The following is a 72,089-nucleotide window of genomic DNA, read 5'->3' on the forward strand; positions in this document are numbered from 1 at the left end:
CCTCCACATCGGAGGTTGAACAGAGGCTGCCTTGCCTGCCGAAGATCGCAGAGGCGATGATGCCGTCCGCGTGATTGAGCCCGAAGTCACCGCGCCACTGCAGCATAGGCCGGAGCCACCTGAAGAAGATCACAACGCCATCGTCTCCTCTCCCCTCGCCACCACGGCAGGACGGAGAAGAAGACGATCTGGAGCTCCAACTCTCCAGATCACACCCGCCACTGAACCAGAACGCAGCTTTATTGGAAGAGGGTGGCCTTCTCCTCCTCTACCAGCTCCGACCAGAGAAACATGGCAGCAAGAAGGAAGAACCCTACACACTAGATCTGGCTGCCAAGATCCGGTCCGCCCCATACTACCGGCATGAAGCCATTCTCCACATGGGCAAGGCAAAGGAAACATAACTACTATGTACAGAGGGAGGCCGGCCTCCTCTCTCTCCTCCACTCCAGCCGGCGAGGCCGGCGGAGGAGGGATTGAAAGGAGCCAGGGCAGAGGAGGCAACTCTCAAGAGACGAAGAGGAGAGAGAGAGAAAAGGGGGAAATGAGAGCCCCTCCAATATAGATGTCTCTAGATATATTTTAGTTCTTTTTCGAAATGGGGTTGCCCCAGCCTCTACATCAAAATGATGCATATGGCCGCTTTATTACTTTATTTTGAGCGAGTGCAAGAACTTATTACAAATCAAGTATCATCCATGGTCGATACAAAGATCAACCATTAAAAAAAATCAGCGGATGCCAGTGATACATCATATTGTGATCCTATGATCAAGCCGCCAACCGAACCGACTGTAGAAATCCCGTGCGACCGTCTCCAAACGGTTGCACCCTGACTCCATGGCAGCTCGCTGCTCCTCTGCTTGGATATAAGACCACGTACGGATCCAATGTATGACCAAGGAAATAACCTGTAAGAAAGAATGAGGTTTCTGCTTGTTAAAAATACAATCATTGCGAACATTCCATATAGCCCAAACAATGGCACAAACACCCACCCTAATCTGGATCAAATCTTTTTTGGCAATACCGCTTAACCAATTTCCAAAAAGATTTGTAACATTAGAAGGTGGGGATATACTGAACGCCAAAAAGATTATCCGCCAAACAATTTTTGCCAACGGGCATTCAAAGAACAAATGCTGAATGGATTCATCTTTATCATAAAACACACAATTCCTTTTAGCAAGATTATCCTTTGTTAGAATTACTTTACGGTGGAGGAACCACATGAATATCTTGATTTTTAAAGGAATCTTCATTTTCCAAATATATTTGCCCATGTATTTAGTTTGATCATCTAAAAGATCAAGATACATAGATTTAACCGTGAAACCACCAGAGGTAGTAAGTCCCCATACGAAAGTGTCTTTTTCACTAGACAGCTGAATATTCATCAGGCGTTCAACTAGTTCTAACCATTGCACCCACTTGTTGGGTGTCAATGTCCTACGGAATGAAATATTCAGTGAATTAGCTCCCAAAACATCAGCAACAGTAACTTGTTTTCCGTTGACAGTGTTATATAGCGACTCATACTGCTGAGATAAAGGGATATCTCCTAACCAAACATCCTCCCAAAATCTGGTTGAGGTGCCATCACCCACCTTGAAAGTGCCTCTTTTGAAGAACTCTTCTTTCACTTTCATTAGTCTCTTCCAAAAGGGAGAGTCAAGAGGTTTTACTGTCACTTGTGACAAAGTTTTAGATTGCAAATACTTGTTTCGAAGTAATTCTTGCCAAACCCCCTCTTCATTTAAAAGCTTAAACAACCATTTACTAAGCAAGCATTTGTTTTTGACTTCTAGTACTTCAATCCCTAACCCTCCTTGATCTTTAGGTCGGCAAATTATGTTCCATTTAGTCAGCCTATATTTTCTTTTGTGCCCATCGCTTTGCCAGAAAAAACGTGATCGATAATAGTCTAATCGTTTCCTTACCCCTATAGGTATCTCGAGGAACGATAGCATGAACATCGGTAAACTCGTCAAAACTAAATTTATGAGGATCAATCTATCGCCATAAGACATCAATTTTCCTATCCAACAACTCAACTTTCTTTCACATCTATCCTCAATCGGCTTCCATTCCCCATTTCTAAGTTTTCTGAAATGAATTGGGATATCTAAGTATTTAAAAGGAAAACTTCCCACGTCACATCCAAAAAGAAGGCGGTACTCCTCCTCCACATCATTAGCATCGCTAAAACAAAAAAGCTCACTTTTGTGAAAATTAATTTTTAGACCGGAAAGCTGTTCAAACATACATAAGATTAGCTTCATATTTAAGGCTTTTTCCAAATCGTGTTCCATAAAAAGAATGGTGTCGTCAGTTCTAGCTACATCCAAACTCTAAGATGAATCAAATAGAGTACTAGTAGTCTAGTACGTATGAACATAATAATGCGATGCGCTCATCGTTCTCAATTTTTCATTCATCAAGACAGCTAGCTACTCCTAGCTATATATTACCCTAGCTATATATTTCTGTGTGAACTGTGAACACGATTTTACAGGAAAATCTTCGGCACTATATATTACCCTAGCTATATATTTCTTTGACGCAAAGCAAAACCAGTCAATTACGCTAGTGACGTGCACTTGAAAAGGGACACGTAGTACTATGCAAGGGAATCTGTTTAAGCTTAATTAAGAGACAAATCTACACTGAAACCAAAACTGAACCTTTATTTTATTTTCGTTACACTGTGAACATGAAGTAGGAGTAGTTAATTCGTAGTGATCTCCACACTCGATCCACTCCCCCGTGGAAAACAAAAAAAAGGATCTCCAAGCTCCAATCAAACAAGCAAACACAACTCGATCCGTCGGTAGCTGTTTGTTCAGATTTAAGAGGCTGCTGCAGGTAGGACCATTCATAGGTACATGCTGGTGCTGAGGTGCTTTCCATCGCTGATCTCCTTGCAAGAACAAAACAATCAAATAAAGGCAGGAATCATGTGTGATAAATCCAAGTCTTAGTACCATAGCCACACAAGGGCCCATCCAAAAGGAAGTCATACTACGGAGTATTATGTAGATGCAACGTGGAGAAAAGCTCTACGTACGTTCGACCGAGAGTGTTTAGTTGGAAAATCATGTGTCGCAACAAACAGCACTCGACGATCAGGCATGATTGTGCGATGCGCTCATCGTTTTCATTCATCAGGAAAATCGTCGGGACTACGCGCACTTGAAAAGGGACACGTAGTACTATGCAAGGGAATCAGTTTAAGCTTAATTAAACGACAAATCTACGCTGAAACCAAAACTGAACCTATTATTTTATTTTCGTTACCGTGAACATGAAGTAGTTAGCTAGCCGCCTCCGGGTCGCTAGCGGGCGACTCCGAGGCGACCCCCGCCGCCGCCACAGCCCCTCTCCACACACCTCGCCCACAGCCCCCCGCCGCCGCCGGAGGAGGCCGTCCCACGGCCGACGGAGGCGGCGGGGCGCACCCCCGGTCTTCTCCCCCCAAATCCAAACTCCCCCGAGCTCCCCTTCCCCTTCCGCGCCGGCCTTGCGCCGTCGCCTCCCTGGGTGTGCTTCCTCGATGCCCCTGCTCCCCCTCGCCTCGGGAGACTGCTGCCACGTCGCGGCTTCTGCTCGGCCGCTGCTTCGCGCCGGCGCCGCCCCCCAGGTGGGCGGCGGCTAGCCCTGGCTCTGCGCGTCGAGTCCCTGGCTCTGGGCTTGCGGGGAGGCTCCTCTGGTCCTCGCTGCTGCTCCCGTGCTGCAGCTCGTCCCTGTCGGTTCTGGCCATGGAGGTCAAGGGACTGGGCCAGGGCCTGCCTGCTTGTAATATCCCAGGTTTAGAGGCTACAAAATGAGAGAACACCAAAGTGTGCATTGCATTCATGCATAGAAAATCCGGAGAATTTTCGCGCTTTCAAATAAAACTTACCACAGTAACTGAAGTTTCACTTGACTTGCTGGAATTGAAGTAGATCGTCAAGTCAAGCGCTATAAATTTCACTGTGATCTTTGCTAAAACCTTGTTTTGGGTAGAGATGATTTGATCTATGGGTTAGATCAAATGGAATTAGCTTTACAATAACAACACATTAAGTAAGGGTCAACTACAAGATCTTATAAAGGATCTCAATATGACATTCCTTACAACAACACATGAATACTTGTTCAACTATAAATCAAAGAACCCAATTAATTAAGAAACTATTCTTTACTTATCTTTTCCATGTCTTTTGCTAAATAACTATTCTTACCATGATGCACATGGTATATCTTTTCAACTACAATACTTGAATCCATGTCTAGGATATTCACATTAGTTCCTTATTAAACCTTGACTATTCCAACCTTGTTTTCTCTAATTCATTTCTAATAAACATCAGACAAAGGAGAGGATCATCTATATATGTATACACCATCCATTGAGTAAAACCTAGGTTGACATTCAAATCTAATCCAAGTGAGGTAGTTGTTGATACTAACTAATGCTATAAGAAATATAAGTCAAGTACTAAACCCTACTTGACCTAGACAACACTTGATGGTAAGTAAGTACCTATTTGACTAGTGATCCAAGAGAAGCAAGTGTTGTGATCATTACACCTTGGTAATGATCATAAACCCTAAGACTCTAGGTGAGTGTGATTAGAGGTATAATAAAGAAGTGATTAATGAGGAATAAGTGGATCATGTCTAATGCATGATCTTATATATCTTGTAAATTCAGATGATAAGTTAAACCTATATGACTCATAGATCTCATCTATCACATAAAATGATAGGTACACCAGTAGTAATAAACCCTTGGACCAATCCTCATATATTGAGTTGAGGAGTAATGGCATAAACTCAAACCTTGTTTATCCAAACATTTGGGACAACCCTAGCATTGCCTTGATACAAGAATTCTAACTAAGTGAGGAGGAGTAACCCTAGCCAATAAAACATGATCAAAGCTTATGCCCATATCCTAATCCTAGTTGTGTATCACATGGGTGATCACTACTAAAACCCTGGACCACCTTTGCATTTCAATCCAAGTATCACCTTGGATTATAAGCAGAACCCTGCCATACCTCATGCCTACTTATACTTCCATTAGTGCAGCATCATCAAATCCCTAAACCCTTTCACATGGGATTCACTCCACATAAAATATTATGCCCTAACTTGTGTATCATGGATCACAAGTATAAACCAAGCCATATATACCTAAAGACTAAATGCCATTTGGTGAGTAGGGTGAAACCAATATCCAATTCTACTTTGTTTTCTAAATACCTTGTCTAGTGGACCAAATGAAATAGTATTTTATAAAATAGAATCACCATATAAGCAAGTGGATTAACTATGATGAACATATGATCTATCCTAAGTAATCCAAGCTAAAGTTGGCTAAATGAGTTTAGTCATCATAAAGTTGATTCAACCATTTTCTTAAACCCTTAGAAATAATTCTCCACATAAAATAATGAATCCACCCCATCCTCATTACCATTTATTTTAAACTCTAGCCATAATTAAAATATGTGTGAACCATCAATATTGTTAAGCACCCTAGTAAAATTTAATAATATGCTTACCATGCACCTGTTATAAAATTCAAACCATTTAAATAGATTTGGTTCCTAAATTAAAAAGCAATTGAGATGAACCCCTAAATTCATATCTATTTTGAATTTTGAATTGTGCCTCACAAGAACACAAATTTAATCAATTATTAAATGTTTGTTTAAAAACAAAACAATGCAGTAAGCATTATTATCAAGTCATATAAATATTCAAATATTTTAGAACCTGCAAAACAACATAGAATTCAAATCAGATTCAAATAGCAAATTCAAATTAGAAAATAAAAAGAAAAAATAGAAAAGAGAAGAGAGAGAGGAGCATACCTGGCAGGCCGAAGCAGCCCAACGCCAACCCACCAGTAGCCAAGACCAGCACCACCCCCACGGCCCAGTCCAGCCCAAAAATACCGTTTCGTCGCTGGCATAAAACAAAGAAGAGGGCGTCGTCTTCTTCTTCCTCTCCACGATCGACAACACGATGGCGCGGCTCCGCCACGTCCTCGTCGAGGATAAGGACGCCGCCGGACGCCACTCACCACTCCAGAGCCGAGGAGAATTCCATCTGCATCCGCTGCCAGTCGGAGCATCAAGATTCCCGCACGGAAACCCTAACCTAGAGCACCGCCGTATCCTGGACGCTCACTGCTGGACCTCGCCGTCGCTCTTGACCTCGCCGTGGCCTATAAAACCACGTGCAGCACCGCCAGGAAACCCTAGCATCTCGCCACCCCTCCGTTTTCCCTCAGAACCTCTCTATCCCCCACTAACTCCTGCTCACTGTCGCCGGAGTCGAAGATGAAGTCAACGATGGAGGTCATCCCGGAGACCGTCGAGTGGCTTGGGAGGTGCGCAAGATCGTGCAGATCATCTCTGCAAAAGGAATCGAGCTCGGGTTCCTTCAGTCTAGCCAATTTCGTCGTTCCCTTTCTTCGGCCATCGCAGGGAATGATGAAATAGGGCTCGCTCTCATCAACGATCGACGCCATCGAGCAGTTCATCAGCATCACGGTGAGCTTGCGAGTCTCTAGAGCCTCTTACTGCTCTCTAGCATCAACCATAGCGCCCTATTCGATTCTTCGCCGTAGTCACCACCGCGGTAGAGCTCGCCGGAGTTAGCTCCGGTGATCCCCTCGCAAAACCAACACCACCATCGTGTTTAGTAGCTCGAGAGGAGTCGAAAAAACCTAGTAGTCCGTCTCGGGAGGCGGTAAATCGGCGGTGCTATTTCCGTCTGGTCGCCGGCAAAGCTGACGTGGCCAGTAGGTCCCACGTGATGCTGTTGACTAGTCTTCGCCCATGTGGCCGATGACCTGGCCTTGACCCCACTAGTCAGTGACTATAGCTAGGGTGTGAATCGGTACAAATAGTATTTCCTGTTTAATTTAAAAACCAGTAAATAACTGAAACTTTGTAGAAATAAATAAAATTCATTTCTGCTCAGAAAAATGTAAATAATATATCAAAATTCTCACAAAAATAAACTCTATTCAATAAAAATATAAAAGAAAAATGTGTGTCAAAATAAAAATTCAATTATTTTTAACTTTATAAATTATGCCTTTTCATTTGTTTTAAATACAATTTGAATTCAATAATTAGTTAAGTTTCAAAATTAAATAATATCTAATCAGTAAGTGAATAAAATATTAAGATTAGTTTTATTTATCATACTATCATTAACTCAAATATTAGAGGTAATTCATAAACCCTAATTTGCAAATTACCATTTACTATTTTCTTTAAATAATAATAAAGCAAGAAAATACTAAAAGCTAATATTATTTTGGTAGCTCAAAATTTGTTTACTCAAACATTTTTAGTTAACAAGTTCTTATTTAAAGTTTAATAATAACTATAAAACCCTAACTTCTAAATTAAACCCTAAATAGTAATTACCTTAATTGTTAAATCTTTGAAAAATTAATAAAATGTTAAATTCATTATTAATTTATCTCAAGGTAGTTAATAACTTCAACTCCACTACTAATTATTATTTTAAGAATTGTATCATAATTTAGAAACCCTAATTCTACTATAGTAAGAACCTTGATCCCATTATTTTATGTGATCATCCCAAATTGTTTTAACCCTAAAACCCTAATTGTTTATCACATGTGATCATGTGAATTTCACTTTACATGTACAACCTTAATAAGCAACCAATGAATGCATGCTCATGATCCACTAAAATAAAACCAATTCACATGAGACCATCATTTCATGTCTTTATATTTTGATTAATACCTATATGATCCACTAGTACCACCTAGGTATAAACCCTAGCTTGTTACCCACATATTAACACCATTGATCACCATACTTAGTATCACACCATTGGAATCAACCTCAACCATCATACCCTAGTAGAACCATGGTGATCAACCATAATACCAATCTTGAATAGCATATGGCCTTTGGAACCTTGGTCCATTATTTTGCCTGTTAGAGCGGGGAGCATCCCTATAGTCACTGCGCTGCTCATTATTCCTCTGATACTCATCTCGATGATTTTCTCCACTATTTACTCGGAAGCCAGCCGATACTTGGCCGGGACCATCATAATCTGAGAATTGTCGAGAAAAACGCCGTCTATTTTGATTGTTTCTGTTGCGGTCATCGTCAGGTGACCTGTGTCGCTTGTTTTGAACAGCATCTTCTCCATCTGCCCAGCGATTCGCTATTTCCATGAGCGCTGCTATTGTTTTCGGGTTGGTCCTTCCTAGATCCTCGATTAGGTCTTTCCTTCGGATCCCAGCAACAAACGAGTCTATTGCTCTTTCGTCAGATATGTTTTCTGCCGAGTTTTTGATAATGTTCCACCTCTGGATGTATGCCCTCATTGGCTCGTCAAACTTCTGCCTACAGGCCCTCAGCTGCTCTATTGACGCGGGTTTCTTGCACGTGGATAAAAAGTTCTTCACAAACATGTCCTCGAAAGTTTCCCAGCTATCGATGGATCCAGCTGGTAGCTTTTTTATCCATGATCTTGCGGCTCCACTGAGGTAAACCTGGATGCTCTGCATTGCGGTTGCTTTGGTTCCTCCTGTCAACTTTACTGTCTCCAGATAGTCGACTAGCCAGTCCTCTGGATCTTGCAATCCGTCGAACTTTTTGTAGTTGTCAGGTAATTTAAACCCAGATGGGACCCGAGTTTTACGAACTCGTCGGGTGAAGCAAGGAAGCCCACACATATCTTCTTCATCTACTTCTGGTGAGTGCTGACGCTCTCTCCTTTCTTGGCGTGCTCTATCGACTCGTGCTTGCGTCACAGTATCTCTTGCATCGCCTGTCCTTGGAGGATCTTGTACTACCACAGCAGGTCGAGGACTATTTTGTCTTGCAGCACCTTCGGGTGGTGTGCTTGTATTTGCAAACGCTGTTCCCATGGCTCCAACTCCTGCCATAGCCATGTTGTACAACGCTTCTCTTGGATCTCCAGGAGGTGGCCTGGACGCCAGTATGTAAGCCTGAGTTGCCATGTATCCAGCTTCCGGTGTTTTGGGGATAATGTTTCCTCTTGTATCTATTGACATAAAAGACATGTCGAGGTTTTGGATCAGGTGTTCCTGCTCGCCTTCGGGTATATGATCCAATCGAGACCTTGCTCTATCACGAGCTGTTCTATGGTTATCTCCCGAAGTTCCTGATTGTCGGCTCTGCTCAGCTCTTCGCCTGCTCGACGCGGAGGCTGCAGCTTTTCTTTGCTCAAGTATCACCCTTTATTTTTCCAATTCTCGGTTAGCACGCGCGAGTCTATATTGATATGCTTCCAGCTCTTCCACTGTGGCCGTGGTAGTCATCGGCTCTGTGCCGTTCATGGCTCTTGTCGCTCTGTTCCAAGCTGCTTGCGGAAGTTGTAACTTTTGGCGAGGTGTAGGTCTGACGTACTTGCTTCCCAATCCTCGCGTGAGATCAGCGGGATCGATATATGGATTTCCCAAATTATCGAAAGCCTCTGATGCTTCATCAGCTGGACGACTTGAGTCGCCGATTACACAGACTTGATGGTATGTTGGCATTGTAAGTTTTTCTTCGGGGTCGGTGACACCGTCATCATGATCGGCGAAGACCTCCCGAAGAAAAGTAGATCTGTCGATGAAGCTGAAGCTGTCGGCGCATTCCGAATCACTGACCTTCTCGGAGTCCGCGAACGACTCGAAAGACATCTCGTCGAACAGCTTGACGAGGTTTCCGCCGACGGCAGGCTTGGCGTAGATTGTCGACGAGATTTCATCGTCGCTTGACTTGTTTGTTGACGATGACCCCGAGAAATCGGAAACAACCGCTAACGGTCCCGAACGAATCGGTGCCGCTAGGCGATGTGATCCTTCTCTCCCGACGAAGAAGTGGAAACTCCCGAACTTCATCTCCATTGGCTCCTCCAGATAGGCATATGCATCCAAACGGGTGGGAGGGTGTCAACACCCGGATTTTTAAGTCCCGATGCCTATTATGCCATACATCGCAATCCCAGGAAGATTGTTGTTGCGAGACATAACAGTTGATATCATAAGTCATCATTCATTACAAACCATAGTCGTCTTACAAGTATAGATCACATGATCCCATATTACACAAATAGTTGACCTAATGATCAACGAACATAATACATAGCGGAAGCGTAGTAGCGGTGGACTATCTAATCCACAGGTCAACGCTTGACGTCAGAAGAGTCCTAGTTGTTGTAGACGTCCTGCTGGTCGTCATCTTGATACTGCGGCTCTTCTTCATAGTCTGGCCATTTGAATAGCCAGGGACACAGCCGTGAGTACTTTAATGTACTCGCAAACTAATACTAGTGTAAGTACTAACAATTGTTGTAATGGGGTGCTAAGCTCTAGGTCTATTTGCATAAAGCCAATTTTAGTTCACAAGCTTTTAATAAAAGACTCTTCATATGCTACTAACTCAAGTGGGAACATTAGGGTCATTCCCACAACTCAGTTGTGATTCAAATCAAGTCACCCTTCCAAACATCATTTCTTTCTGAGAGAACATCTGACACCGGAACAGTATGGCCTTTCCAATCGTCCGTAACCGTGGACACGGCTATTCGAATAGATTTACACTCTGCAGAGGTTGTACTCTTGTGCCACAACATTTGATTACATCCGTCAGGGATAACCCTGAATCATCGTAACTCAGTACGCGGATCATCAACCATAACCTTTCACTTACATACCCTAGTATAGGCACCTCTCCCCATGAGCTTGGCCTCCCAGTGAAGACACACCGTCAGCCTGGGAACTGCACAGGGCTTGGGCCGGACATTCACCTCATTTCACATCATTTTACTCTTAACGGAGGCAGCCTCGGCATAACCCCTATGATGCTTGTCTAGAGGGAACCCATACTAAGATACATAAACTTCCAGTTAAGCCCTACCCATAATCAGGTATTGTGGGGGTACTCAAGAATTGGAATGGTATCGCATCCGAACCCAACCATCAGTTTTTGTAAAGTTCACCATGTCATCCAAGGTCATATTCACCTTCAAAAATTTCAATAGAATGAGACATCACTCCAAGGTTTTCCAACTCATTTGATTCACAAGTTCCCATCTAGAATAGTCAATTCTAGTTTAGCACTAGCAACTAGTCATAAGGGTGCTATCTAGCTTAACAAGCTTTTTAGGCTAAGTTTGATACTCTTGTACTATCCTATACTTAGACCAAAGTTAACTATAAAAGTAAGCTTAAATAAATCAAAGTAAAAGCTTTCAAGGATAAAACTTGGGACGGGTCATGAAACAAAAAGTAATAGGTAATTGTGCCTTGCTCTGGTAGAGCTTTGCACTTTTGCACGAATATTAGCTTGCATTGGTTGGTGTACTGATCAAAGTGGTCTTCTTCGTCCTGGCAGTAGACCTCCTCCTCCTGGTACTCCTTTGTACTAGCGTCTAAAAATAGATACGAAGTAACAATCACAAAACAAGCTTAAGGGCTAGACTAAGCGCACACAAAGAGCACACCAACTAATCTATCACCACATTGCTAACATGTTGGTTGACTTTGTTTTCTTCTTAAGAAAAATAATTTCCTCTCATTACAAATATTGAATTAGGGTTTCTCTTTAGTTCTTGAAGAAATAGTTTCCTCTCATTGAATCTTGTTAAGATTTAATCTCCTCAAATAAATAATGTATGAATACATGTTGACCCAGGGTCAACAATTCATCATTATCATTTGGGAAAAGGATTTAAATGAGGTAAAGTACCTCATGCCATTTTATCACTACCATATTCATAATTTAATATCACCAAATAATTCAACATGAGAGTTGGTAGACCATAGTCAATACCTCATATTGAGTTACTTGGGACAAGATTTAAATGAGAGAAACCTCTCATAAGATTTAATAAATAGTTTTGGACAAAATCAAAGTACTAGAAATAGCCATAGAGCCATTTTCTATTCTAGCCCATGATCATACAAAGTAACTATGTGATATTTTTACATAATCAGATAGACAAAGTAAAATGTGAAATTTGAGAGTTGGAATCAACTCAAAAGCGTTTTTGGTTGATTTTTTTAAAAAAAATTGAAGTTTGAAAAGGCCCTGCCTTGTTATTTTTGTCACATTAATTTTACAAAGAATTTTGGGTTGAGACCAGTGGGGTTGGATAGAGCTTTTCACAAGCCTTCCAAATATATAAAATTCATCAAATTTGGTTTAGCCGATTTTCTGGAATTAATTTTTGAAGTTGGAGCCAGGATTGAATTTGATTTAACTGAATTTCAAAATTTGAATCGTGGGCCAGCGCGGGAAAATGAACTGGGCCGAAACGATTCAAACGAGAGGAATCCAGCCCACCACGCGTCCAGCACGCGTGGGCTGCCTGACAGGTGGGCTCCACCCGTCAGCCTCTCTTTACAACGCGAAGCGGTACGGGTGCTGTGAGACGTACGATTAGAGTGAGATCCGACGGATCTCATCCATCATCGTCGCCGGCGAGATTGGGCCACTGGCGCGGCGAGGGTGGGGGGTCGGAGAGCTCACCGGTGCTCCAGCAAGGGTTGGCAGTGTGCGCGAGAACGATGTCGACGACGGCGAAGCTCCTGGTACTGGCGGCGCGTCCTGGGGTGGCTCCAATCGGCGGCGAGCTTCTGCGGCGGTCACGGGCTCCGATGATCAAATTGACGGGCTCTGGTGACTAATCGAGGAGGGGAGGTGGTCGAGGAGGTTGAGAAGGAGGAGGGGAGAGAGGTGGTGTGAAGAAATGAGCGAGGGGAGGCCTCTATTTATAATGGCGGAAGGGGGCAGGGTGCTGCGGCTAGGTCGACCATGGCGCGGGCACTGCGGTGAGCTAGAGGGGTAGGCGAGGGCGCGGCGGTGTTCAGCACGTCCTGGCGGTCCTCTTGGCGGAGATGGCGCGGCTGGACGGTGCCTAACGCGGTCGGTAGCGTGCGGTGTTCTGCGCGGCCGTGGCGGGGCGCGGTTTCTTCTCCGGCGACGGCGGGCACGGGTCGGCGACAAGATGTTGTCTGGCGTGTCCGCGGTGCTGTGGCGAGGCGCTGGGCGAGAGAGGGGGTCCAGGGGTGCTGCGAGTGGCTGGGGCGACGCGTGTACTGCGCGTGTCCGTGGGCGCGCCCATGCCATCGTCGGCATGTTCCTGGGCATCGAGTGCGCGGCTTGGTCTGGTCGTTGTGGTGCATTTTTTCGACAATGGCTCGCTCAGGTGGGTTCAGTAGAGTGAGGTGGAGGGTTTTGGCACGGTGGCCAGGGTTGGAGGGAAGAGGAGAGAGGGGAAGCATGTCCATGAGGGACATGGCCGGCATGGCCATGGCTAGGCCATGTCTTGCCCTCCCCTAGGGTTTCAATGCTGGGGTTTGGTTGAGAGGGGACCAGGGAACATGGTGGAGGCAAGTTGGGTTCAAAAATTGGCCAAACACTATTTCAAATAGTGAAATTTGATTTGGTTTGATTCTGCCCACAAGGTGTTCGACACAATGGCCGCAAGAAGAAAATTTTCAAAATTTTGAATGAAATTTGGTGGAGTTGATTTACATAATCAAAGGCACACAATTGTGGTGGTGGTGTGCAAAATTGAATTGGTTTGTGAAATTTCAAAAAGTGGGTGATCTTGTATCTACTTCAAAGTTTCAACTTTGCTTGAGCATAACTTTGAATTCAGCAAGAATTTGCAGGGGTGGGCTTTACCAAAGTTGTTCACCTTGATGTGGTCTTGGATGAGGTGCAAAGAGTTGGGAGAGTTTGGTTTAAGAATCTCTTAATCCAGGGGCTCAAAGTGGGTACCAGACTGAAATTGTCAAATGTGACCATTATCACATGTGACTTGGAAATTTCATTTATTTTCTTTTTGGTTTGATTTTCTTTGATCCAATTGATGTTGTTGAGTGTTGAAAAGGTATAGGGTGGTGTTCCAATCAATCAAACCAAGTATTGAGGTCAAATGCTCAAATTTGCATTTGTGCCATTTCCTCTCATATACCTCTATGGATTTTTTTTTTATTTTCTTTTTATTTTCTTTTGTTTCCCCTTGGATTTGAATTGTTGAGTACTAGGTAGGGTTTATTAAGGTTAGATTGGGTTTAGTAATGGTTCACAACCATTTAGGTAAGGTAAATAGGGCATAGGCCATTATTGATATTCAAATGGCCATAAGCCCACATATGCCTCATCTTTTATTTTATTTTCTTTTTATTGGTTCCTCTTTGGTTTTGAGAACGGTAGGGTTTAGGGTTTAGAACATGTTTAAAACATCAAACAAACAATCATGGCAAAGATCACATCCTACATGCTTGAATACTATGCATAACAAGTGAGGCAATTAAAGTTTTTGTTGGCTCCAAAAATTGGAATAAGGGAAATTGATTTTCTTCTTTGTTTTGAATTTTTGGGATGTTACAAACCCTTCCCCCTTAAACAAAATCTCGTCCCGAGATTTAAGAAAAGTTAGGATCCTAAGAGAGATTGGGCGAAAAGGGTTAACAGGAAAACATACTCTGCCTGGCCTGGGGTGCTTCCTGGGCTTCAGTGGCGTTCATACGGTAGAAACGACCGTTGCGGTTGTTCGGGTTCCTTCTGGTTGAGACACGGCGTTGCTGCTGAGCAGGTGCAGCGGCATTGGGGCAGTCTTGGCTAACCTCTTGGGGCACTCATTGGAGTAGTGACCCACAATTCCACATTCATTACAAGTTATGGTTGACTTGTCATTGGGGGCAATGGGTACAACATTGCTTCCAGTCCTTGGGGCAGTGTTGGGGTTGTTGTTGTTACTATTATTGTTGTTGTTGTTGTTGTTGGGGTTGTTGTTGTTGTTGTTGTTGCCTCCGGGCTTCGGGGGTCCTCCATTGTTGTTGGTGTAGTTTGGGCGGTACGTCTGAGCAGGTGGCTTGTTGTGTCTTGGGGCAAATCCTCCAGATGAATTGTTGCGGTACTTCTGTGCATTGCAGGGTCCATTCTGGTGCATCATACGGCGCTTGCGGTTCTCATTGGCTTGATGCAGCTTTCCTTCCATCTGGATGGCAGAGTCCACGAGGGCTTCCAGGTCAGCAAACGGAATGTTCACTAACACTGTCTGCATCTCGTCGTGCAGTCCATTCAGAAATCTTTCCTTCCTCTTCTCGTTGGTGTCGGTTTCATCCGGGGCGTACCTAGACAGAGTAAGAACCCTGTCACGGTATTCCACCACGGACATTCTTCCTTGCTTGAGTTCTCGGAACTCGTCTCTCATCTTCTTAATCAAACCCTGGGGCACATGGTACTTGCTAAACTTGAGCTTGAAGTCTTCCCAGGTCATCATCTGTCCTGCATTCATTGCGCGGGCACTAGTCCACCAGGCTCTGGCAGGTCCTGACAAGTAGTGGGTGGCAAACAGTACTTTCTCAGCGGCTTCTACACCTGCAACTTCCAAGTTGTTCTCCATTGTTTGGAGCCAGTCATCAGCATCTAGGGGCTCTTCTGTCTTGCTAAACATGGGTGGATTTGTGTTCTGGAAATTCTTCAATTTGGATCCAGTATGATCATGGTTTCCATGGCCTTGGTTGTTCTGAGCTATTTGTTGCAGTACGACAAGGTTGGCTTGTCACTCAGCTCTTTCTACTTCTCGGTCTGCCATCATCATCTGCAGCATCTGCAGCATTGCATCCTGATTTGCGCTACGGGTTGGAGGGGCCATCTGAACATTGAGGTAGATGATAAGATAAGAGGGAAATTTCTATGGTTTGTTTGGTTTAAAGTTCAAAAAGTTTCAAAACTTGAGTAGTGCTGAGGGGGTAAAAACCAACAACACTTTTTCATTCATACCAAACATCACACATTACATAACTAACACACCGGTGGTTTTAAGAACCATTCATTCGTTCTACGATACAAGGGATCCTGATGCAAACTCACACCTACGAGAGTGCTCTAGTGATACTACTCTTCTTCCGGAATGGTAGATTCTTCGTCTTCATGGGTAATGTGCTTGGCGAAAGGCGTGGGCGTTGTCCAACTCTTTGCGGGTCTTGTACAACATGAAGTCCAGGTATGCAACATAGTGGTTCATCTCCGGGTGCGGGGGCATGGTTATTGGCCTTCCCATGGGGTCATGTCTTGGGTAGTAAACAAAACGAGTGTTCTTGATCTTGTTCACATTCTGTCCACACAGACGGGCAAGTGCTTCCTGCATGGCTTTGGCTATTCCTTCCTTCCAAGTATTTCCCCTGATAGAAAACCAGATGGTTTCCCAAATTGGGGCTCCTAGCTTTCCTCTCAGATCTGCAGTAACTACCCACTGAGGTTGCCCTCCCGACTGTTTATTGAGGGGTAATCCAAAGAACTCGGGATACGGGCGTCCTAGATATTCAACTAGTTGCTCCAAATCCTTCTCGAACATCAGGTTTCCTCTGTGGCCAAGCTGATAAGACTCATAGCGGTACTCCATCTGTGAGAGATTAGGATGAGTAAGTTAGAGAGGTGAGCAAGTGTGTCAAAATTTTATATAGAATTACAAAGAAAAGTAGAGCATGGATTTCTCTTTTTGAAAAGATCTCAAGGATAAGAGTGAGAATAATTTTTCATAAATATTCACTTTATTTGTTTTGAAACTAAGTTTTTCAGACATCCATTCTAACTAGGGTCTCCTAAGGTCAAACAATGGCTCTGATACCAACTTGTCAACACCCGGATTTTTAAGTCCAGATGCCTATTATGCCATACATCGTAATCCCAGGAAGATTGTTGTTGCGAGACATAACAGTTGATATCATAAGTCATCATTCATTACAAACCATAGTCGTCTTACAAGTATAGATCACATGATCCCATATTACACAAATAGTTGATCTAATGATCAACGAACATAATACATAGCGGAAGCGTAGTAGCGGTGGACTATCTAATCCACAGGTCAACGCTTGACGTCAGAAGAGTCCTAGTTGTTGTAGACGTCCTGCTGGTCGTCATCTTGATACTGCGGCTCTTCTTCATAGTCTGGCCATTTGAATAGCCAGGGACACAGCCGTGAGTACTTTAATGTACTCGCAAACTAATACTAGTGTAAGTACTAACAATTGTTGTAATGGGGTGCTAAGCTCTAGGTCTATTTGCATAAAGCCAATTTTAGTTCACAAGCTTTTAATAAAAGACTCTTCATATGCTACTAACTCAAGTGGGAACATTAGGGTCATTCCCACAACTCAGTTGTGATTCAAATCAAGTCACCCTTCCAAACATCATTTCTTTCTGAGAGAACATCTGACACCGGAACAGTATGGCCTTTCCAATCGTCCGTAACCGTGGACACGGCTATTCGAATAGATTTACACTCTGCAGAGGTTGTACTCTTGTGCCACAACATTTGATTACATCCGTCAGGGATAACCCTGAATCATCGTAACTCAGTACGCGGATCATCAACCATAACCTTTCACTTACATACCCTAGTATAGGCACCTCTCCCCATGAGCTTGGCCTCCCAGTGAAGACACACCGTCAGCCTGGGAACTGCACAGGGCTTGGGCCGGACATTCACCTCATTTCACATCATTTTACTCTTAACGGAGGCAGCCTCGGCATAACCCCTATGATGCTTGTCTAGAGGGAACCCATACTAAGATACATAAACTTCCAGTTAAGCCCTACCCATAATCAGGTATTGTGGGGGTACTCAAGAATTGGAATGGTATCGCATCCGAACCCAACCATCAGTTTTTGTAAAGTTCACCATGTCATCCAAGGTCATATTCACCTTCAAAAATTTCAATAGAATGAGACATCATTCCAAGGTTTTCCAACTCATTTGATTCACAAGTTCCCATCTAGAATAGTCAATTCTAGTTTAGCACTAGCAACTAGTCATAAGGGTGCTATCTAGCTTAACAAGCTTTTTAGGCTAAGTTTGATACTCTTGTACTATCCTATACTTAGACCAAAGTTAACTATAAAAGTAAGCTTAAATAAATCAAAGTAAAAGCTTTCAAGGATAAAACTTGGGACGGGTCATGAAACAAAAAGTAATAGGTAATTGTGCCTTGCTCTGGTAGAGCTTTGCACTTTTGCACGAATATTAGCTTGCATTGGTTGGTGTACTGATCAAAGTGGTCTTCTTCTTCCTGGCAGTAGACATCCTCCTCCTGGTACTCCTTTGTACTAGCGTCTAAAAATAGATACGAAGTAACAATCACAAAACAAGCTTAAGGGCTAGACTAAGCGCACACAAAGAGCACACCAACTAATCTATCACCACATTGCTAACATGTTGGTTGACTTTGTTTTCTTCTTAAAAAAAATAATTTCCTCTCATTACAAATATTGAATTAGGGTTTCTCTTTAGTTCTTGAAGAAATAGTTTCCTCTCATTGAATCTTGTTAAGATTTAATCTCCTCAAATAAATAATGTATGAATACATGTTGACCCAGGGTCAACAATTCATCATTATCATTTGGGAAAAGGATTTAAATGAGGTAAAGTACCTCATGCCATTTTATCACTACCATATTCATAATTTAATATCACCAAATAATTCAACATGAGAGTTGGTAGACCATAGTCAATACCTCATATTGAGTTACTTGGGACAAGATTTAAATGAGAGAAACCTCTCATAAGATTTAATAAATAGTTTTGGACAAAATCAAAGTACTAGAAATAGCCATAGAGCCATTTTCTATTCCAGCCCATGATCATACAAAGTAACTATGTGATATTTTTACATAATCAGATAGACAAAGTAAAATGTGAAATTTGAGAGTTGGAATCAACTCAAAAGCATTTTTGGTTGATTTTTTTAAAAAAAATTGAAGTTTGAAAAGGCCCTGCCTTGTTATTTTTGTCACATTAATTTTACAAAGAATTTTGGGTTGAGACCAGTGGGGTTGGATAGAGCTTTTCACAAGCCTTCCAAATATATAAAATTCATCAAATTTGGTTTAGCCGATTTTCTGGAATTAATTTTTGAAGTTGGAGCCAGGATTGAATTTGATTTAACTGAATTTCAAAATTTGAATCGTGGGCCAGCGCGGGAAAATGAACTGGGCCGAAACGATTCAAACGAGAGGAATCCAGCCCACCACGCGTCCAGCACGCGTGGGCTGCCTGACAGGTGGGCTCCACCCGTCAGCCTCTCTTTACAACGCGAAGCGGTACGGGTGCTGTGAGACGTACGATTAGAGTGAGATCCGACGGATCTCATCCATCATCGTCGCCGGCGAGATTGGGCCACTGGCGCGGCGAGGGTGGGGGGTCGGAGAGCTCACCGGTGCTCCAGCAAGGGTTGGCAGTGTGCGCGAGGACGATGTCGACGACGGCGAAGCTCCTGGTACTGGCGGCGCGTCCTGGGGTGGCTCCAATCGGCGGCGAGCTTCTGCGGCGGTCACGGGCTCCGATGATCAAATTGACGGGCTCTGGTGACTAATCGAGGAGGGGAGGTGGTCGAGGAGGTTGAGAAGGAGGAGGGGAGCGAGGTGGTGTGAAGAAATGAGCGAGGGGAGGCCTCTATTTATAATGGCGGAAGGGGGCAGGGTGCTGCGGCTAGGTCGACCATGGCGCGGGCGCTGCGGTGAGCTAGAGGGGTAGGCGAGGGCGCGGCGGTGTTCAGCACGTCCTGGCGGTCCTCTTGGCGGAGATGGCGCGGCTGGACGGTGCCTAACGCGGTCGGTAGCGTGCGGTGTTCTGCGCGGCCGTGGCGGGGCGCGGTTTCTTCTCCGGCGACGGCGGGCGCGGGTCGGCGACAAGATGTTGTCTGGCGTGTCCGCGGTGCTGTGGCGAGGCGCTGGGCGAGAGAGGGGGTCCAGGGGTGCTGCGAGTGGCTGGGGCGACGCGTGTACTGCGCGTGTCCGTGGGCGCGCCCATGCCATCGTCGGCATGGTCCTGGGCATCGAGTGCGCGGCTTGGTCTGGTCATTGTGGTGCATTTCTTCAACAATGGCTCGCTCAGGTGGGTTCAGTAGAGTGAGGTGGAGGGTTTTGGCACGGTGGCCAGGGTTGGAGGGAAGAGGAGAGAGGGGAAGCATGTCCATGAGGGACATGGCCGGCATGGCCATGGCTAGGCCATGTCTTGCCCTCCCCTAGGGTTTCAATGCTGGGGTTTGGTTGAGAGGGGACCAGGGAACATGGTGGAGGCAAGTTGGGTTCAAAAATTGGCCAAACACTATTTCAAATAGTGAAATTTGATTTGGTTTGATTCTGCCCACAAGGTGTTCGACACAATGGCCGCAAGAAGAAAATTTTCAAAATTTTGAATGAAATTTGGTGGAGTTGATTTACATAATCAAAGGCACACAATTGTGGTGGTGGTGTGCAAAATTGAATTGGTTTGTGAAATTTCAAAAAGTGGGTGATCTTGTATCTACTTCAAAGTTCCAACTTTGCTTGAGCATAACTTTGAATTCAGCAAGAATTTGCAGGGGTGTGCTTTACCAAAGTTGTTCACCTTGATGTGGTCTTGGATGAGGTGCAAAGAGTTGGGAGAGTTTGGTTTAAGAATCTCTTAATCCAGGGGCTCAAAGTGGGTACCAGACTGAAATTGTCAAATGTGACCATTATCACATGTGACTTGGAAATTTCATTTCTTTTCTTTTTGGTTTGATTTTCTTTGATCCAATTGATGTCGTTGAGTGTTGAAAAGGTATAGGGTGGTGTTCCAATCAATCAAACCAAGTATTGAGGTCAAATGCTCAAATTTGCATTTGTGCCATTTCCTCTCATATACCTCTATGGATTTTTTTTTTATTTTCTTTTTATTTTCTTTTGTTTCCCCTTGGATTTGAATTGTTGAGTACTAGGTAGGGTTTATTAAGGTTAGATTGGGTTTAGTAATGGTTCATAACCATTTAGGTAAGGTAAATAGGGCATAGGCCATTATTGATATTCAAATGGCCATAAGCCCACATATGCCTCATCTTTTATTTTATTTTCTTTTTATTGGTTCCTCTTTGGTTTTGAGAACGGTAGGGTTTAGGGCTTAGAACATGTTTAAAACATCAAACAAACAATCATGGCAAAGATCACATCCTACATGCTTGAATACTATGCATAACAAGTGAGGCAATTAAAGTTTTTGTTGGCTCCAAAAATTGGAATAAGGGAAATTGATTTTCTTCTTTGTTTTGAATTTTTGGGATGTTACAGAGGGTGAGGAACAAAATAAACGAGACCAGTTTCGATCTGTTTACCTCCGTCCATCGCGTTGCTTGCCACCGATGATGTCGACGATGTTGAACGTGCCATCGAGATCAGCTCCTTGTCGCCTCTAATTCCCACAGACGGCGCCAATTGACAAGGTATCGACTTGTCAATGCCTACACGTTGTAGACTAGGGTTTTCGTGGAAAGTAGAGGGCAAGTAGAGATCGAAGGTTCAGCCGGAAAAGTACTCGACTACTGAAAAACTAGGGTTGTGTTGACAGTTGCTCTGTTGAAGAAAAACTAGGTCATCTATATTGGCGTAACCCTTCTTTTATTGACTCTTTTCTTCGTGAACTCGAAGCTTTAGGTAAACAACTTTGCTATATTTATTCGAGTCACATAGTAAGATGAAATCCGGTGAAATCTCCAGACTTCATTTCTTTTCTTTTTCATATATTTCGAGTGCACGGACACACTATATTTTGCTCGACTTCTATATTGCACAGGGATATTGGTAAATAGGGCTGATTCATCCGAAAGCTCGGGTACCAGTTAATGCACTTGTGGCAATCCATATAAACCTACTTCAAATTCAAGTCCCTGGACTCGAACTCGGGATACTGGCGTAATCCGACACGCGCCGCTTAAGGACTTATCGTGAATCGAATTCCAGTTATGTTTTATCGGTTACCTAACGCGTCCGCTAGGATTTTTCTTCACATCTGTTGATGTGGATAAAGTGGTAGAGCGCATTCTGTGTGCGATGCCACGCCACGCAGGACGGATCCTGGGGTCTTACCTTCGTGACCCTTTTACAAGTCACGGCATTCAGAGTTTTTACCGCGGCGGACGCGCTCTGAGAATATATTGTCGAGTGCCTTTTGTTCGGCTAATGGAATGCTCCATTTCTTCGGGTTGAACCATTTCTTCGGGTTGCTTTTTTTTTGTCGAATAGGATCTTGATGCTCCTTCTATATTGACTTTTATTTCTTCGGGTGCGCGATCAGCGCTCCCGATGGGAGTAGCCCCCCGAGGCTACAGCCGAGTGTTTGCACTTGGGTGTAGGCTCAACCTTCCTTTGTCGACTTTCCTTGAAGTATGTTTTTTGCCGAATATGTGATTGGAATAAATGAGGAGTATATGGACTCGAAGATTTTTCCATTCTTTTTTTTTTTGGTTTCTCCTTGAAGAAATTTTCGTCGAGTTCTTCCTTGAAGAGATTTTCGTTGGGTTCCTCCTTGAAGATATTTTTGTCGAGTTCCTTCTTGAAAAGAATTTCTTCGGGTCCTCGTTGAGAAAAATTCTTCGGGTTCTCTCTTGAAGAAAATTTCGTCGGGTTCCTTCTTGAAGAAATTTTGTCGGGTTCTCTCTTGAAGATAATTTCGTCGGGTTCCTTCTTGAAGAAATTTTGTCGGTTTCTCTCTTGAAGATAATTTCGTCGGGTTCCTTCTTGAAGAAATTTTGTCGGGTTCTCTCTTGAAGATAATTTCGTCGGGTTCTCTCTTGAAGACAATTTCATTGGGTTCCTCCCTGAAGAAGATTTCGTCGGGTTCCTCCCTGAAGAAGATTTCGTCGGGTTCCTTGCAGAATTTTTTATCGAGTTCTTCGTTGATGTAGTTTTTCCTTGGCGCAGTTCTTCTTTTGTCAACCTGAGATGTAGAGTGAATTTGTACAGCGCAGCCCCCGAGTGTCGGGTGCGCCAAAAGTAAATGATAATCAACTTTGTGTAAAATAAAGGACCACTTAGCTTATTGGATACGACGGAGTCGACGCGGAGGTAGTTCGTGCAGCTAAATCGATGAAGTCTTCGAGTGCAGCGAAAAAGTCGAGCCGAAGTAGAAACCACAAAATAATGAAAGTAGATGCCGCCAAATTATTGATGGAGAAATAGCCGAGCCCCCGAGCGCTGCTGAGGTGATATCATGATTGTTGCTTAGATGCTGTGTCGCAGTTGCGACCCGAGACGAAGTCATTGTCGAGCCCCCGAGTGTTAATCGTGATGTCAGAAGAAGTTGACGGAGTCGCGGCGTCATATAAGGTGAAGCCATTTAGGATGAAGCCATTTGACAATAATATAATATGAGTCCATGAAGATGAATCCAAGATGAAGTATTTGAGATGAATCCATATTGAAGATTACGCCATTAAATATAAAGCATATATTAAAGATGAATCCGCCGATATCATAGAGGATGAATCCATTGAACCGAAGAATCAGTAATAACCATAGAAAATGAATCCACTGATATCATAGAAGATGAATCCATTGTCCCGAAGAAAATAAATTCAGTTATAGCCACAGAAGATGTATCCAGAAACACCTCGGGTAGTATTGTATAAGAGGAAACCAATGATAACCCGAAGAAAATAAATCCAGTAAGCCGAAGAAATTAAATCCACTGAGCCGAAGAAAATAAATCCCTTGAGCCGGGAAACATATATCCAGAGCCGAAAAAGATAAATCCACAATACCGAAGAATATGAATCCAATTGACCCGAAGAAAATAGCTCCAGTAATATCCACAAAAAATGAAACCACTGACCCGGAAGTTCATCGAGTCATTATCATAGAAGATAAATTTACTAATAACTTATTTTCGATCGATGTAGTAGTGCTTGGTCTTGTCGCATAAGTGCACAACTTTTCCAATATCATAATTGAAGTCAGAGTAAATGGTTCTGCCGATGAATTTTAATTTGCAGTACCCAAGTAATCAAGTGTATTTGCGGTAACGATGTAATGGGACCATGATTATTCGGGTGTGGCGAAAGTAAATAAATAATTAGCTCTTGAAAGAGGAACACTTAGCTTTATTATCGACTGCAGCAGAATCGACGTGGAGGTAGGTCATCTGGCAGACGGAGTAGACGAAGCGGACGTAGTCGAAGAAGCGGAGTCATGCGACGTTTGGCCGAAAATATTCGACACGGTGGAAATAGTTGTCATGGAGGATATAATCGTCGAATTCGCAGCGGGCGAGCCCCCGAGCAAGGCAAGTGCACGCGACGAATTAATCGGAGCTTGTTCCGATCTGAAGTTGTATTGGAGTGCGGAAATCTGCGAGCAAATAACAGCACAAGCTGAAAAAATATTTGGCCAAATAAATTTTACGAATATTAATTAATTGGAAATATAGCACCTGATGATCCTTGTGTTCGATGACGAATATACTGCGGTCGAGACTTGAAGTGTATCAATGTTGTCGAAGCGCTGAAATTTTCTGGATTCGCGATGAAATTGCTGCTTGATATTGACGGAGTTGACTCCACCGAAGACGAACTTGAAGGATGTTGACGATGAACTCGACGGGTCGCTCCGCGCTTCGTGTGCGCGAAAAATCCGGTCGACCGCTGGATGAAATAGTTGATGACGAACTCGACGATTTCCTACCAGTTGCGATCTAGACATGGTTGATGACGATGGATCTCAACTTCTTTTTCTTGACTTCGATCTTGCCGATGATGTTGATGATGAAGGTTTCGTCTTCCCCTCTCCGGCATGCGCTGCTTATTCCCCATCTTTGACCTCCTTCAAAGCTCAACAGCGAGTGACAAGGTATTGACTTGTCAATGCCTATGGATTGTAGGCTAGGGTTTAGTTAGAAGTAGAGGGTAAGTAGATCTCGAAGGTTTCAGCCGAAAAGTACTCGACGAATATGAAAACTAGGGTTTGCAGACAATGATTCGATTGATTCTTTGTCCCTCGACTCCCCCTTATATATGAGGTGGAGCCGAGGGATCCGTGCTATACAAGTTTACATAGTCCGGGACGGTTTCTAACTCATCCCGCCAGATCACAAACAACACTTCCTATTACAACTCTATCTTTCCTTAGTAAATCTTGGGCTCCCGAATCTTCTTATTCTTCGGGTATTGGGCTTCCAGTAAACCCCGGGTACCATCTTCGGCAGGCCCATTTGGGATGCCTATGTCAGTAGCCCCCGAGATTTTGCTTGAATCGTAGAGTCAGGGAAAATCTCCATTGTTTATTTTTACTCGAAAGCTTTAACCTTTTATATTTCTTCACATAAAATTCTATATTGTACAGGGATACTGGTAATTGGGGCTAGTTCATCTGACGGATCAGGTACTAGTTAACTGCTCTAGTGGCAATCCGCAAAAACCTACTTCAAAATCACGTCCCCGGACATGATCTCGGGATACTGGTGTAAACGTCGACAGGTGCCGCTTAAGGTCTTACCATTCTGTCGAGTCCCAGTCAAATTTATCGGGTACCTAACGCGTCCGTTAGGATTTTTCTTCGTATCTGTTGATACGGATAAAAGTAGCAGAGCGCAGTCTTTGGCGATGCCACGCCCAGCAGAACGGATCTGGGGTCTTACCTTCGCAAATTTTGCGGCATTCAGAAATTGATCGCAACTTCGGCGTTCTGAGAATATATTGTCGAGTGCTTTTCCGGCTGTTGGAATGGCACATTTTATCGAGTCATATATGACTTATATTGTTCTCCCGATGGGAGTATATGTAGAGTTAATTATAACTCGAAATATACTCTCTTGTTTTTCTATTTTTGTTAATTTCATCGGGCACGCGAACAGCGTTCCCGATGGGAGTAGCCCCCGAGGCTACAACCAAGAACTTGTGCTTGGTTGTAGGCTCAACATTTTAGTCCACCTTGTCGCTATATTTTCATTACTTCCCAATATGATCTCTTTCTTCTTCTCTCTTTTTCTTTTTTTTTATCTCTCGGGTGCGCGAACAGCGCTCCCGATGGGAGTAGCCCCCGAGGCTACAGCCAAGGACTTGTGCTTGGTTGTAGGCTCCCGCAATTTCTATATTTGTCATACCCGAAAATTTACTTTTTTCTGAAGTAGCCCCCGAGCATTTGGGCAAAAACTTGTATTTGATCAAAGGCTCCCGAAGTATTGAATAATTCTTTCTGTCGTCACTTTTCTTTTATTTTTCTTGTCGACATACTTCCCTTAATCAAATTTACTTCATCCTTCTCGAATAGTCGTGAGTTCTCTGCCCTGTGGGTCCATTGCTTCGACCATGTTGACACGTCGTGCAAGTGGGGGACACACGTCCTCCGCTTTTCCTGGCGCACGTACGGTAACGCCTATCTCAATAAAAATACTGTTTTGCCCTTGTGTCTAGAAGATCCATTCTCACCACACGATTTCTTCATCCAACGGCACACTGCTTCACCCGATTCTTATATAAACCCTTCTTCAACCTCCGTTCATCCCCTTGCTTGCGCCGCTTACCTGTTCCTCTTCGCAAAACTTCCCCTGCGCCCAACTCTCTCCAATCTTCCGTTCGCACATACATTGCTCTGCCCACTACCGTTGATGCCACCGCGCACGCGTCTGACTCGCCACAGCACGCCGGAATCCAAGATGGCCGCCGAGGATCTTGAGTGGGAGAGATCCAAAATCTCCAATCAAGACATCAACACGCTGAAGAGGCTCGGCCTCATGACGAAGGAGGACGCCATCCGCTTTCCTAGCGAAGAAAGCTACCCCAAGCCTCCAATGGAGTATCGGGTTAGTTTTGTTGATCACCTGATCCGCGGCCTTTCAACCCCCATCCATGATTTCCTCCGCGGCCTTCTTTTCGTTTATGGGATTCAACTGCACCAATTGACTCCCAATTCCATCCTTCACATTTCTATTTTTATCACACTTTGCGAATGCTTCCTCGGAATCCCTCCCAATTGGGCTCGTGGAAGCGCATTTTCTGCCTCCGCCGTAATGGCTCCCACAACGTCACTTATAACATAGGTGGCGTTGTTATCTGTGTTCGGACTGATGTCGATTATTTCGACGTCAAGTTTCCTGATTCTGTCCAAGGATGGCGCAAAAAGTGGCTCTACATCCACGAAGAAAGCGCCAATTCTGTGGAGCACAACATAGTTCCTTTTGACGGAAGTGCCAGGGATTCAGCGTCGCCGTTCTGGGATGCCGAAGCTTACGAAGAAGAGAAAAAGGCGACGAGGCGCTCATGGCTCGTATCCGTCATCTTCAAAACACTCGAGGCAAAGAGCTATCTCGGTGTTCAAATTATCGCCTACTTCCTTAGGATTAGAGTGCAGCCTCTTCGGGCTCGCAAAAATCCCCTTTGGACGTATTACGGTGAAAATGACGCCAACAGAATTTCCAGTGATCTTTACGTAAAGGACTTGGAAAAATTGGTTCGAAGAATTTCTCGATTAGGCAAGAAGGATCCTATTCCCTCCTCCTGTCGAGTGGAACCATACAGTGCTTCCAATCCTCTTCCCGAGGTATTTTCTCTTCTCGAAGTTCTATCTTGTTCTGAGCTGTTCCTCGTATCTTATTGCAGTGGTATCTCACTTATTCTCTTTTGTCACTATTTCCTTGTAGAATCATCCTACTATGGCTTCCCTTCCTCCTCTTCCCGAGGATGGAGAGGTCGAAGAAAGAGCCGTTGTCGATGATGTCAACCAGGAGACCCCTCTTTTGTGAATTAACCCGCATGATTCTCGAAAATCTGCGGGATCTACCGAGAAGGATGCTGCCTCTCGAAGATACAACATCAGCGCAATCTCCTCCTCCTGCTGTTTCTCCGAAGAGCAAAAGGAAAAGGAGCAATGCCGAAGATTCCGGGACCTCGAAACCCGAAGAAACCGCTCCCGCACCTCGAAAAGCAGCTTATGATCCATACATCGAGAGTATCATCAGCTCGTAGGTTCCTTGCTCTTTTCCTTTTTTATTTGAAGAATTTTATCTTGCCTTGCTTTTATGCTGCCGCTATTTTGTCACAGTGATGATGAAGAAACACCAACTTTAGATGTGGCTGCTCGAACGAGCACGTCACATACTTTAGTTATTTTAGAAAAACCGGTTGAAGGGGAGGAATCGTCGCCTCCTCAACAAAATGTTGATACATCTACTCCTTCGAGCCCCCGTGCCCCTTCACCAAAAAGGGCACGGGTTGAAAAGATTGTTGATCCTGCCCCTCAGTTGGGCAGTTCGTCGCCCCCGCTCCTAGATGATGTAAGTTTGTCGACATCTATATTTTCTTTATTTTGTTTCTTCACATCTTTTTTTTTTTTTTTTTTTTTATGCCGATGTTTCTCTTACTGTGTTCACGTTGAACAGCCTATGATCAAGGATCTTCTCCGCATCGGTTCCCAATTTATTGGGTACCGTGAATATGCTAATAGAGCCGAAGGTAACGACTTTCATACTTGTCGTTTTTCCTTAATTTGTCACTCCTGTTACTTGCCGCGATTTTTTGATCTTTCTTCTCTCTTTTTTCCATATCTCGACAGAGAAACTTGCAGAGGCTAACGAACGCGCCGACGCACTGGCTCAAAAACTTGAGCAAAGTGAGGCGGCTCGCAAGAAAGCTGAACTCGCTGCTAGCAAAGCCAAGGTCGAAGCTGATGAAGCTAAGGCGAAAGCTGCTGGTGTCGAGGAACTGCAGAAGAAACTTGAGGATGCGACAGCTGCCTTGGATGAGCACAAAGCTGCACAAGCTTCTCGTGACGAAGGAATCCTCAAGCGTTTGAGGTCGCAAAGTCGACGTACTACGAGTAATATTATCAATCCCTTTTATTTTACCGCACTTCTGTTTCTTGGTTGTTGACCGATGTCTTGTCTCGTGTGGCAGCCCAAACAAACCAGGATTTTGATCTGGATAATCCTGTCAACGATCCTCTCCTTGACGCACTTTCTCTTACGGAGTTTCACGGGCGCGAAATTCGTGAAGGCGTGGCAAATGCTAATGCAGGATTGTCGGCGTTGTTCCCTTATTTCTTCCCGAAGAAAGAAGAACCCGCAACTTTCCTTAACCTCGCCAAGATGTTTAATGCTTCGGAAGACCTGGGATTGAAGATGCGTCAGAGAATATGAAGGTTGCTGTCGAGAGTACTTGTTGCCCTGGTTGCCGACAGCCAACGTACGCTTGATTGGATGAAGGTTGGCGACACCGGTCCGATAGAGCGATCCAAGATGGAGGTCGCGATCAAGGCGGCCAAGCCCAACACGAAGAAGATCTTGGCGTATCGGGGATCAAGCCGACTTCAACTCCTAGCTCCTCGAGGCCGGAGGTCTAGTTGCATGCCTCTGTTTTTCTTTCTCGTTTCTTGCTTCGTCGCCAAAGTAGTCATTTGGCGACACGTACTTTCTTAACTCCACCGTAATGCCCTTGTAATTATTCCAAGAGATTAATGAAGACTTCTATCTTTGCTTGTTATTTGATGTTGTCTTGTTTATTTTTCAGTTGATATTTGATAACTATACTCCATCTTCTGCTCCTTCCAATGTTTCGCCTTCTTCTTCCCGCGCGAGGAAAGCTTTTGGTGATACCGCTCCGTCGACGATACCTTGTCGCAAGAACTGGATGAACTTCGGCAACAACTTCGTATGCGAAGAAGCAAACACTTGTGATGATGGAGCAATCTCGTAAGTCATACTGAAGCCGAAAAAATTGCTCTTCAACAAGCTCGCGAGGCTGTAGCTGCTAAGGAAATTGCTGCTTCCGAGGCTGAAAAGGCGACTATTCGAGAAAATTTCATGCTCGAATTAATGAATGAAGCCAGTGCTGAGATATGTCGGGTATGCCTGTTTCATCCTTGATATCCTTTATCTGCATACTATTGTTTCTTTGAAGGTTTCCGTTTTTTTTGTTTTGATAGGTGCCTTTACCGATCTTGCTGCCGAGGAAGAGAGGGTGAATGCTAGGACAACCCTCCTTGTTAATCTCTCCTTGGACCATGGTTCTTTGTTTTGGGCTACCCCGGAAAGGACCCGCCAAATTGTCGATTTCAAGATCGCGCCTCTCAAACTCGTGATTTCCTCGACTTACGTACCAAGACCTTGTCCATGGTTTACAACTCCATGTTTCCTCGGAACGTCCAACCAAAAACTCTTCCTGAATTGATGGAAAGGTTCAAGGATGCTCGCAGTATCCATGATTTTGTCAAAGCTCAACTAGTAGCTGGCGCCGCATTTGCTCTTATCATGCTCCAAATCTCGCCACTCGAAGCTTGACCTTACCCAGGTTGTCGAGAAGGTTCACCAAAAAGTAAAACGTCGGAGAGTTGGTGTTGACAGGATTAACACGAAGGTTACGCCTATAGCCGAAGAAATGATTGAGGACCTACTTCGGATGGATGCCGACTTTTTGCCGATGGCCATTATGCCGATTTTCTTGGTGCTGCTCCCGAGGAAAACAGGGGTTACTCTTGATGACATATTGAATCAAGACTAGTTAGTTTCTTCTTGTAGATATTTTTTCTTCGTAATCCACGACTATATTGTAAAGCAATCATTATATTTCTCTGTTTGTTTAGCCCCGAGTGGTTCGGTGACACTTTACTATATTTGTAGACTTGCGAGGTTTAGACCCATGGCATTGATATATTTAAGGCGAATATGAGCCCCCCAGCGTTGTAGTGCGTACTATTTTGTATTTTTGTTGCCTCACGAGGTATTTGAATACCAAGGCAAGTTTTTCCTTTTGTTGATGAACTATATTGAAATTCGTCGGAGCGAAGACTTTGGTCATGTAGATAAAGAAGTAAAGTTTTATTGTAACTATCATTATTATATTTCAGCACCGCGAGCCCGCCTCATTAAAAACCTTCTCCGGCCCCACTCGGTGCCCCGAAAAAGGAAAAGAGTGCGTCTGAAAACTCGCGGGCGTTTCAAGACATTGAAGCTTTACAAAGACTATATTTTGGCTCTAGGCGTAAAACGCCTAAGTTGCGCCACGTTCCAGGGGTTTGGCTCCTCCACCCTGTCTTCTTGTCCTTTATTCTCGTATGCTCCTCCTCCAATTACTTCCGTGACAATGTAAGGGCCAAGCCATGGTGACTCGAGTTTTTCATGACTTTTTTGCATGAGCCGAAGAACTAGGTCTCCCACCTGAAAAGATCTTGGCCGCAAACGTCGACCGTGTGGTAATTCTTCAAATCTGTTGATATTTGGTTACCCGAGATAATACTTCATCTCGAGCTTCATCAAGTGCGTCGATCGTCGTCTTCTAGCACTCTTCTCGACGTTTCTTCATCATATTCAGCGACACGTGGAGAGTTGTGCTCTATCTCGATTGGTAGTACCGCTTCGCTCCATGAACCAGAAAACGGAGTTTCTGCGTTGCTGTGTTTGGTGTTGTTCGGATGCTCCACAACACGCTTGGTAGTTCTTCCGGCCATGTATGTCGAGCTTTTTCAGTGGTCCTAATAAGCGCTTCTTGATACCATTGCAGATGATGCCATTGGCTTTCTCGACTTGCCCATTGGTTTGAGGATGTGCAACTGACGCAAAGTTCAGCTTAATACCCACCTCTTCGCAATAATCTTTGAATTCATGGGATGTGAAGTTGCCGCCGTTGTACGTGACGATCTTTGTGGGGCACTCCAAATCTGAAGACGAGGCCTTTTACGAATTTTACTGCGGATGCTCCATCTCGGTGAATTTATCGGCTTCGCTTCTATCCACTTTGTAAACTTATCGACAGCTACTAGCATGTACTCCTTTCCTCCCGGCCAGGATTTGTGTAACTTACCCACCATATCAAGTCCCCATTGAGCAAAGGGCCAAGACAATGGTATTGGTGCTAACTCGCCGCCGGAGAGTGAGGTTTTGCGGCGAACCTTTGACATGCGTCGCAAGTTCTTACTATGTCCTTGGCGTCCTCGATTCTTGTCAACCGGTAGAATCCTGCCCGAAAAACCTTGGCTGCGATAGCTCGACTACTTGCGTGGTGGCCACATATTCCTTCGTGTACATCCTTCAGGATTATTCTTCCTTCTTCGGGTGTAACGCACCTTTGCAAAACGCCTGAAATACTTCGCTTATACAATTCTCCCTTGACCACCGTAAAAGCTTTGGAGCGTCGAATTACTCGCCTTGCTTCAAGCTGGATCATCGGGTATTTCTTTCCTCATGATGTATGATATGTACGGCTGCATCCACGGTATCCGTATCACCATGACCAAGTCCCGATCCTCTTCTTCGTCCTCTTGCTTTTCCTTGGCAGCCCCAGGGTTTCTTCTCCTTCTTTTTTGACTTTGTTGGCTTAGTGGATCTCTCTGTTATCTCTTCCCAGAATACACCTGGCGGGATTGGAAGGCACTGTGACCCGATGTTTGCAAGAACGTCGGCTTCGTCGTTGCTCAACCTGCTAATATGATTTACTTCGCATCCATCGAATAACTTTTCAAGCTCGTTGTACACCTCCTTGTATGCCATCATGCTATCATTGATTGCATCACATTGGTTCATAACTTGCCGAGCCACCAACCGTGAGTCGCCAAAGATTTTTAATCGAGTTGCTCGCAGGCTTTCGCCATCTTCATCCCGTGTATGAGAGCCTCATATTCTCGCTTCATTGTTAGATGCGTTAAGGAACGTCATCCGGAGGATGTACTTCAATTTGTCGCCTTCGGGTGATATGAGTACTACTCTGCGCCAGCTCCTTCTAGTCTCTTGGACCCATCAAAGTTCATGGTCCAAGTTCTCGATAAATCTGGTGGTCCTGTATTTTGCAACTCCATCCATTCTGCGATGAAGTCCGGCGTATTTGCGACTTTATTGCTTTTCTTTTTCATACGTGATGTCCCGAGGGGAAAGTTCTATTCCCCAAAGGGAGACACGACCCGTAGCTTCACGGGTTATTCAAGATATTTGACAAGGGAGCTTCATTGACCACTATGATCGGGTGTGCCGAAAAATAGTGGCGCAATTTCGTGCTGTCGTGAACACTCCATATGCTAGCTTTTGGTACCGAGGGTACCTTTGTTTTGAAGGTGACAAGACTTCGCTCCACGAAGTATACCGGCCGCTGCACTCCATGGATTTTCCCTTCTTCTTCTCTTTCGACAACTAATACCGTGCTAACCACTTGGGGCGTGGCTGCAATATACAGCAGAGAGGTTCCTTTTCCTTTGGAGCCACCAGGATTGGTGGTGTCGAGATTTTTCGCTTCCGCATCCTCGAAAGCTCTGTCGGCCTCTTCGTTCCACCGGAATTTATCTCCTTGTTTTATCAGCGCATGAAATGGTAACGCTGTTTCTCCTAACCTTGCGACTAACCTTCTCAAAGCTGCGTCTCTCGCTGTTAGAGGCTGTATATCTTTCTACTTTGTTGGCTTACTCTGTGTTACTATGGATCGTAGTGTGTCGGGAGTTGCTACAATCCCTCTTGCCGAAACTAGAAACCCCGAAGTTCTCCTATTTGGGACGCCAAAAGAACACTTCGTCGGGTTCAGTTTGAGGCAGAATTTGTCGAGGTTGTCAAAAGTTTCTTTGAGATCCTCGATCAATGTTGTCCCCTTTTTTGATGTTATGACGACATCATCGATGTATACTTGCACGTTTTTCCCGATCTGTGTTGCTAAACACTTCTGCATCATCCTCTGATATGTTGCTCCCGCATTTTTTAGACCAAAGGGCATTGTTTTGTAGCAAAACACGCCGTAAGGTGTAATAAACGCTGTCTTGGCTTCATCATCTTCTTTTAATCTGATCTGGTTATAACCAGAGTATGCATCCAAGAAGGAAAGACGTTCGCAACCTGCCGTGGAGTCGATAATTTGATCGATCCTTGGGAGGGGAAAGTGATCCTTAGGACAATGTTTATTGAGACACGTAAAGTCGACGCACATGCGAAGGACTGTCGTGTTTTTCTTCGGCACCATCATCGGGTTAGCTACCCATGTGGCTTACGTAGATATTTCTCTGATAAAACCAGCTTCTTCGAGTCGATTTATTTCTGAAAGCATGGCTTTGCGGTTTGGTTCCGAAAAACGCCGCAAAGGTTGTCCGATTGGTTTCATTGTTGGATCCAAATTTAGGTGGTGCTCGGCAAGTTCCACAGGGTACTCCTGGCATGTCACTGGACACCATGCAAAGATTTTCCAGTTCTCACGGAGGAACTTGACGAGCGCGCTTTCCTATGCGATATCCATATCGTTTTGCGATAGATGTCGTCTTTTTTGGATCTGTCGGGTGAATCTGCACCTCCTTAGAATTTTTCTCTCGTGTTGAAAGTTGATTCTTTATTTGGCCTTCCAGCGTACCGCGACGTCGTAATCAGTCATGCTTTTTGACGCCAAGTACTCGGCTTGCATCCCGAAAGTTTACGCCAACCCGTGAAAATCCTTGTCGCACTTATCGGCTAAGGCAAAGCTTCCCTTGATTGTGATTGGTCCTCTTGGTCCGGGCAACCTCCACAACAGGTATGTATAGTGTGGTACTGCCATAAATCTAGCATATGCTGGTCGTCCCAACAGAGCGTGGTATTGTGATGGAAAATCCACGACTTCAAATTCGAGCTTCTCGATTCTATAATTTTCTCGGGTCCCAAATTGAACATCGAGATTGATTTTTCCCAATGGATAACTTGGTTTCTCTGGTGTAATGCCGTGGAACCTTGTGTCTATTGGTTTCAAGTTTGCTAAGGATATGTTCATCTTCCTCAATGTATCTGCATACATGAGGTTCAAGCTGCTGCCGCCGTCTATGAACACTCGAGAGACATCAAATCCTGCGATAATCGCTGCGAGAATAAGTGCCGATCGCCTGGTCGAGGAACTTGCTGCGGATGATCCGCTATTGTGAAGCCGATATCTTGTCCCGACCAATTAAGGTACTCAATCGTTGGTGGAGGCATTTTCTCGCCATAAACACTGTCGTGAGATTACTTTTTGAGCTCTATTGGACGGCCTTCCCTTCGAATCATCAACAACTTTGCTCCGTTGGAATTAGGATCAACATAGGGTGGTGGTGCAGTGCTGCCGCTATTCTTAGCTGGTGTCGATTGTCCTCTGTAATCGCGGGAGGTGGCGGGAGATGAACCTCGCTCCTAGGCTCCCGAGGGTTTCTCCGTGCTGCTCGAGCGTGAGCATTTTCTCGCGTATCCGAACATTGCTCGAAAATTTCGACAGTCTTTCTGCAGTGCCCCGACTGTCTTTTCCCGTTCTTTGTCGAGGAAGAAGTGCATCCGGCACGGTCCGTTCAGCATTTCCTCGGGGGACACGAAAGGTCTTGGAAACCTCGGCCCACTATTTTGCCTCGTTGCGTGAATCATCCCTATTATCACCTCGCTGTTCACCGCTTCTCACGGTAATCATCTCTGTTGCCTCCGTATTTGTCCGAAAACCCGCCGAAATTTGTCCCGGGGCGTCGTAGTTACGAGTACGTCCGAGGAAATCTTCGCCTCGGTTGATAGTTTCGACCACGGTCCTCCTCTGGCGACTGTGTCGTTTGTTGTGGACAGCGTCTTCTCCATCTGCCCATTTATTTGCTATCTCCATTAACGCGGATCTTGTCCTTGGATTGGTCCTTCCCAAATCCTCGACAAAGTCTCCACGCCGACTCCCGCGACAAACGCATCTATTGCTCTCTCGTCAGATATGTTTTCTGCCGAGTTTTTGATGATATTCCACCTACGGATGTACTTTCTCATTGGCTCATCTCGGCTTTTGTCGACACGCTCTCAACTCCTCTAACGATGCGGGTTTTTGCACGTGGATCTGAAGTTCTTGACGAACACGTCCTCGAAACTTTCCCAATTGTCGATGGATCCCGGAGCGAGTTTCTTTATCCATGATCGTGCGGCACCACTCGGGTGCACCTGGATGCTTTGCATGGCTGTTGCCCTAGTTCCTCTGTCGGCTTCACCGTCTCCGAGATAGTCGACTAGCCAATCCTGCGGATCTTGAAGGCCGTCGAATTTCTTGAAATTATCGGGTAACTTGAATCCCGAGGGGACTCGTGTTTTTCGGACTCTCCTCGTGAAGCATGGTAAGCCGCACATATCTTCGTCGTTAAGTTCGGGGATTGCCGATGATCCCTTACGCTTTGCCGCGCTACGTCGACTCTTGCTTGTCTTCTTGTGTCTCTTGCTCCACTTGGCCCTTCAAAGCCGTCTTTGCCGTTGCTGCTGCGGGTCGCGGACGATTTTGCCTTGCCCCTGCTTCGGGAGGGGTTGATATAACCGCTGTCGCCATAGCTCCAACTCCTGCTCCCGCGATATGGTACAGTGTTTCCCTTGGGTCACCGGAGGTGGTTTAGATGCAAGGATAAAAGCATGTGTCGCCATATACCCAGCCTCCGGTGTCTTAGGGATGATGTTTCCTCTTGTATCTATCGACATAAAGGACATGTCGAGGTTTTGAACCAAGTGCTCTCTTTCCGCTTCGGGTATGTGTTGCGATCTTGACCTTGCTCGTTCCGCGCCTCCCGATGGCTATCACCCGTAGTTCTAGATTGTCGACTTAGATCCGCCCTTCTCCCCGCCGGATGCGAAGCTGCCTCCTTTCTCCCGTTCAACTCCACCGTCTGTTTTTCCAATTCCCTGGCAGCTCGTGCGAGCCTATATTGATATGCTTGCAATTCTTCCGGTGTGGCTGTGGTAGCCATTGGTTGTGCCGTTCATAGCTCTCGCAGCTCTGTCCCACGCCGCTTGTGAAAGTTGAACTCTATCTCGCGGCTCTGGCCCGACGTATTTGTTGCCCAAGCCTTGTCGCAGATTGGAGGGATCGACGTATGGATTTCCCAAACTGTCGAAAGCCTCAGATGTCTCTTCTTGATTTTCAATGGCGTAAATCTGATGATACTTTGTACTCAGATCTATGTTGGGTTTGGTGACATCGTCGTTGAGATTGATGAAGACCTTGCCCACTGTCAAAGATTTGTCGATGAAGTCGTAACTGTCGACATTGCTTGAACCATCGCTTATATATGAATCCGCAGATGACTCAAACGACATGTCGTTGAAGATCTTGGCGAGTTTCTCTCTTGCTCTGATGCTGACGTAGCGTGTCGCCGAGGTTTCTTCTTCTCCTGATTCATTTGACGATGTATAGCTTGAAAAATCGGAATCGGCCACTGATGATTCCGACGAAATCGGAATCTCGACACGATACGATCCTTCCTTCTCGACGCGAAAGTGGAACCTTCCGAACGTCATCTCCATGGGCTCCGCCAGATACGCATATGCATCCAAACGGGAGGGTGGGTGAGGAACAAAATCGACAAGACCAGTAGCGATCTGTTTACCTCGATCCATTGTGTTGCTTGCGGTTGACGATGTCGAAGATCTTGAGCGTGCCATCGAGATCAGCTCCTTACGCCTCTAATTCCCACAGACGGCGCCAATTGACAAGGTATTGACTTGTCAATGCCTATGGATTGTAGGCTAGGGTTTAGTTAGAAGTAGAGGGTAAGTAGATCTCGAAGGTTTCAGCCGAAAAGTACTCGACGAATATGAAAACTAGGGTTTGCAGACAATGATTCGATTGATTCTTTGTCCCTCGACTCCCCCTTATATATGAGGTGGAGCCGAGGGATCCGTGCTATACAAGTTTACATAGTCCGGGACGGTTTCTAACTCATCCCGCCAGATCACAAACAACACTTCCTATTACAACTCTATCTTTCCTTAGTAAATCTTGGGCTCCCGAATCTTCTTATTCTTCGGGTATTGGGCTTCCAGTAAACCCCGGGTACCATCTTCGGCAGGCCCATTTGGGATGCCTATGTCAGCGAGAGCTCCCCTTACCGCGATGGCATCGGCTCCCTCGGCGTTGAGGAGTGTCGCCTCCCCCATTGAACAGGGTGAGCTTTATCCACCGCATGGTCTCAACCTCCGCGGCCACACCCGCACCGCCCCCACGTGGGGGACATCACCCTTCCCCGTTGACCGTTGTTGTGCTCCTCCAGGCTGCCATGCAGGTGCCTATGTGTCGGTTCTGTTACCGCAAAGCGTTGACTCTTTTTGGTGGATTTTACCGCGACGACTTGCTATATAGTTACTTTCTTTTGCTAGTACATATGTTGTTCTCGAGATGCTACAATGCTTTTCTTTACGTCTTTAACCATCTCGGGAAAAATCTTGCTATGACGTTTCTGGTGGAATCTTCGGCGATTTTCCATACCCGGCGAGCTTTTAATTCTTATTTTTTTATACGAATCATTTTGCTACTCTACAATAAAAATAAAACTTTTTTCCGATAAACAACTGCGTTTGTTTGGGACAGAATTGAACACGTGGCAACGAGAGGAGGCGGTGATCAAGGAAAAAACCCTAGGAGGCTCAACATGGTCCATAAGATAATAAACTAAGAAAATAAACTGAAAAATATAGACGACCCTGGACGTCTCTCCTCTCCCGCCACTGTAGCTGAGAGGGGCGATTTTTAGATCTTCCCGGCCGATCCACCTCCTCCCCGTCGATCCGCCGGATCCCTCACCCTCCGGCGGCCGCTTCGGCGGCGGGAGGGTGGGGGATCCCCGCCTCACGGTGGTGTACAGCGTAGGTTCAGTAGGGGCTTCAGCCGGTGGCGCCGTGGAGGTGGTGGGGTCGCCGGCGGTGGTTTTGTTGCAGGTTCGCGTCCTCTCCGACGACGGTGCTCCGTGGAGCTTCGTGGTGGTGCGCCTGCTTCTCTGGCGCCCGCGGATCGGTGGATCTGCGTCGTGCGCCGTTCCTCGGCCAGATCTTGCGCGGCGGCGGATCTGGTTCCCGAATAAGATGGAGTTGCTGTTGGTGTTGACCACGTCGGTGGCGGTGGCGTCGCAGGGTGGAGGCTCCTCGTTGGAGCTGAGTGGCGTCGACTTCCCCGTCCGTGCAGGGGATCCTCCCAATCCAAGGCTCAGGGGAGAAGGTGCGGCGGCCCGCCGGCGCAACGTTCTCGTTGTCGTCCTCGGCATCGGGGTCCAGAAGGATCATCTTGTAATTTTCTTCTTTGTACTGGACTGTTCTGTAAGAACCGGGGTTTAATACTATCAGTGATTTCTCGCAAAAAAAAGATAATAAACTGAAAAACAATTGCACAAAGTCAAATGCTGCTGCACCGACCACCGTCAAGCACGCACACGGCACACGCGGCTGCCACGCTTGCCGCTCCCCCCATATCGCCACATATCGCCATCGAAACTAAACTCTCAAGTGCCACGGAAAAGACCGTTCTGCCCCTGCTTCCGAAATATCGAATCGGAAATAATAATGCCGGCCGGTGGCCGCACGGGCGCCAGAGCCTGACAATCTCCATTCCCACTTCTACCCTCCTTCCTCGCGGCCGGACGGCGATCCCCTCTGCTCCGGCGGCGCGTCCGCGCCCCCACCGCTCTTGCCCGTTGCCCGCCATCCTCCCCTCCTCCCCGTTCTTCTAACCCCATCCGGATCCGCCCCCGCCGGAACACGCGCCTTCCGCTCCTCCCGTCGCGCGCCAAGAAACGAAAGAAAGAAAATGGCGGTGGTTCTCGCGTGGCTGAACGCGAGGGTCGTCGACCCGGTGATGCAGGTGATCCAGAGGTAAGCCCGCCCAGGCCTTCCTCCGATTGCAGCCAGCACCAGCCCTACGTTTTTCGTCCAGGTTTTGTTTGGCCTTACCCTGTCTTCCGATTGCGGTGCAGGGGCGCGGAGCCGAAGCAGCTCGCCTTCTCCGCCGCGCTCGGCCTCACCATCGGGATCTTCCCCATCTGCGGTACGCCCCCCCGTCCGCCCCTCCCGCACGTTTAATCACCTCCTACCTACCTGTTTTCCACCAAACCCGAAATGAATCCACCACCGGTTTCCGATGTTGCGTGGCCGTGGCGTGTCGGCACACAACAGCAGTATGCGCGTCGTCGTAGTAGTTGAAGAGAACACTAGTATTAGGCTTCTGAAAACAGCATGCTATACCCATAAGCCGTTCATGTGCATCTGTAACTATTAATGCTTTTCTATCAAACTAATTTGGCTGTTTAGTGTTTTGTCTGCTGTGTTTTGTTCACTAACCGAATCATGCATCCCTGGTGTCAAAAAAGTTGTGGCCTTAAGATTTTACGCTGTAAGAACCTCTGAAATATTACATGTAGGTTAGGGAACCCGCTCGAGAGATTTTACGCGCGTTCTACCGCCGTCGCTGGCCTTGTCATAGCATTTCTCAAAGCAACTTTACACAACTTATTGACCCTTTCCGTGATCTGCAGGGACCACTGTTATTATCGGTGGAGTCGCTGTAGCGGCGCTGGGGGCTCGCTGCAACGCTGTTACTCTTATGGTTCTGAATCTGGCTGCTACTCCTCTCGAGCTAAGGTAAGCACGGACTCGACATCAAATACACCAAATCGAAACTCTATTGTCTGGTTCGCTTGTAAGGTATTATTTACATGGACATGTCTCGAGCCTTGGCGCCGAAAGCTACAGACTTTAGCTCTATACCGCTGAACTTTTTTTTTGTTTCACTTAAATTCCACTCAAATTACGGACTGTTACTAATTGTACCATTTTCATCCACTTAACCACTTATGGCCAATTTGTCTTTCTGCACTACAGAACAATTAATTTATCTTTTTGTTTGTAAAAGTAGGTATGTATCAAGCTTTAATAACAGGACAGGTTTATGTGCTCAATTACTTCCTTCCAATTTAGCGTCCCAGGTTTCTTCGTAGGGCCTACTTTGATCATACATAACATATATCAGTGTGCCCATGCCTCGAATCTGCTTCGTTCACTATGCTATTTCACAAAAATGTGGTTGCTGTAAATGCATTGCTGTAGCTAGTTAATACGTATAATGGTCTTGAACAACTCGTACCCTTTTTATGACTTGTTTAGTGCCGTGTGAAGTTGCTCAGGGCCTCAGGGGATTAATTGTTTTTTTTTTAGTTTGGCCTCACACATGGATTGCGATAGAAGTAACAGTCTAAATGATTAAAAATAGTTGGGGGAAAAACCATGCATACATGGGCCAAATATTGCGAGGAAAAAGTTATATTGGAGGGTACTTTATATATCTCCATGATACCTAGAGTATTTCCTTTTGCATCTCAACAATGCAGTAGGTTTGATCTGTGAAATTTTACATGGCACCGAACTTGCATACCCCTTCTCTATTCTTTATTTAAAAAATTGAACACTTTATCTCCCAGCTTTGCATTGATTTAGCTCATTTTCACTAGATATATGCCCCTTTGTACCAAGCCTAGCGATGTAGGCTATAAGTTGACATGTTTTAATTGATTCATAGCTACCAGTGAATTTGCACTTTTCCGGATCCTCTCTATATGTATTCAATGTGTTTGGCAGTGTGTGTTTTCCTGATTACATTTTCCTCAGCTTGATCATTCCTTTCTTACGTTTGGGAGAAGCACTCACGGGCAGTGACCCCTTCCCCTTGACATCTGATGCGTTCAAGATGGTCATCACTGGCCACGCCTCAAAAGATGTGCTACTTAGCATCGTTCATGCGGTTAGTAAAAAGCTTCACCATCAGTTTATCTCTTTCACAGAAAAGGAGCACCGTGTTGTCTTTCTCTCAAAAACGCTGACATGACTGTTGCCTTTGTTGAATACAGATGCTCGGTTGGCTGGTTGCTGCACCAGTTGTGCTGGCTGTGCTCTACACCATATTCGTGCCTTGTTTCAAGTACCTGGTCGGCAGGTTTGGTGGCATTCCTTCGAGCCCCAGGACGCCGATGAAAGTGGTATAATGTTAGCTGTTTTCTCTAGAGCAGCCTGTTAATGCTTCTGAAGCTGTGTGTGTCGATTCATCTTTATATTGCTTATTGAGATGGTCCGGTCAACTTTTTACTGAGCCGTTAATACTCCTGAACGCTGGCGTTTAAATAGGCAGTGTATTTCTCACTATGTTAAGTCATCATTTTCTTCTTCTTTGGAGCATGTGTGCTACTCGCCGGTTTCAGTTATACTCCACAGATTAGCATTTCAGGAGTTGAGGGGTTGTATCTCTATATGTTTTCTTAGCGGAAAATTCTCAGCATGTTAAGTTGCAGCCTATCTTTTTTCTTTCCAGCAGTTATGCTACTACTAGTTTCAAACCTGATTATATTTCAATTACTTTGGAAAACTATGACTTGTTCATCAGTTTCTATTTTATCCCTAGGTTTTGCTTTGCCCGAATGAATCTGAATCCGAAAACGGACTTGGACCGTTACTCGTCCATGGCGACTGATCTTACAGTGCTGTGATCTGGACACCATCCGCCATTCTCATCAGCATTTGTGTCCCATGAGCTTCTGTTGACTCATATAGTCCCGCATTATGTAAACTGCCGGCCCTGTTGTGTGCTGATACTATGATGCTAATTGTATTATGATGCTTAACTGTTACTCCCATTAGGGACAGCTTGTGTGCAAGTCGTGGAACTCTAGGCCTAAGGGCAATATGTACAGGTAACACCAGATGTGTTAAGATACCTCTAATACAATATATACGATACAACATGTACAGGTAGCAGGTTATGTATTAAGATACCTCTCTGATACAATATAAAATACAACAACACATATTAAGTTGTTGCTTGAGCTCAAGTCTCTATAGGTTCTTCGTGAAGAAGTACAACTGTTGAGCTTGAGTCTGTATGTCAACTGAAGCTCAGAAGACACATTCTGGCACGTGAGCTCTATGCTTTATTAAAGCCACTTAGGGACTCTAAGAAGATTCCACATAAGCAAAAGCAACAGATAAATACTAGCATTAAAAAAATGATGAGATTAAAAGTATATCATGAGACTTCTTGGCCGATTTCTATCTTGATTCTCCTGCAACTGTTATTGCTACATACAGTACATACACACAGGTAGTACATTTTATTTTGACATGAAGTACAAAACTCTCGTGCTCATTAGTTCCATCAAGGAATCGTGTTACTTTATCAGCTCCAACTTCTCACTGCATAAACTTGCACTAAAAGCTATCTGTAAAGCAAAGAAAGCATAATCTGGCCACCAATTATAAAGCACCCGACAAGAACAAATACTTCGCTACCCAGGGAGGCAGGGACAGAAACTCATATTAACTTGTGCTACAAAACTGGTTCTAGGGTTCTTCAGCATATATTGATCCAAGATATAGTACATACTCCACCTCCGTCCCATGTTGTAGGATGTCTTAGATCTAACAATCTAAAAACTTCTATATGAGATTTAGTGTCTAGGTACATCCAAATTTAGACTAATCTGAGGGAGTGCATAAAATAAAGTACTACTAGTACTAGGAGTGGGTGCAACAAAGATGATATGGTCCAACAGCATATACTGGTCTGAAATACAGTACAAAGGAACATGCATATGCAAGACTCATCTGATCGCCCGCTATCATGCAAAAGAGATACTCGTCTTGGGGTATTTACTCAATAATCCAAAAGAGATAACTATAAAGAACCTTTTACAATCATGTAACCATTGGCTATTGCCTACCAACAATACACGAACCTGATATTATTAAGCAAATGATCGATACCAAGTAGGAATCTAGTGATCCATTTGTGCATCAAGCGATAATTTTCTGGGTGCATACCAAGAGACAGCAGCTAGAAATGACCTTAAGCGTTTGAAACATAGACAAAATATAGCTACAAGGAGGGGAAGAGTAATCTATTGCAACCAGCACCAACAAATGATACCTTGACACTGCTTATGCGCTAAAAGCATGGCTGGCTGTCAATATATATATTCATATAGGACAGCAGGAAACCCTAACGAGAAGGAGAGTTCGATGGCACACCACATTCAATCATCAGATAATGGGATCCAACTTGCACGGAACGGTGTTCACCAGTAGTCGCCGCAGGAGCACTTGCCCTCCTTGAAATGGTGGAACCGCTTGTTGTCCCTGACAATGAGCTCCCTCCCGACGATCCTCGACATGATCTTGATGGCGTTGTGGCAGTCCCCGCAGATCCTGAGGTTCTTGATGATGCGGAGCGGTGTCCGGGCAGGAGTGCTGATCAGGCCGTAGGCGATGGCCAGCCTCTCGCTGTGGTACAGCAGGGCCTGCTCCTTGGCCTCCTGGTCGATGTCGTGGAGCACGTACCTCGTGTCGGGCACGTAGCGCTGCTCGTTCACCACCTTCTTCTCGATCTTGGGCGGCAGCCTGTACTCCCCCAGCTTGTTCCTCCCGTCGAGCATGTTGATCCCGAGGCGCCTCTTGGGAGGCGGGGTCGGCAGCTTCTTAGGGTTGAGCTTGGACGGGTCAAGCGAGACCAGCAGCTCCTCTGCCCGGTCCTCAAGGTCGACGTCGCCATTCATGCGTGCCAGGTTCAAGAGCGACTCCCACACCATGGCATTGGGCTCGAACGGCAGCTTCTCGATGTACTCCACAGCCTCGTCGAGATGCCCCGACTTGCCCAGGACCTCGATGATCCCAACATAGTGCTCCACGCCCGGCTCGATGCCGTGGTCCCTGGCCATGGCGTCGAAGTAGAGCAGCGCCTCCTCGATGGCCTCCGCGTTGGCGCAGGCGTCGAGCACCAGCGAGAAGGTGCGCGCGGTGGGCGGCACGCCGCACCGCTTCATCTCCTCGAAGAGCTGCAGCGCGGCGTCGCCCAGCCCGTTGGCCGCGTAGCCGGCGATCATGATGTGCCAGGAGGCCGCGTCCCGGTCGGGCATGTGGTCGAACGTCCTGCGCGCGTGCGTCATGTTCCCGCACCGCCCGTACATCTCCAGCACCTTGTTGTTCACCTGCAGGTCGGCGCGGAAGGGCGAGCGGAGCAGGAAGTCGTGCACCTTGCGGAGATCCTCGAGCAGCTTCGGGGTGGAGCAGGCGGCCGCCAGCGCGTGGAAGGAGGGGGCGTCGGCGCGCGCCCCCTTCTCGAGCAGCTCCACCGCCTCCTTTACCCGCCCGTCATGGCATAGATTGATCAGATCCTCCGGCCCCGCCACGGGCTGCTGAGGCGGCGGCGGTGCCTGCTGCTGTGGGGGTGGGGTGGGAGGAGGCGGGCCGTAGGTTTGGCGCGGTGGGGGTGGCCCCGGCGGGGGCGGGGCGGGAGGAGGCGGGCCGTAGCTGTGGCGCGGTGGGGGTGGCCCTTGCTGCTGCTGCGGGTAGTTGTTCCTCGGTGGGATGGGCGACTGCTGCGGGTAGTTATCCCTCGGCGGCGGGGGAGGCGCCTGGCGCTGCTGGTAGGGGTAGTTGTTCGCCGGCGGGGGAGGCGCTTGGCGCTGCTGGTAGTTGTCCCGCGGCGGGATGGGCGCCTGATGCTGCTGGTAGTCGTTCCTCGGCGAGAGAGGCGCCTGCTGCTGGTAACTATTCCTCGGCGGCGGGGGAGGGGCCGGGTACTGCTGGTGGTTGTTCGCCGGCGGCCCCTGAGGCGTCCAGTGGTGAGGGGGTCCTTGGGGAGGCGGCGGCCCCCACTGGTCCTGAGGCTGGTGCTGGTGGGTGTGGTTGGGGACGGCGGCGGCGGAAGGGTGGTAGGCAAAGGAGGCGGGCGACGAGGAGATGGCGCGGCGGGGGGAGAGGAGGTGGAGGAGGGAGCGGGACCTGGAGGAGGAGAAGGCGAGGGAGCGGAGCGGGCCGGCGGCCATGGCGCGGTGGATGGCGGCGGTGGCGGCGGCCATGGCGAGGCAAGACAGAGTCGAAGGGGATCTTCCTGGGTGAGAAAACTGTGCGGGGTTTAGGCGAGACGGATGAGATATTTCCGGCCTCGCGAATGGACTCTTCATGTCTACTGGGCTGGTGCCACTCTGGGCCGTGAGTGCACAGAGAGGCCCAATCCCTTAATATTCGATCCAACATTCACGTTATGATGAAAATGATGTGTTCAAAGGTTCACTTCTTTTAAGATCATTTAAGTTATTTGCTCTGGCCATCGCGTGGTACACGTGATAAGCTACTTTCAAACAAACAAAAAAAAGTTATTTGCTCTGGCCTAAAGACAATCACCATTTCAGTTATGAATACTTTTTCTTTGTTTGTTAGAAAAACAAGTTGATCAACATTGTGTTCACTTTTCTTTAATTAACGAAACCTGCCACATTTAGATATCTGAGACAGCGTTTTGTTTTGAAATCACCACAATGTGCACATTAGCACGCGTCGAACGGGCTTGGGTAATTTTTTTGCTGATGGGTATTTTCAGTTCTGACTCTTCATTTGTCATCTCCACTTTAGGTTCCCTTCAAAAATGCATCTCCATTTCAGGTCATCCGCCATCAAAAAAGAATTTTCAGGTCATCCGCCCTCAAAAAGGAATTTTCAGGTCATCCAATTCAAAATCGTCCCAAAATGAGATGCACTGACTAAATATAACATACACATCATCTTTGAAAACAATACAGACAAAGGACTAACAATTACCTTAATACGTTTATTTGTTCATTCAAGAGATCCTAAAAGAAAAGGAAAAAACAATCTGTACAGGCTCCCCGACAAGCAACAGAACGCCCAACGGAAAGTGCTACAGAGTCTCAGGGGATGATCAGCAGTGCGCGCGCGCTCTCTCTACCGCCTACAGTACAAAATGAAGTGCAATGCCCTACAGAAATGCTCATCTTGCTGCTACCTTCTACCTCTACTCTCGGCCAGACGCCTGGCCACCCTCGGTCTGCAGTTCTCAAGGTTGGAATCTCGTGGAAGGGCCCGAGTCGCCGCTGACCTCGAACTCGCTCGAGCTCGCCTTGGACTCCGTGTCCGCGTTGCCGGCGTGGCCCCTCCTGCTCCTCCGGTCCTGAAATATAAGGTCAGAACACATGATTCAGATATATGGCCAGGAAATGGTATAATATTTGTTTGTGTTTGAGGAGCAGAGGATGACTGGTACCAACCTCCCTTGACGGGACGTCTTCTGCCTCTAGCATCCGGACAACGTGACCCATGGAGGGTCTCTTCTCGGAATCTGGGTCGACGCACCTCAGTGCCACCAGAAGGGCGCGCTTGAGAGCGCGGATCGTCGGCTTTACCTCCATGTCACGGTCCACCACCTCCTCGGCTCTCCTCGTGCCAACCATCATTTTCAGCCACTCCACTAGATGCACCTGCATCCGTGTAATTGTTGATTAAAATTTGCAGCTGCCGACATGTTAGCGCGACAGAGAAAATAAAGTTGCAAAAGTAACAGAACGGGACTAGGTTTAAATGAATGTTGTGAGATAGCCATACAGTTGAAACAAATTATCTTCCCAAGCAGATGTTATTTTTTGCTGCAAACAAAATGGCCACCAGTATGCACTGCTGATCATGCATGATATAATTGAGGTAGTAGAATATATGCTCACCTCATTCGCTGGCCGACCGTAATCGACAGGATCCCTCCCAGTAACTGCTTCCAGTAGCAGCACACCAAAGCTGTAGACATCGCTCTTCTCGTTTAACAGTCCTGTGTTGGCATATTCAGGGGCTACATACCTGAAACGGTGACATAATAAATGTTAAGCGCTCCCGTAAAGCTAAATGCTTTAATAAATGAAGAGCTCACTCCTCGAAATTTCAAATCCCCTAGTGGCTAGTGTATATGAATATCAAACATTTCCATGACTACAGTCAGGTACTGCAATAAAAATGGCCTTGTTCATCAATTGATGCAGAGGCTGTTCCCCTTTTCGAAAAAAAAAGTCAGGTACTGCAAATTACAAAATCACAATAACATACCCAAAAGTTCCCATAACTCGAGTTGTGATATGGCTCTTCCCTGCACCCAACATCTTGGCCAATCCAAAATCAGAAAGCTTTCCGTTGAAATCCTCATCAATTAGGATATTGCTTGATTTGATATCGCGATGCACAACTTTTGGTTCTATGGCTTCATGTAGATAAGAGAGCCTGTATATCATTTAGTTTCAGAGAATGTATTGGCCAACTATAAATATGCCTATATAAAAGGGGCAAAGAGATGGATATAACTATTCCTATATAAAAGGGGCAAAGAGATGGATGGTTTGATTCTTACGCCTTGGCAATTCCAAGAACGATTTTCATTCGAGCTTCCCAAGTAAGAACACCATGTTGCCGCATGGCACCGTGGATCCACTGTTCCAAGTTTCCATTATTCACATACTCATACACAAGCATCCTGGAATAGAAGTTCAATGATGGGATCAAGATGACATAAAGCATAGAACATACTGTGCATAAGAAGTAGATAGATTCACACGCTGTAAAGACATACACCACAACACACACAGCCAAATCATGATGGTGAAAGCATAAACCAAGACTGGTCTCATGGAAACCTTGAACTGCCTGTGTACTACTGAATTATGCACATATATTCAAATAGGAAGTTAAACCAAGGAGCATGTCGCTGGTATCTTCAATTTATCATAAAGTGGAACACAAATATATTTTTGTCGTTTCACAAAAAACTCTCAGTCCAACAGGCAGTTCTAAGACAACTTTATCTGCTTCTTTAGCGAAATACATTCCAGAAAAATGATGGATGCCTAAGAGGAGAGGAACTAGATAACAACAAAAAGAACAGCTACCCATATCCAATTACAAGAGAACCAAATCCTGAGTGATGGGGATAAATTTTTGTCTTTCATTTTTTTGTTTTGTTTTAGAGACATATCTAGGACGGTGTGGCCATACACTCAGGATTTGGTGCATGTCCACACCGTCCTAGATACGTCTCTAAAACAAAAAAGTTGAAAGACAAAATTTTATTTCTAAGACATGTGTACAGTGGGTTGGCTGATAGATTGTCAAAAATTCTTGAGGTAGACACCAGGGATGTACTTATTTGGCAATGAATGATCTAAAAGCACCTCTATTTCGCAAAAAATTTCCTGGTGTGGTGCTATTTAAGCAGCGTTGGCTAATGCCAAGCCGTACTTATTTGGCAATGAATGATCTAAAAGCACCTCTATTTCGCAAATAACTTTCTATCTTGATGCTATTTAAGCAGTGTTGGCTAATGCCAAGCCCTACTGCTTTATTCATGAAAGCTCGGGTAAATGGTTGCAGCCTGAATTGTGTTAAGCATATGTTTAGTACAACAGTTTGCCACCATAGTATTACGGCGAATGCCTGACTCTGATTACACATGTGCATGCCTATACCGGCTACACCTACAGTGGCCGGACTCATCCAAAAAGACATTCCTGTATTTCGATTGGTCTCTAATAAGTTTTTTTATCCATATCCCGTTTGCCACCTGTGTATTTACAGTCCTCCTGCCATTCCACTGTTGACCTTAGTATTGTTATGAAGGAGCCCTTCTTTAATCAAAAACTTCTGTTTTGAGTAATCACCACATTCCCAAGTTCAACAATGCTAGTTGGAAGAGGTTTCACAATATTATTACCAGTATCAAATTCTCTGTTGAGACTTAAGATAGGTGGCGTTGAGGTGCCATTATGGCTTTTGTAAGCAGGACAGAAGAAACTATTGTAGTGACCAATGAGAAAGGGGAAACAACCTAGGCAGGAAGTAGTTTTCTTTTGCATTTCTAGCCCAAAACTCATCATGGTCCAGATATTAAAAAGTGTCCTGTCTTTAGTGAGCAATAGGTTAATACATGAACTAAGAATTGAATAGGGTTGCCAATTGTGAACTATAAATTGCAAACTGTGATATTGCTTAAGAATGAAGATACAAACTTCGATGCCGTGCCCATAATAAGAACCACTGAACCAAAAAAAAAAATCAAACAAATTAAGAGGATACCCCACTGAACCAAAAAAGAAAAATCAAACAAATTAAGAGGATACCCTACTGAGGGTTTGGCTGCAAGTCATTCTGCACTAGAATTTTCTTAATAATGATTAAAATGTGATCGGTAAAATTTATGAACGAAGAGATGTCGTGCAGAAGACATGTCTGTACAAGGGCTGACTTTTGTATGTAAATTGAGTGTTTTTTGGCACATGCATTATGATGAAGTTGAATTAGACTACAAATGTTTGAAAGTTTCTCGAAGAAAAATATTTGATAGGACAGAATGTTCTTATTTGTCTTGAAGAATTAATCACCACGCGAGTCAAGTGTGCAAGTGTGCATAAATCGGTACATATCCTATGCAAATAACTACTATAGCACAAACATAACTAGTCATCTATTGGTGAAGGTGACTGACCTGTGGATTCCCTCGACGCAATATCCTAGCAGGCGGACAAGGTTTTTATGCCTGACGTGGCCAATAGCCTCAACTTCAACCCTGAACTCCTTTTCCGCCTGGCCCCTGTAGTACCATATCAAAACACAGTCAATATGATGACAGTACACAGAGGATAGCATACTATTTCAAGTTTTGTGAGTGCTGTGTTTCAAAGATCAAATATAATTCAGAGTTCCATACATGTTATTCAGAAGCTTCTTTATTGCAACATCAGTCCCGTTTATGAGTCGACCACGGTAGACTACCCCATATCCACCCTCTCCAATGATATTCTCCTTAGAAAACCGATTGGTAGAGTGCTCCAGATCCCTCAGAGTGAACCAATGGCCCCAACCCAGGTGTGAAAATTCTGGGAGACCAACCAGAGGGGACGCGGAGACAGTTGCATACTGAGTATACTGCCTCCTAGTATTGCCCGAGTTGCCTTCGTCGCCAGAATACGAACTACCAGCCCTATCGCATTGGTAGACCGAGCTGCACTGGCTCAAATTATCAGCATCACTTGATTTCGTCCTAACCAAGTGCCCCAGCATTTTCCTGGAATCTTTATCATGAGGTTTCTCTTTTACTGTCAGTGCATGGCTCTCTTGCACTTGGTAGTTCTCAACAACAGCGTGTTGGCGCACTTCATCCACTGCAATCTCCTTTGATACATCCGGGATTTGAGATACTGGGATGTTATCAAAAGACTTCTTTGGCTTCCTCCGATATATCGACCAGAAGCACATGAAACCTAGTATACAGAAGATTACCACCCAGATACTGATGCCAATCACTATCCACAGCCTCAGACCAAACGGCGGCGTCTTGGATGATAGCTCTGCGCGTAGGCTTTCGCCTGTCGGCATCTTTATTTCTGAGCAGCCTGCACACCAGGATCAGCAATGTAATGTTAACTTAGCAATCATTCCATTAGATGTAAGGCAATGAAGCAATTCATTGAACACAGCAAGAAGACAAACTGAGATTAATATCAGAACATGGCATGGACATCATTGAACACATCAAGAAAGACAAATTGAGATTAATGTCAAGGAAGATAAGCTGAGGTTAATATCAGAACATGACACTAAATTCATTGAACACAGTAAAGACAAGCAGAGATTAATTCCCACACACTTCACTGAACACAGCAAGCAAGACATGCAGAGATTAATATCAGACATGCTTAGTATAGCATACTTATCTGAATGAGGACAATACAACAATAATAAGCCGGTCTACACTACAGAGCAGGAAGCAATCATTATCAATAAAAAAAATCAAAAGAGGAGGAGGAAATGGGAAGAACATGTCTGAGGCGCAAGTTTCATGTGAGAGTGAGGCGAATTAAAAGAGCCAAGGCATTGGTGGGGAAATCGCTGCTCCCCGACTACCTGCCCCCTCCCAGGATGAACACTGCTCCTGGGAGCGCACGGCCAGGTAGATCAACAGCACCGCGTATTATCACTAGGGATTTATAGGAGAAAACAAATCGCGCATTTGCTGGAGTGAGCGAAACCAAAATATCCCTGTCAAATCAAATCAAAACTTTCCCCTTTACCCTTGGCCGGAAAAGATTCGATCCGCTTCCTTCCTCGCTACCCCGGGAAGGGATTCAGTCCAATCCAATCTAATCTAATCGAGTCAATCTGGAGCTCACAGCAACCGCATTGGATCAAGAAACATGATCCAGGAACAGCTCACGCTGTCGCACAGAGCATGGACACCTATAGCAGCTCCAATGCGAACCAGGCAGGAGAAGAGGGGGAGGCGGACGGAGGGTTGAAGCAAACCTCTCGAGAAAGCGAAGACTTGAAAGAAACCCCAGGCGGCCACCGGCCACCACCCCCGCTAGGGTTCTTGGAGAAGTACTAGCGGTATTGGTACCGCACTGTCAGTCACTACCCCCCACCTTGCCGCCGCCGCCTCTGACTGTTCGTCCTCCGGCAGCTCCCTGGCCAGTGACAAGCTATGATGCGTCGGCGAAGGACGTGGCGGAAGCTGGCCGCCTCCGGGGCGCAGTGGCAGGGGTGGATTGGGAGGAGGGAGAAGGAGACAGCAGCGGAAGGGGAGCATTAAAGTTTGGGTCACAGCTGATGAGTGCAGAGAAAAAAAAAAAGAAATAGGAATAAAACAGCTGTGGCGCCATATTTGCTAGGAGCACCAGGTGGTGTGACTATTAAAGTTGATGATTTACCTTAACTATGCTAGTAATGTAAAACATTTGTTCCTAAATGGAGTATAAGATATTTTGGGTGTTTAAATTAAACTCCAAAATCATCTTATGTTTGAAAGCGAAGAATAAGTATCTAAGTATGCTAGTTCCCTACAAAGAATTATAACTAAGTATTGGCCATGATGTGGTCAAGCCTAGAATACATAGATAATATATAGTATGTAAGTAAACCATGTTAAAGAGAAAAAAATAACTACCTCAGTCAGACTTGTAGATACACGCCCCACGTGCCATTCGATGAATGGAGTCGTGGTGCGTGGCGATCGCAAAATCACTACACACAGCACAACATTGATGACATGTCACTCTAACTGAAAAAGAATCTTTCGAGTTAGTAAACACACTAGGCATCAACAAGAGATTTCGTTTTTTGTGGGAATTTGATCCGATTGTTTTTGTATTAACCATCACCGCGTAAATCTGGTTGTCGTCGTTCTAATTGTGCCATAATATCCTATTTGATATTCTTTTAGAAACACCGAGTAGACAACAAGACATACAAAAACCCACGTGCACTTATTTTGACAAGTGCATCATCTTCGTACACGCATGAGCTTAGACGTAAGGCTTCAACTTTCATGAGCTTCGGATGCGGTGAATCCCATTAGCCAATGAAGCCATGTTTGGTCCTATAGAGACTTCTTTTTGTGGAAGTGAGGACACAATGCCCCATCATCGTGAAGTAATGCATGTACCAACTAAACTAAATCTAGGCCACGACAAGACATGCATACCATGAGAGTCCGCCTGAGTAGAGGCAAAGATAAACAAAACAAAAACATTGGGATAAGATTGTACTAGACCGAGCAAACAACTAGAAACAACTACACCCCCAACATTGTAAATTACCAAAATAAATATGATTTACCAGAGAATAAGGGGGGAGGACAGACGGAGGTCAGCGCGGTTCTAACAAACCTCTCGAGCTAGCAGTGGCTGGTGAGAGACCCCTGGTGGGTGGGCGACCGCCTCTGCTAGTGTTCTTGGAGCACTACTTATGGTCCTGGTGATACTACATTGTTAGTTTCCTACAAGTTGTTGTCGTCGCGTCTCTGAATGTTTGTCCTCGGCCAGCTCCCCGACCCAATGGCTAGGTATGGTACGCTGGTGATGGACGTGGGGGAGGATGGTCGATGGCTCTGTGGCGACAATGGTGGAGGTGGATTGGGAGGAGGAAGAAGAAGGGAATAACAACGGAACGGTAGGTCACTACTGCTTAGTGCATGAAATAAATGAAATAGGAACAAAAGAGTTGTGGCGCCATAATTGCTATGGACACAAGGTGATGTGATTATGAAAGTTGATGATTTACCTTAACTGTGCTAATAATGTCTTAAATAAGTGTCCTTAAAAATAATTATAATAAGTATTGGTGTCACTATGCGGTCAAACCTAGAATAGATCAGATCATGTAAGTAAACTATTTTATTTTAAAGAGAGAGAAACTAAAACGGTCTCACATACACATACACGCTCCATGTGTCATTCTACAAGTGATGATGTGGTGCTTGGCGATTGATAAAGTCGTCACATGTAATGTGCCACTGTTAATGGAGAAAATGTTATGCATTGGCAGGAGACAACTGTGGATGCAAAACATGAGATTGAAATTGGTTCTAATTACTACCTCTTATCAGCCATGAAAAAGAACTTGTTTGTATTTCCAAACGTACGAATGGATCTTATGCATTGGCTAGATACACTAGTAGCTCATTTTTCAGAAAAAGAATAATGCTCTCTGAAATCACCTGTCGCTAAATAGACGATCATAATATATGTTGCCTAATTACATATATCTAGATATATTTCAGTAGCTCAATACCTATAAAATAATTCTCTCCGATCTATAATACTTGTCGTTGAGTAGACGCTCCGTAATACTTGTCACCAAATCGTATGTATCTAGATATATATTTTAGTGTCTATTCAGCGATAAATATTATGAATCGGAGGGTGTACCAAACTTTTGCTAGGAGCTCATCCTACTTCTTTCTCTTCGCGGGAGAGAGAGAGAGAGAGATCGTGCGCTAATGCTACAATCTCATCATAAACCTTTGGCAGTAGTTCAACCATTTGACACAAAGCTAAACCTCACATGATGCTACTGCACTTCACTCTCACCTACTAGAACCTGGGGCCCACAAGCCAGTGGCCGTGCACGATTCCTGTGTAGCCTAGCGGCGTGCGCCACGCGGCGGAGGTGGGCCCGACACGCGGCGGTGTGAGGTCAAACGGACGCACAGTCCCAAATCTACGGCTCGCTCCGCTGCCGCTGCTGCTCCATGCCCACTAGAGAGAGAGTTTTACGATTTTACCCCTCGCGCGGGCCCGCGGGAAAACTGCGCTTTTTCTGCGCGTTCCGAGGCCCAGCTGGCTCTCTCAACGGCTAGCTCCTCGCGCTGGGCCCACCCGGCCCATGACGCAACGCAACGCAACGCCGCCTCGTCGGCCGTCGACGTCGTGTGTGTGCTGTTGTTTATCGGAGTGGACGGTGGCGTGCTGGCGTCGTGCACGTGAAGAGAAGAGGAGTCACTCAAAAAATATGAGCTCATGTTTCAGTATCTGATTTCTCACTACAAGGGCATCTTCAATCGCGACGACGCAAACGAACCCCGAGCAACTGTTTGCGTCTACCCGGGTTGAAAATGCGTAAGGTATCACCTTCAGCGAGCGACGCAAATCTGACCCAAATATGTGCTAGGTTTGCGTGTGTGCGAGATGGCGCCCATTTTCCCGACCACAGCATTGTCAGATGCCCACCCTATCCACCCGACCGACGCCATGGGGAAGAAATGATGGCCGCTACGTAAGACCAAGAACGACTACGAGGCTAGCGGCTCGGGCGGTTCGGCAAGAAGCCACGGGTCGGGCGGTAAGTCCGCATCGAGCTCGCGCGCCGCCTTTCGGAGGAAAACCGGCCGGTGCCATGGCCGGACGCAAACCTCAACTCGAGGAGCGTGCCGGTCCACCGTGCCGCGCGAGGGACGAGGTGCGCCGCCGCCGAGCGATCTTGCCGTCGGATCTCCGAGAAGATCCGGCGTACGCGCTCAACTCCTACAACTGGATCTCGTTCGGGGCGTGGGAGTTCGACGTGCGCCGCTGATACGTCCATTTTGCATCACTATTTTATATCATAATTTACTGTTATTCATTGATATATTTCATATTTAGAGATGATACTTATGTTTATTTCACCTGTTTTGCATGTTTCATGATTATTGGAGAATTACTCACCGGAGTTAGGATTCTGCTGGAAAAAGCACCGTCAGGATACAATATTTCTGAAGATCAACAGTTGACGGAAAATATACCGAAGCTCTCATTTTTCCAGAAGACGGAGCCAGCCAAAAGGGGAGGCCGAGGAGGGCCGCCATGGGCCCTCCCCATAGGCCGGCGCGGCCACCAGGCCAGGCGCGCCGCCACGTGGGGAGGGGGGCCATGACCCCCCTCGGCCATCTCCCTTTCGCGTACTTCATCTACCCGAAACCCTAAGGTGCAGAGGACGATCAAGAATAGACACAGCAGCCTCTGCGGGGCGGAAAACACCAGAGAGAAAAGAGCTCTCCGGCAGGCTGAAATCCGCCGGGGAAATTCCCTCCCAGAGGGGGAAATCGTCGCCATCGTCACCGTCATCGAGCTGGACTTCATTGAGATCATCATCATCATCTCCACCACCGACACCGTCATCTCCACCGCTGCACCTCGTCTCCGATGTAACATCTAGGGTGGAATCTTGATTATTTCATAGGGGAAACTCTCCCGGTGTTGATTACTCCTTGTTATTGATGCTATTGAGTGAAACCATTGAACCAAGGTTTATGTTCAGATTGTTATTCATCATCATATCACCTCTGATCATGTTCCATATGATGTCTTGTGAGTAGTTCGTTTAGTTCTTGAGGACATGGGTGAAGTCTAAATGTTAGTAGTGAACTATGTTGAGTAATATTTAATGGTTTGATATTTAAGTTGTGGTGTTATTATTCTAGTGGTGTCATGTGAACGTCGACTACATGATACTTCACCTTATGGGCCTAGGGGAATGCATCTTGTATTCGTTTGCTAATTGTGGGGTTGCCGGAGTGACAAAGAACTCGAACCCCGTTGGTATATCGATGCAGGAGGGATAGCAGGATCTCAGAGTTTAAGGCTGTGGTTAGATTTATCTTAATTACTTTCTTGTATTTGCGGATGCTTGCAAGGGGTTTAATCACAAGTATGTATTAGTCCTAGGAAGGGCGGTGCATTAGCATAGGTTCACCCACACAACACTTATCAAAACAATGAAGATTAATCAACTATAGGAAGCGAAAGCACTAGACTAAATTCCCGTGTGTCCTCAAGAACGTTTGGTCATCATAAGTAAACAAACCGGCTTGTCATTTGTGCTAAAAAGGATTGGGCCACTCGCTGCAATTATTACTCTCGCATTTTACTTACTTGTATTTTATTTATCTGCTATATCAAAACCCCCTGAATACGTCTGTGAGCATTTACAGTGAATCCTTCGTCGAAACTGCTTGTCAACACCTTCTGCTCCTCCTTGGGTTCGACGCTCTTATTTATCAAAAGTACTACGATACACCTCCTATACTTGTGGGTCATCAGCCGCCGTGCTGGCTACCTCGGCGACGTCGAGTACTTCCACCGTGAGATCGTCGCGGAAGAAGAGGAGAAAGGCCAAGAGGATGCGGACGAGGACGAGCACGCGGAGTGCGCAGACTACGACCACAATGATGGCGGGCCGGCGTGGGATCCGGAGACCCAGCCGCTGGACATTACCGAGGAGGAGGCCATTGCCATGGCACTGGCCAATAGCTCACTTTGTGGTAGGGGATCACAATTCAGCTCCGCGAGTCCGCGCTCGCGCAGGGGAGGCCGATGACTCTTCCGGCCACGCCGACGCGTTTCAACGATGGCACGTCGGTTGCTGCTCCGGCCTGGGATCCGTGGCCACCTTCACCACATCCTCCTGCGTAGGCGACGGCCTGGCCGCAGTTGCCGCAGCCTGCCCTACCTCCTCCACCGCCGGCGTACCAGCTTCCATGGCGGACGCCTGAGTTCATCGACCTCGTTAGCGACGATGACCAGTAGGCAGTACCTAGTTTTACCATGCCTTTATGGCATTTTTTATGTTTTTTATTAATGTAAATTATGACTTCCACGAATGGGAAAAAATTGCGTCGTGTCGCTGGAGCCGCCCCCAACGCAAACGGACGAGCCGTCGATTTCGACCATTTAGAACGACGCACCCGTTTGAGCGTCCGAAATACGTCGTTCCGCTGGAGATGCCCTAAGAGTACCCGCGACCGATGACTGGCTTATAGATTATCTAATTTTTTTGCGAATAACTTACAGATTATCTCAAGTGTCATTCTCACCAGCTGGCTGAAATGATGGCTGCCCAAGTATCGGAATCATCGGCAGTGTATCTGTCCGACATGTGGGGCTGCCTGAGAAGATAGTCACCGGACGAGATGGGTGGATGGAACGAGTAGGTTGTCGACTCAAATGGGCACGCGCAGACTCGAACTCAATCTCGCCCATGCTTCCCTACCGGTTCTTTTAGGGAGCCATTTGTTTGGCATAGACCAATTCGAGCTTCGCGTAGCTTTTGTTGGTAGCTAGGGTGGTTTGATGTGCCCTTTGCAGCGTTGTGTGGGTGTGTGTGGGCTTTTCTTTGTCTTTATATCTTTTTGTCGGTTTTCTTCTAAAAACCGGGCCTCTTCTAATTAATTAATGGATGAGGCAAAAAAGTTGCCTCCATTTAAATTTTTCTTTTGAAAAATGCGAAGTATATAAAATTAGAACCGTATTTTTTGCTATTCCTCAAATCCAAATTAGGTAACTAAACTTTATGTACATACAAATATATTTAGTGCTACCTATAGATTCTGGCGAGAAGACTCGTTCGACGTGATTACTGCAGATGTGGCAAGCTAATAGATACGGTCCCTTTTAAGCACTTGTCTAAATTACTTGGAGCGTGTCCCCGACCCATTCTTCGTTCCTTTTTCTTTTGACTTGGATGCTATGCTAGCTGCTTTGCTGACCAGTCAAAACCCTCTTCGTTGGTTGGCACCTTCCTGTTTCGTTCTATGCACATACTACTTCATTGTGCAGATTATTTTACGGAATGGCTAGAAATCAGGCGCCTGATTTTTAGTATGTATCAGTCGACGCTTTTAGTCTTTGGATTTTGCCTCGCAATTTGTGCAGTGTGAGAACATAGTGAGTTTCCACTAGGTTGAAACTAAGAATTTAATGAGTTTCAACCAGTTACAACTATATTGAAACTGAGATTTGTCACATACATAGGCGACTGAGACATATTATGTCTCAATCGCCTGAGACCTAGACTCGCCCATTATTTTAACACTTGCTATCTTGAGTCATCCTTTTTTGGAACCTATTGGCCATGCAAGGGAAGTGTGTGTCTTGCACGTCTTAGGTATGTTCCGTTCATGATTTAAGCTATCTTGTCCATTTTATTTGGTTGCTTATAATGTGAGCAACTATTTCCTTTTGCTGGTAGGCTACACACAATCTCCTTTTGTTTGGCTGATGCAAATCTTATGTGTTTGGATGCATACAAAGATTGCATATGATTGATATGGTCCAAATATGGTGAGCGCCATGTCATTGCATTTACATTTCATCCTAGAGAGAATTCAGAGAAGCATGATCTTGACGGTCATCACAATGGGACCGACGATGATGAAACCTTTCATCCTACTCTCTCTCAGACCGATGTTTGCTCTTTTGCCTATAGGCATAGCTTCAACATCAATTGTCTGATCAGCCATAGCCTCATTAGCCAAGAAACTATGGTCCTACTCGTGTGTATTCTCTAAAGTTGCATACCCTTACACCCTTTATAGATGTTGTTGGAGAAATCATTGACTTGATCTTGGCAAAACCTCTATGAATTGTAGTGTAGACTCCTAAATCCTAATTGTTTAGCTTTGTACACCACATACCACCACAATAAAAGTGAGTGTCATTCTAGCACCGTAAGATTACCATCACATGAGGGGCTATATACCACCTAATCAAAATACACATGCCAAAATACACATGCCAACCTTCCTAATGTCGTCCAGTTATCCTTCCAGAAAGAAGTTTGGTTTGCAGGGTTCAGTTTGCAGAAGGTAGCCGCTTGCACAATGGGTATTAATTTTGGAATTGAATTCAAAAAATGTGAATTGTGACGGGCTGGGGATTGAGAGATGCTATCCTGGATGTACCAAGCAGGCATCCAAGAGAAACATAGGCCAACGTGATGAGGACATCCCTACTACATCACTACCTCCGTCATTACCAACTGAAGTTGAACCTGTTGTGAAGCTCAAGTCCAATGAAGTTCGGATTGGACCAATTACAAGGGCTCGTGCGAAGCTACTTAAACAACAGGTGAACTTGTTTCTAAACGATACTTTGATTGATGAGAACTTTATACTGCCTAAGTCCTGTTACTTATGTATCATCAGGTATCAAGAGGAGACGAGCATCGCAGGAGGAGGAGAGGAGCAGCTGGACATGAAGAAGGATGTCAAGATGAACGTGGAGCTGGACATGGAGCTGGACATGAAGATATCTCATGGAAGCGCGAGGGAGGAGCGGGAGGCATGCGCGAGAGGAGAAGAGGACGTCCAGGCCGGCCCAGCGCCCGGTCAGACCGGCCGCCAGACGGCGCGCCCGGTCCCTGGCCCGATTCAACTGGGCGGCAGGCCGGATCCACCCCGGCGCCAACCGGGGGTCGTACTGGGGCCAACCTGAAGGGCATCTGCGACACTTCCGGTTGCCGTCCGGTCCCTGGCCCGGTTTAGACCGGCTAGCCCGGTCCCAGGCCCGGTCAACCGGGTTCTAGACCGGCCTAGTCTGAGTCTGTCTCGACCAGATCTATTCTGGGTCGGTTATTTTCGTACTTTTTCGACCTGAGGTCGTCCTGGACGCCTATATAAGTCCATAGGACGCCCCCAAAGTTGCTTTAGACCATGTTTAAGATAAACCCTAGTTCTTAGTTGTTTGCTCTAGCAAAACTATTGAATCCCTACACCATATTGCTTGATATTGTGTAGATCTGAAAGTCTTGTGTGATCTGTTGTTCCATTGGGAATTAGTAGATTGCAACTTACCGCTTCGTGGTCAGCGGCTACGTGCGCAAGTGTGTGGAGTTGCGAATATCTTGCAGGGTTGAGAACTGTTGCATTGGCGACTGACATAGGCATCCCCAATGGGCCTGCCGAACAAGGTACCCGGGGTTTATTGAAGGCCCACGACCCGAAGGATAAGAAGATTCGGAAGTCCAAGATGCTATTATGGAAAGCTAGAGTTGTAATAGGAAGTATTATTTGTAATCTTGCGGGACGGGTTAGAAACCCTCCCGGACTCTGTAAACCTGTGTATCACGAATCCCTCGGCTCCAACTCCTATATAAGGGGGAGTCGAGGGACAAAGAAAGGATCGAATCATTGTTTCTCAAACCCTAGCTTTTACATCATCGACTTCGTCAATAGCAAGCAACATCATGGACAGAGGTAAACAGATCGAAACTGGTCTCATTGATTTTGTTCCTCACCCGCCCTCCTGTAGGATAACGTTGCATAGAAAACAAAAAATTTCCTACCGCGAACACGAAATCCAAGCCAAGATGCAATCTAGAAGATGGTAGCAACGAGGGGATTATCGAGTCTCACCCTTGAAGAGATTCCAAAGCCTACAAGAGGAGGCTCTTGTTGCTGCGGTAGACGTTCACTTGCCGCTTGCAAAAGCGCGTAGAAGATCTTGATCACGATCGGTTCCGGCGCCACGAACGGGCAGCACCTCCGTACTCGGTCACACGTTCGGTTGTTGATGAAGACGACGTCCACCTCCCCGTTCCAGCGGGCAGCGGAAGTAGTAGCTCCTCTTGAATCCGACAGCACGACGGCGTGGTGTCGGTGGCGGTGAAGAAGTCCGGCGGAGCTTCGCTAAGCTATGCGGGCAATATGGAGGAGAGGAGCTTGGCTAGGGTTTGGGAGGGGTGGCCGGCCACTCTATGGGGGGCGGCCAGCTTGTGGTCTTGGGGTGGCCGGCCCCCTCCCTTGGCCCCTCATTATATAGGTGGATCCCAAGTGTTGGTGTCCAAGTCTTCGAATAAGACCCGAAACCAAAACCTCCCATAAGAGATGAAACCTAGCCCAACTAGGACTCCCACCCAAAGGGTGGGATTTCCACCTCCCATGTGGGGGGGTGGCCGGCCCCCTATGGTGGAGTCCACTTGGGACTCCACCCCATCTAGGGCTGGCCGGCCATGGAGGTGGAGTCCCATGTGGACTCCACCTTCCTTGGTGGTTTCTTCCGGACTTTTCTAGAACCTTCTAGAACCTTCCATAGAACCTTCCGCGACATTTTATTTCACATAAAATGACATCCTATATATGAATCTTATTCTCCGGACCATTCCGAACTCCTCGTGACGTCCGGGATCTCATCCGGGACTCCGAACAAATATTCCAACTTCATTCCATATTCAAGTACTACCATTTCAACATCCAACTTTAAGTGTGTCACCCTACGGTTCGTGAACTATGCGGACATGGTTGAGTACTCACTCTGACCAATAACCAATAGCGGGATCTGGAGATCCATAATGGCTCCCACATATTCAACGATGACATTTAGTGATCGAATGAACCATTCACATACATTACTAATTCCCTTTGTCACGCGATATTTTACTTGTCCGAGGTTTGATCTTCGGTATCACTTTATACCTTGTTCAACCTCGTCTCCTGACAAGTACTCTTTACTCGTACCGTGGTATGTGGTCTCTTATGAACTTATTCATATGCTTGCAAGACATTAGACGACATTCCACCGAGAGGGCCCAGAGTATATCTATCCGTCATCGGGATGGACAAATCCCACCGTTGATCCATCAGCTTCAACTCATACTTTCCGGATACTTAATCCCACCTTTATAGCCACCCATTTACGCAGTGGTGTTTGGTGTAATCAAAGTACCTTTCCGGTATAAGTGATTTATATGATCTCATGGTCATAAGGACTAGGTAACTATGTATCGAAAGCTTATAGCAAATAACTTAATGACGAGATCTTATGCTACGCTTAATTGGGTGTGTCCATTACATCATTCATATAATGATATAACCTTGTTATTAATAACATCCAATGTTCATGATTATGAAACTAATCATCCATTAATCAACAAGCTAGTTTAAGAGGCATACTAGGGACTTCTTGTTTGTCTACATATCACACATGTACTAATGTTTCGGTTAATACAATTATAGCATGATATATAAACATTTATCATAAACATAAAGATATAAATAATAACCACTTTATTATTGCCTCTAGGGCATATCTCCTTCATCTCCCACTTGCACTAGAGTCAATAATCTAGATTACATTGTAATATACCTAACACCCATGGCATTCTGGTGTTGGTCATGCTTTGCCCTAGGGAGAGCTTTAGTCAACGGATCTGCTACATTCAGATCAGTGTGTACTTTGCAAATCTTTACTTCTCCATCTTCGATGTACTCGCGAATCGAGTGGTAACGCAGCTTGATATGCTTCAGCCTCTTGTGTGACCTTGGTTCTTGTGCATTGGCGATGGCACCCATGTTGTCACAATATATGACTAGTGGGTCCAATGCACTAGGAACCACACCGAGCTCTATAATGAACCTCTTCATCCATACCGCTTCGATGAAGCCTCCGAAGCCGCTATGTACTCCGATTCTGTTGAGGATTTCGCCACCGTGCACCGCTTCGAGCTTGCCCACCATCGCGGCACCATTCAATATAAACACGTACCTGCATTGTGACTTAGAGTCATCGGGATCAGTGTTCCAACTTGCATCGGTGTAACTTGTTACAACGAGCTCTTGGTCACCTCCATAACAAAGAAACATATCCTTAGTTCTTTTCAAGTACTTCAGGATATTCTTGACCGCTGTCCGATGTTCCATTCCTGGATCACTTTGATATCTGCTAGTCAAACTAACAAAGATGCGCTATATCCGGTCTTGTACATAGCATGGCATACATGATAGAGCCTATCGCCGAGGCATAGGGGATCCGACTCATCCTTTCTCTTTCTTCTGCCGTAGCCGGACCTTGAGTCTTACTCAAGACCTTGCCCGGTAACATAGGTAAGAATCCTTTCTTACTTTCGTCCATTCTAAACTTCTTTAGAATCTTGTCCAGGTATGTACTCGTGATAGCCCTATTAGACGTCTTGATCTATCTCTATAAATCTTGATGCCTAATATATATGATGCTTCACCAAGGTCTTTCATTGAAAAACTATTATTCAAATAACCCTTTACACTGCTTAATAGTTCTATATCATTCCCAATCAATAATATGTCATCTACATATAATATCAGGAATGCTACAGAGCTCCCACTCACTTTCTTGTAAATACAGGCCTCTCCATAACACTGTATAAACCCGAAGTCTTTGATCACCTTATCAAAGCGTCGGTTCCAACTTCTTGATGCTTGCTTCAGTCCATAAATTGAACGCTGAAGTTTGCATACTTTGTCAAGCATTTTTAGGATCGACAAAACCTTTGGGTTGTACCATATACAACTCTTCCTCAATGTCACCATTAAGGAACGCCGTTTTGACATCCATCTCGCCAAATCTCATAATCGAAAAATGCAGCTATTGCTAACAAAATCCTCACAGATTTTAGCTTCGCTTCAGGTGAGAAAGTCTCATCGTAGTCAACTCCTTGAATTTGTCGGAAACCCTTTGCGACAAGTCGAGCTTTATAGACAGTGATATTACCATCAGCATCTGTTTTTCTCTTGAAGATCCATTTATTCTCAACAGCCTTTCGGCTATTAGGTAAGTCTACTAAAGTCCATACTTTGTTATCATACATGGATCCCATTTCGGATTTCATGGCTTCTTGCCATTTGTTGGAATCTGGGCTCATCATCGCTTCTTCATACGTCACAGGGTCTTCATCATTGTTATCCACAATCATGACATTTAGACAAGGATCATACCAATCAGGAGTGGCACGTTCCCTTGTCGATCTGCGAGGTTCGATGAGTTTCCTCGCTCAAGTTTCATGATCATTATCATTAGCTTCCTCTCGTTGCCGGTGTAGGCGGTACAGTACAACTTCCCAGATCGCGCTACTCTGATCAACGAGTATAGATTCATCAATCTCATCGAAGTTCTACTTTTCTTCCAAATACTTCTTTAGTGAGAAATTCTTTCTCAAGAAAGGTTCCGTTCTTAGCAACAAAGATTTTGCCTTCGGATCTGTGATAGAAAGTGTACCCTATAGTTTCCTTAGGGTATCCTATGAAGACGCATTTCTCCGCTTTGGGTTCTAGCTTGTCCGGTTGTAACTTCTTTACATAGGCTTCGCAACCCCAAACTTTCAGGAACGACAGCTTAGGTTTCTTATTAAACCATAATTCATACGGTGTCGTTTCTACGGATTTTGATGGTGCTCTATTTAAAGTGAATGCGGCTGTCTCTAATGCATAACTCCAAAATGATAACGGCAAATCAGTAAGAGACATCATAGAACGAACCATATCTAAGAGAGTTCGACATTTAATGACGTTCGGACACACCGTTACGTTGTGGTGTACCCGGCGGTGTCAATTGTGAAAGTATTCCGCATTTCTTTAAATGCACGCCAAACTCATAACTCAGATATTCACCTCCGCGATCAGATCGTAGAAATTTGATCTTCTTGTTACGTTGATTTTCTACTTCACTTTGGAATTCCTTAAACTTCTCGAAAGTTTCGGATTTATGTTTCATGAGATAGATATACCCATATCTACTCAGATCATCTGTGAAGGTTAGAACATAACGATAACCACCGCGTGATGCTACGCTCATTGGTCCGCACACATCGGTATGTATGATTTCCAATAAGTCAGTAGCTCGCTCCATAATACCAGAGAATGGAGTCTTAGTCATTTTTCCCATTAGACATGCTTCGCATCTATCAAGTGACTCAAAGTCAAGTGATTCAAGTAATCCATCAGTATGGAGTTTCTTCATGCGTTTCACTCCAATATGACCAAGACGACAGTGCCACATATAAGTAGAATTATCATTCAATTTAATTCGCTTAGCATCAATGTTATGTATATGTGTATCACTACTATCGAGATCTAATAGAAATAAGCCATTCTTTTCAGGTGCTCGACCATAAAAGATATTATTCATAAAAATAGAACAACCATTATTCTCAGACTTGAATGAATAACCGTCTTGCATTAAACAAGATCCAGATATAATGTTCATGCTCAACGCGGGTACAAAATAACAATTATTTAGGCTTAAAACTAATCCCGAAGGTAGATGTAGAGGAAGTGTGCCGACAGCGATCACATCGACTTTGGATCCATTTCCAACGCGCATCGTCACTTCATCTTTCAGTAGTCTTCGTTTATTCTTTAGTTCCTGTTTCGAGTTACAAATATGAGCAACCGAACCAGTATCAAATACCTGTGTACTAGTACGAGAACCAGTGAGATAAACATCTATAACATGTATATCGATATACCTTCTTTCTTCTTCTTGACAAGGCCGCTCTTCAGATCCGCCAAATACTTGGAGCAATTACGCTTCCAGTGTCCCTTCTCCTTGCAGTAATAGCACTCAGCATCAGGCTTAGGGCCAGTCTTAGGTTTCACAGGAGGTGTAGCAGCTTTCTTGCTACTCTTCCTGTTCTTGCCTTTAGACTTGCCCTGTTTCTTGAAGCTGGTGGTCTTGTTGACCATCAACACTTGGTGCTCTTTCTTGATCTCAATCTCAGCAGATTTTAGCATGGAGAAGAGTTCAGGTAACTCTTTGTTCATGTTCTCGCATATTGTAGTTCATCACAAAGTTCTTGTAACTAGGTGGCGGTGATTGAAGGACACGATTAATCCCGAGTCTATTAGGAATCACTATTCCCAAGTCATCGAAGTTTCTTCGCATGCCCGGTCATGGCGAGCATGTGCTCACTAACGGAGCTGCCTTCTTCCATCATGCAGCTGAAGAAGTGTTTCGATGCTTCATAGCATTCCACGGCCGCATGAGTCTCAAATATAGTCTTCAACTCATTGATTAACTCATGTGGATCGTGGTGCTCAAAACGTTTTTGAAGATCGGCTTCCAGACTGCATAAGATGGCACACTGAACTTGAGAGTACCGAGTTTTCCGAGTTGCGTAAACAGCTTTTACTTCATCGGTTTCAGTTTCCAGGAGGGTCACCTAGCGGTGCATCAAGCACATATTGCAGATTTCCGCCATTGAGGAAAATCCTCACATGACGGAACCGCCGGTGAAGTTGCTACCGTTGCTCTTAAGCTTTTCTTTCTCTAGGAACTGGTTAAAATTGATTGGGGACGCCATATCTACAACATATTTGCAATAGTTTAGACTAATGTTTATGACAAATTGAGTTCAAATTTTAATTCAATATAATTAAAAACTAGGTGAACTCCCACTCAAAACAATATCCCTCGCATTGTCTTAGTGATCACACGAACCAAATCCACCGCACCTAAGTCCGATCATCACGAGACAAGGTGTGATTTCAATGGCGAACATTCAAAGTGTTCATCATATCAATCATATGATTCATGCTCTACCTTTCGGTATCACGTGTTCCGAGACCATGTCTGTACATGCTAGGCTCGTCAAGGCCACCTTAGTATCTGCATGTGCAAAACTGTCTTGCACCCGTTGTATGCACTTGTTGATTCTATCACATCCGATCATCACGAGATGCTTCGAAACGACAAGTCTTGGCAACGGTGCTACTAAGGATGAACACTTTATTATCTTGAGATTTTAGTGAGAGGGATCATCTTATAATGCTACCGTCGCGATCTAAGCAAAATAAGATGCATAAAAGGATTAACATCACATGCAGTTCATATGTGATATGATATGGCCCTTTTTGTCTTTGCGCCTTTGATCTTCATCTCCAAAGCACGGACATGATCTCCATCATCAACGGGCATGATCTCCATCATCGTCGGCGAAGCACCAAGGTCAATGGCGCCGTCTTCATGATTGTCCTCCATGTAGTAACTATTACAACTACTTTGAAATACTACTCAACATGAAATTTAAAGACAACCATAAGGCTTCGCCGGTTGCCACAATACAATAATGATCATCTCATACATATTCATCATCACATTATGGCCATATCACATCACCAAACCCTGCAAAAACAAGTTAGACGTTCTCTAATTTGGTTTGCATATTTTACGTGGTTTAGGGTTTTCGAGTAAGATCCAATCTACCTACGAACATGAACCACAACGGTGATACTAGTGTTGTCGATAGAAGAGTAAATTGAATCTTTACTATAGTAGGAGAGACAGACACCCGCAAAGCCACTTATGCAATACAAGTTGCATGTCGAGCGTGGAGCAAATCTCAAGAACGCGGTCATGTAAAGTTAGCCCGAGCCGCTTCATCCCACTATGCCATAAAGATGCAAAGTACTCAACTAAAGATAACAAAAGCATCAACGCCCACAAACCATTGTGTTCTACTCGTGCAACCATCTATGCATAGACACGGCTCTGATACCACTGTAGGATAACGTTGCATAGAAAACAAAAATTTTCCTACCGCGAACACGAAATCCAAGCCAAGATGCAATCTAGAAGATGGTAGCAACGAGGGGATTATCGAGTCTCACCCTTGAAGAGATTCCAAAGCCTACAAGAGGAGGCTCTTGTTGCTGCGGTAGACGTTCACTTGCCGCTTGCAAAAGCGCGTAGAAGATCTTGATCACGATCGGTTCCGGCGCCACGAACGGGCAGCACCTCCGTACTCGGTCACACGTTCGGTTGTTGATGAAGACGACGTCCACCTCCCCGTTCCAGCGGGCAGCAGAAGTAGTAGCTCCTCTTGAATCCGACAGCACGACGGCGTGGTGTCGGTGGCGGTGAAGAAGTCCGGCGGAGCTTCGCTAAGCTATGCGGGCAATATGGAGGAGAGGAGCTTGGCTAGGGTTTGGGAGGGGTGGCCGGCCACTCTATGGGGGGCGGCCAGCTTGTGGTCTTGGGGTGGCCGGCCCCCTCCCTTGGCCCCTCATTATATAGGTGGATCCCAAGTGTTGGTGTCCAAGTCTTCGAATAAGACCCGAAACCAAAACCTCCCATAAGAGGTGAAACCTAGCCCAACTAGGACTCCCACCCAAAGGGTGGGATTTCCACCTCCCATGTGGGGGGGTGGCCGGCCCCCTATGGTGGAGTCCACTTGGGACTCCACCCCATCTAGGGCTGGCCGGCCATGGAGGTGGAGTCCCATGTGACTCCACCTTCCTTGGTGGTTTCTTCCGGACTTTTCTAGAACCTTCTAGAACCTTCCATAGAACCTTCCGCGACATTTTATTTCACATAAAATGACATCCTATATATGAATCTTATTCTCCGGACCATTCCGGAACTCCTCGTGACGTCCGGGATCTCATCCGGGACTCCGAACAAATATTCCAACTTCATTCCATATTCAAGTACTACCATTTCAACATCCAACTTTAAGTGTGTCACCCTACGGTTCGTGAACTATGCGGACATGGTTGAGTACTCACTCTGACCAATAACCAATAGCGGGATCTGGAGATCCATAATGGCTCCCACATATTCAACGATGACATTTAGTGATCGAATGAACCATTCACATACATTACTAATTCCCTTTGTCACGCGATATTTTACTTGTCCGAGGTTTGATCTTCGGTATCACTTTATACCTTGTTCAACCTCGTCTCCTAACAAGTACTCTTTACTCGTACCGTGGTATGTGGTCTCTTATGAACTTATTCATATGCTTGCAAGACATTAGACGACATTCCACCGAGAGGGCCCAGAGTATATCTATCCGTCATCGGGATGGACAAATCCCACTGTTGATCCATATGCTTCAACTCATACTTTCCGGATACTTAATCCCACCTTTATAGCCACCCATTTACGCAGTGGTGTTTGGTGTAATCAAAGTACCTTTCCGGTATAAGTGATTTATATGATCTCATGGTCATAAGGACTAGGTAACTATGTATCGAAAGCTTATAGCAAATAACTTAATGACGAGATCTTATGCTACGCTTAATTGGGTGTGTCCATTACATCATTCATATAATGATATAACCTTGTTATTAATAACATCCAATGTTCATGATTATGAAACTAATCATCCATTAATCAACAAGCTAGTTTAAGAGGCATACTAGGGACTTCTTGTTTGTCTACATATCACACATGTACTAATGTTTCGGTTAATACAATTATAGCATGATATATAAACATTTATCATAAACATAAAGATATAAATAATAACCACTTTATTATTGCCTCTAGGGCATATCTCCTTCACCTCCCGTTTGGATGCATATGCGTATCTGGAGGAGCCCATGGAGATGACGTTCGGAAAGTTCCACTTTCGCGTCGAGAAAGAAGGAGCGTACCGTCTCGAAGTTCCGATCTCGCCGGGATTATCGGCGGTCGATCCCGATTTTTCAAGCTCAACATCATCTGTCGAGTCAGGCGATGAGGAGATTTCGTCGCCACGCTTCATCAGCACCAAAGCAAGCGAAAAACTCGCCAGGATCTTCATCGACATGTCCTTCGAGTTATCCGTGGACTCCTATATAAGCGATGACTCGAGTAGCATCGACAGCTTCGACTTCATCGACAAATCCATCACTGTTGGAAAGGTCTTCACCAATCTCTATGATGGTGTCACCAAAACCAGGAAGGTGCAGAATCCAAAATATCATCAAATTTACGCCATTGGAGAAGCAAGTCGCGATCAGGAGGAAACATCAGAGGCTTTCGACGAACTGGGAAATCCATATGTCGATCCCTCTGACTTAAGGCGAGGTTTGGGCAGTAAATATGTCGGGCCTACACCACGTGTTAGGGTTCAACTCCCACAATCAGCATGGGATAGAGCCGCAAGAGCTATGGATGGTTCAGAACCAATGGCGCAACTGCTACGACTGAAGAATTGCAGGCTTACCAATATAGGCTCGCTCGAGCTGGAAGAGAATTGGAAAAACAGACACTTGTTCTGAACAGGAGAAGGGAGGCAGCTTCCGCATCAAGCAGGCGAAGAGCGGAGTTGAGTCGACAATCAGGAACTTCGGGAGATAGTCATAGGGAAGCTCGAAGGAGAGCAAGATCTCGGCTGCAAAATATACCTGAAGCTGAAAGAGAGACTTTAATTCAAAACCTCGATATGTCTTTTATGTCAATCGACACGAGGGGGAATATCATTCCAAAAACACCGGAAGCAGGATACATGGCAATGCAAGCTTTCATCTTAGCGTCTAGGCCACCTCCCGGAGATCCAAGAGAGGCGTTATACAACATGGCCATGGCAGGATGTGGAGCCATGGGAGCAGCGTTCGCAGCCACACCTCCCGAAGGAGCTGCAAGACAAAATAGCCCGAGACCTACCGCAGCAGTGCAAGATCCACCAAGAGCAAGTGGAGTCAGAGATACGGCGACTCAGGCCAGGGTAGATAGAGCGCGACAAGATAGAAGAGAACATCGGCAGTCACCAGAACTTGCTGAAGAAGATATGTGTGGACTCCCGTGTTTTACGCGACGGGTCCGAAAAACTCGAGTCCCATCAGGATTCAAGTTGCCCGATAGTTTCAAGAAATTTGACGGCCTGCAAGATCCCGAGGATTGGCTAGTCGATTACCTCGAGACGGTAAAGTTGATAGGTGGAACCAGAGCAACAGCCATGCAAAGCATTCAAATACACCTAAGCGGAGCCGCAAGATCATGGATAAAGAAACTTCCCCCAGGTTCCATCGACAGCTGGGACAGTTTTGAGGATGTGTTTGTCAAGAACTTCCGATCAACCTGTAAAAAGCCTGCGACACTTGAGGAATTGAGATCATGTCGACAAAAGCATGATGAGTCAATGAGGAAGTACATCCAAAGGTGGAACATCATCAAAAACTCGGCAGAAAACATATCTGACGAGAGAGCGATAGATGCATTTGTGGCAGGAGTTCGACGAGGAGATTTTGTGGAGGACTTGGGAAGAACCAACCCAAGGACAGTATCAGCATTAATGGAAATAGCAAACAGATGGGCAGATGGCGAGGATGCTGTGCATAATAAACGACACAGGTCACCAGACGAGGACCACAGTCGAAATTTTCAAAATAGACGATGATTTTCTCGACAATTTTCGAGTTACGATGCACCTGGCCAAATTTCGGCTGGATTTCGAGCAAGCGCTGGAGGAAACAATAGAGATGATTATCAAAGGAGCAACGATCAGCGAGGCGACAATAGAGATGACTCCCGAAATAATAGGCCAAATAATGGGCGTAGATTCCAGAGACCTTTCGCGTCCCCTGAGGAGATGATGAACGGGCCATGCCAGATGCACTTTTATCTCGACAGCAATGGAAAGAGATAGTCAGGACACCTGCAGAAGGATTGTCGAAATTTTCAGGCAATGTTAAGGTGGGCAGGGCACGCCAATACCCAAGCGACAAATAGAAACCCGCAAGGGCCCAGGAGTGAGATTCACTTGCCACCTCCTCCCGCAATTACGGACGAAAATCGACATCAGCTCAGAATAGCGGCAGCACCAGCGCCACCACCTTACATTGATCCCAACTCCAATGGAGCGGTCTCGATGATTCAGAAAGGCAGACCATCCAATAGAGCTCAGAAAGTAATCTCGCGACAGGTGTTCATGGCAGAGAAGATGCCTCCACCAACAGTTGAGTACCTCAATTGGTCAGGGCAAGACATTGGCTTCACAATAGCGGATCATTCGCAGCAAGTCCCTCGACCAGGGCAGTCAACACTTATCTTGCCTGCAGTAATCGCGGGATTCGACGTATCACGAGTATTTATATATGGAGGCAGCAGCTTAAACCTTATGTATGCAGATACACTAAGGAAGATGAACATATCTCTAGCAAATCTAAAACCAACCGATACGTGTTT

At 45.5% G+C, this 72,089-nt stretch overlaps 2 protein-coding genes across 3 annotated transcripts; one reads left to right on the top strand and one right to left on the bottom strand.

The window, feature by feature from the left end:
* Nucleotides 1–39,061: 39,061 nt before the first annotated feature.
* LOC127327874 (uncharacterized) lies at nucleotides 39,062–42,285 on the top strand. The gene is made up of 6 exons (XM_051354679.2): nucleotides 39,062–39,360; nucleotides 39,462–39,532; nucleotides 40,020–40,125; nucleotides 41,149–41,281; nucleotides 41,388–41,516; nucleotides 41,936–42,285. Exons 1-6 carry the CDS (start codon nucleotides 39,296–39,298, stop codon nucleotides 42,002–42,004), a joined length of 573 nt encoding a protein of 190 aa, XP_051210639.1. The 5' UTR covers nucleotides 39,062–39,295; the 3' UTR covers nucleotides 42,005–42,285.
* A 916-nt stretch (nucleotides 42,286–43,201) lies between these two features.
* On the bottom strand, nucleotides 43,202–51,965 carry LOC127327873 (probable receptor-like protein kinase At2g42960). 2 transcript variants are annotated; one of them, XM_051354678.2, is made up of 10 exons: nucleotides 51,658–51,965; nucleotides 50,063–50,747; nucleotides 49,841–49,945; nucleotides 47,714–47,836; nucleotides 47,416–47,586; nucleotides 47,043–47,172; nucleotides 46,593–46,802; nucleotides 46,424–46,495; nucleotides 44,985–44,993; nucleotides 43,202–44,744 (listed from the first exon to the last, which is right to left on the bottom strand). In XM_051354678.2, the coding sequence occupies exons 2-10, from the start codon at nucleotides 50,728–50,730 to the stop codon at nucleotides 43,605–43,607; spliced, it is 2,628 nt and encodes an 875-aa protein (XP_051210638.1). In that variant the 5' UTR covers nucleotides 50,731–50,747; nucleotides 51,658–51,965; the 3' UTR covers nucleotides 43,202–43,604. The 2 variants fall into 2 exon arrangements, with proteins under 2 accessions (XP_051210638.1, XP_051210637.1); XM_051354677.2 differs by lacking the exons at nucleotides 43,202–44,744; nucleotides 44,985–44,993 and having other exon boundaries at nucleotides 46,091–46,495; nucleotides 50,063–50,738; nucleotides 51,658–51,961.
* Nucleotides 51,966–72,089: the final 20,124 nt, after the last annotated feature.

This window comes from Lolium perenne, chromosome 1 (genome assembly GCF_019359855.2).
Source record: "Lolium perenne isolate Kyuss_39 chromosome 1, Kyuss_2.0, whole genome shotgun sequence".
Taxonomy (NCBI): domain Eukaryota; kingdom Viridiplantae; phylum Streptophyta; class Magnoliopsida; order Poales; family Poaceae; genus Lolium; species Lolium perenne.

Coding starts and splice junctions, on each gene's coding strand:
- LOC127327874 (XM_051354679.2), top strand. CDS start 39,296: ATGGCGGTGGTTCTCGCGTGGCTGAACGCGAGGGTCGTCGACCCGGTG. Junction 39,533..40,019: donor CGGGATCTTCCCCATCTGCG/GTACGCCCCCCC, acceptor CGTGATCTGCAG/GGACCACTGTTATTATCGGT. Junction 40,126..41,148: donor GCTACTCCTCTCGAGCTAAG/GTAAGCACGGAC, acceptor CATTTTCCTCAG/CTTGATCATTCCTTTCTTAC.
- LOC127327873 (XM_051354678.2), bottom strand. CDS start 50,730: ATGCCGACAGGCGAAAGCCTACGCGCAGAGCTATCATCCAAGACGCCG. Junction 47,837..49,840: donor TGCGTCGAGGGAATCCACAG/GTCAGTCACCTT, acceptor CTTCTATTCCAG/GATGCTTGTGTATGAGTATG. Junction 47,173..47,415: donor CGAGTTATGGGAACTTTTGG/GTATGTTATTGT, acceptor TCACCGTTTCAG/GTATGTAGCCCCTGAATATG.